The sequence below is a fragment of the Zosterops lateralis genome (genome assembly GCF_965231275.1).
Source record: "Zosterops lateralis genome assembly, chromosome: 3".
Lineage (NCBI taxonomy): Eukaryota > Metazoa > Chordata > Aves > Passeriformes > Zosteropidae > Zosterops > Zosterops lateralis.
In genome coordinates, this window is record NC_139764.1 from 9,671,215 (window position 1) to 9,742,722 (window position 71,508).

The 71,508-nt window shown below is 46.1% G+C and overlaps 2 protein-coding genes and 1 long non-coding RNA gene across 5 annotated transcripts in view; all 3 read right to left on the bottom strand.

The window, feature by feature from the left end:
- Nucleotides 1–2,435, bottom strand: part of CEP68 (centrosomal protein 68) — a 7,827-nt gene extending 5,392 nt beyond the window's left edge. Inside the window, exons 1-2 of the mRNA XM_083858326.1 lie at nucleotides 2,074–2,435; nucleotides 1–50 (exon numbers count right to left, since the gene is read on the bottom strand). The exon at nucleotides 1–50 is cut by the window's left edge and continues 364 nt beyond it. Of these exons, the coding sequence (XP_083714452.1) occupies nucleotides 1–50; nucleotides 2,074–2,076 (53 nt within the window). The 5' untranslated portion in view covers nucleotides 2,077–2,435. The remainder of the gene's footprint in view (nucleotides 51–2,073) is intronic.
- Nucleotides 2,436–8,590: 6,155 nt separating this feature from the next.
- Nucleotides 8,591–42,860, bottom strand: SLC1A4 (solute carrier family 1 member 4; the record flags this gene model as incomplete). Its single annotated transcript, XM_083856948.1, has 8 exons — nucleotides 8,591–18,367; nucleotides 21,019–21,153; nucleotides 22,596–22,790; nucleotides 24,052–24,285; nucleotides 26,913–27,079; nucleotides 32,049–32,111; nucleotides 33,247–33,289; nucleotides 42,328–42,860. 8 exons carry the CDS (start codon nucleotides 42,858–42,860, stop codon nucleotides 18,133–18,135), a joined length of 1,605 nt encoding a protein of 534 aa, XP_083713074.1. The 3' UTR covers nucleotides 8,591–18,132.
- A 508-nt stretch (nucleotides 42,861–43,368) lies between these two features.
- Nucleotides 43,369–50,170, bottom strand: LOC310907084. 3 transcript variants are annotated; one of them, XR_014589539.1, is made up of 4 exons: nucleotides 49,935–50,170; nucleotides 49,327–49,420; nucleotides 44,084–44,171; nucleotides 43,369–43,799 (listed from the first exon to the last, which is right to left on the bottom strand). It is a non-coding gene; the product is annotated as an uncharacterized lncRNA (long non-coding RNA). The 3 variants fall into 3 exon arrangements; XR_014589540.1 differs by lacking the exon at nucleotides 43,369–43,799 and adding an exon at nucleotides 43,806–43,960; XR_014589541.1 differs by lacking the exons at nucleotides 43,369–43,799; nucleotides 44,084–44,171 and adding an exon at nucleotides 44,667–45,343.
- Nucleotides 50,171–71,508: the final 21,338 nt, after the last annotated feature.

Below are 71,508 nucleotides of genomic sequence, written 5' to 3' on the forward strand. Positions count from 1 at the left end.
ATCAGGAGGACAGAGCTGCTTCCGCGGGCTGGTGCTGAGCCTCGGGGTCTCTGGAACACACAGCAATGGCATCTCAGCATCCTCCCATCCCCGTGCCAAGAAACTGGGCTTGCCCAATAACAAAGAGCTTAAGCATGATGTGGGTGAGACCCCAAAACTCGTGAAGGAGCATCTTGGTACGCCAGGTGGGTCAGCAGGAAGAGCAAACCATCACATCCCCAGCTTCTGCTTTTGAGGATGTGACACACAGGGAAAATCTCACTCCAGCCCTGGCCATGCCAAGAACAAACCTGGGCTTTACACCAGGCACCAGAGCCCTGCACCGATGGCCAGTGTCGCCAACACTTTGTGCACCATGAGGTCACTGGGCCCAAATGAGACATCATTAATTAGGACATGAAGCACCTCCGTGCATGGCTGAGCCCTGAAGGCTGTTGGGGTGGAAAGCTGAGTGCTTTTTAAAGACACAACTCAAAACCTTGAAGCAGAAGCCGCCCAGAAGCAAAAAGCCACTATAAAAAGTTACAGGGGGAGGTAGGAGGCTGTAAAACTCAGAGCTGGCACTCAGCTCTGCAGTTTCTACCTCAATTCATGAAATTACCTCTTTGGGAAATTAATTAATGGAAATACTTGCACTGACTGGGCTTGAGTGAGGAGCTGCTGCGGGATAACCCGTGAGCCAAATGAGGGAAACCCAACACAGCCTCCTCCAGCCCAAACCAAGGCCCTGGCAGCAGGGAAATGTCAGCAGAGGGTTTTGCCGGTATTCCCCCTCCTGATGCCAGCCAGGAGACTGGCCAAGGGAGCATCAACAGCAAACTCAACTAAAACGAAATTTAAATTTAAAAAAAAAAAAAAAAAAAAAAGGCGAGAAAGAATTCCCAAACAATACTTGGAAGTGGGAAACAAGGTGATAACTCACTCCCTCCGCCAGCTCTTTTGTCACAGTCTGGTTTTATCACCCACCCCTCCCTCCGACGAGCGGGGCTTTCCCACGGGCCCGGGAACAAAGAGCGGCGGGAGACGCGCCGGGTCTCCAGGGGAGACCAAATCCCCGGCGCGGGCACAGCCTGCGGCAGCCGCCGTGCCCTCCCCTTCCCAGAGCCGAGGGGACGAGCGCAGCCCGGGCTCCGCCAGCCCCCACCACCGTCCCCAGCCCCAAAATCCATTCCTTAAATTGCTACCAAAGCCAACCCCACGCGCGTTATCCAAAACGGGTTGCGCTGCCCTCAGGAAAGGTTGCGTTTCCACACAAAGAGGTGTATAAAAAATGTAATCGATGAACCTGCCCTTGTTACAAAAGAAACATACACAAAAGAAAGAAAAGCTTAACCAGGCAGCAAAGCGGCCTCTAAAGTTGGAAAGCGAATGCGCTGTAACCAAAAGTCAGGACAGCTTTATTGTTAAGATGCCACGTTAAATTCAAAGGGATTTGAACATCGTTACCTCCACCAAATTTAGTGGTTTGAGTCGGGTGTCAGCCCAGCAAAAACAACTGTAAAAACCATCAAAGTTTGACCTTAAATCTCAAAAGCATGCGTTAAGCAATATAAAATAAAACTTAACAGGCCATGACCCATCTGTTATTTTCCTGACTGTGGTGGAGGAGGGCAAATATTCCGAACTTAAATCATTTGTTATCTTACGGAGGCAGCGCGCAGTGATTTACATTTCTACGATGCCATTGGTCCTTAAAAAAAGAGCAAGTGCTGGTTCACAGGTTCATTAAATCTCCAGAAGCTAATTGGATGCTAAAGAGAAACCAGGAAACCTGCCAATACACAGGAGTGAGAGTAAATCTGCTTACTGCAGGATTTGTCAGGGTATTTAAAGGGACACCAGAGATCTCCCCGCATTCTCCAAAGTCTCTAATTCAGGCAGCTGATTTCAATTAACTTCAGAGGGAGCTGGAGATCCAAAACCACACCCGGGCAGGGACGAGACGGGGATGTCACACACATCCCACACACAGAACGACCAGGCAAAAAGGCGCATTTAACAACAAAGGGAGAACACCACCGCCACTAAGTGCAATCCCAGCCACGCCAGCGACTAGAAAAGAAGCTTTCTCACCATTTTCCAGCAAGCCCAAAACAATTCAGAGGTCAGGGTGCCAGTGGCAGCGAAGCATCCAGATCAAGAAGCAGCAAAATCCCAAATCCTCGGGCAGGACTGAGGAGGGATGTACGACCACAGCTTTAGGCACGGTGGAAACTTTCCACTGGCCTCAAAAGCACGGGGAAACAGCCCAAACTCCCAGCTCCAGCCAAGCCCTCAATTGTCCCACAGAAACGATACCCGTGGCCGTGTTTTTTAGATAACAGAGGAAGACAGTGGGGCCGCTTCATTCCTTTCAAAGGGAAGGTCCGCAGGGATCCCGCCTGCACAGCGATCCCCGAGGTTTCTCACGCCGCCAGGGGGGCCCTGCGGGCCGGGGCGGGGCACAGAGGCCGCGGGACACGGAGGGCTCGGGCTCTGTGCAGGGTACAGAGCGGGTACCGCCTGCCTGCTGGAATGCAGCGAGCGCCGCGGATGCTGATGGAATTTCCGTCCGCAGCCAGCTCCGCTCCGGCCGGCGAGCATTTCTGGGTTGTTTTGGGGGAAAACTCCGCACGGCTCTGGCCCCTCAGGCCTGCGGGACCTGAGGGTTGCTATTTTCTGCTCCTCTCTCTGCCCACTTTCTGCCCGCCGCTGGAAACAAAAGGGCGATTAACCAAAAGGACAAGCCATAAAGGCAAAGAGGCCGAGGAGGCGCCGCACCCGGGGACACCGGGATTCCAAAGGGAACGTGGCCCGGGACCCCCAGGCCCCCCCCGGAACTCCCCTCACGCCGCCCCGGCCCCACTCACCCAGCGCCGGCCCCGCCCCCTCCGCGCCGCCAGCCAATGGCAGCGCCGGGCGCGGCAGCGCGCCCGCCCCCGCCGCCAGACAGCCAATGGGAGCGGAGCTGTGGAGGGCGGCCCCGCCCAGCGGCCGGCGCTGACCCCGGCGCGGGAAGGGCGGGGGCGACACGCGCCGGCCCCGCCCCCTGAGCGGCTCAGGCCCCGCCCCCTGAACGACCCTGGTCCCGCCCCCCGGAGCCGCCCAGGCCCCGCCCCCCGGAGCCGCCCAGGCCCCGCCCCCCGGAGCCGCCCCAGCCCCTCAGGGCCCCTCACGGGCCGGGCCGGGTCCCGCCGGGAGCCCGAGGAGCGCCCGGGCCGCCCTTGAAGAGCTTGTGCCAACAACAGGGCCTTTCCTTGTACCCCTGTAGTGATCTTCCCGAGGCTGAGCTGTGCCTGGCAGCGTGACCGCGCTGCAAATCGACTGGAACGGGCCCTGTACGAGCAGCGGCTGCCCCCGGGCCTTGGGCAAGGGAGGGATCCCGGTGTCCTCCGGGCACAGCTGCGGGATGCGGGGCGGTGCAATACCTCCCCGAGGGGTGATCCCGGGGGGATGCCGGCCCTGCCCTGCCCTCGGGGCAGCTTTCTGGGACAAAGCACACTTTAGAGCAGGCTGCTCTGGGGTTTGTGTCTGCCCAGACCCTTCCTTAGGGAAGGGACATACCCTGACAAGTCCGATATCGTGCAGAAATACAAACCTTTCTCCTTGTTGCTGTCCATTGGCTGATCCTGGTATTTTGTCAGTGTCACCTGCTCCTGGAGATTATTTCTTAGCTGATGCTGAGATTTTACAGAGGTCGAGTGTCTGATAAAGCGCTTTATGGGCACTATTGTTCCCAGCTTTAGGCCAGGAAGGACTAAAGAGACAATCCTGGGTTTGGTTATCAGTTTTGGCAGCAGGGTGGGGGGAATAGCGTGGTTCCTGTCTCCTGCTTTGGTCCTGACCACACTCCTTGTCCCTGCAGCCTGTCCCAGCCCTGCCATCCCAGTGCCCTGCTCCAGATTCCCAGTGGGTGTGAACTGGGTTCATTCTGCTGCACCCAGTGGAGCCAGCCCCATTCACCTCCTGGAGGATATCTTACTTCTCCCTAGAGAAACGCAGTGGGAATATCTTTATCCCAGGGCTGCTCCAAGAAGCAGAGCTGTGATGCTGGTTACAAAAAAGAACATGGTTGGTCCTCTCAGAAGAACTCACAGCCAGGAAAAAAAATCCAGAATCATTTCTGTTCCTGTGTAATGTTTCTGTATTTGGGGCTCCTTTGATGAATGTTACAGCAAGTCTTCCGGCAGGCTGCACATCCCTCTGCCCCGGATGCACACTCTCCAGAGCTGGCCTTTTTTATTGGAATTCACACAGGCAAAGCCCTTGTGAAAGAAAATCCCTTTAAAATGTTGTTTATTGCTCATTCTCCAGGGAGCCGCTCGCCTGCCAGCAGAGGCCGCGCTGATTTCAGGGCTCTGAAAGGTGGAGAGGCGGAAGCGAACACGGATGGCTCATGATTCATCCCCAGGCAGGGCTGTTTTTAGCCGGGTTAAATCACTCGGGAGCTGCCGGGCATTGTTCTGGGAGCTGAATAGCAGCCGGCTGCGGCTCGGCCCCGGCAGGAAAGGTCTGCGTCCTGTTCCGCCCCCGATCAAACGAGGGCCAGGATGTCTGCAGGAACAGCCAAAGCGCCGAGAAACCTCCTCCCTCCCCTCGGGCTGAGAGGGTGTCAATAAACAAGGGGGGAATCCGCTGGTGATCTAAAGAAAAGGCTGTTTGAGAAATTCGGGGGGACAATACCGATTTTCTTCTGCTGGCATCTGGCCGTCTTTGTTAGGGAACTTTGCTGAAGAGAAGCTGGCTTATTTGATCTATATAATACAGGGTCGGCCCAGCCAAACTCCCACCCAAAGTCACTCAAGGCTGGCAAAGAATAACAAGGATATTTTCTTGCTGGTTTGAAACCTCAGGATTCTTTCAAACTTGGGTTTTTCCAGCAAAGACAATGGGTTTCTCTGCACCTGTGGATGCAGCTCAACAGTAATCTCCATGTCCATGACATGAATTAGAGCTTCCTTATGATGATCAGATCTGAGAGCAGTGTACCTCTGATACATGAGAAGTTACCTTTCCTTGGTGAGAATATGCAAGTTTTTTTGCACAGAACTGGATCCATCATGAACACCAGCTGTATGTATTCAGAGTTTTAATTTCCCCCTAACTGCAGTGACCTGCAGTTATCCTGTGTCTTTGTCTTTCTACCCTGAAGGGTTTCACACTACAAGCCAGACAGTCAGCTCTGTGGGATGAAACCTGAAGCCTGGAGGTGCAACATATGTTCTTGCATAGCACCTGCTCTATCTTCAGCATCAAATTTCAGTCTTGCAATGCAAATGTTTGGGATGGATGAGACGTCAGCAAATGCAGGGTTTGGACCTAACCTATCTGTTCCCCAACTGATAACAATATTAATTAGTCTTCGTACAAACTGCTCAGGACTCTGGTCTGCCTAACCCTTCTGAAAGGTGTTTGCAGGTGTTTGTCCTTCTCAAGGCTAACAACCCTTTTCCTTTCCTCAGAGGTCAGGATTTCCACATCTTGCACCTTTCTCTTTGTTCTCATCTTCACTCTCATTCTTCAGGCCACATTTCTTTGAAAGCTAACACTCGTCCAAAGCTCCAGCGCCAGAACTGGTGTGGTAGTCCAGGCTGTGATCCTGCTGACACACCCTGGAACAGGATCTGCCTTATTCACAGCACAGGATTCCTGCTTCTGGCTGCCCATAACTTCCTGATCCTGCTCCTTCACCTACTACTTCCCACCAGTCTAAGTGCAGGTAATTACTCTTATCTAGATTAATTCTTCCCAGCCTCCAGCTTCTTCTCCAGGTAGGGCCTGCAGATGTTCTCTGTTCTGACATTTGAAGGCACTAATCAGCTACTGATGGTGCTGGAATTTTAGTAGGATCCCAAGGAATCCAATCATTCAGCTGGACAGCTGCTCTGGTAATGCCTACATAGGCAGGTTCAAGCTCAGCCATGTTGCTTTAGCTTCTTTATAAAGTCATGAGAAGACTTGCCTGAAGCCTACACACTTCCCATCTCTCCTCTAGATCATCACTGCACTATTACTGAATATTTCCTTTTTTTAAAAAAAGGTAGCTGCTGCTTTTTCTTCCTGACTTTGGAGAACCACCTGAAAATACGACCCGTGGCAGGTGACAAATCAAATATTTTGAGGCAGGATTAAGGAAGAACAGAGGGAAAACTGGAGTGGCAAGTATTTTAACGCAGTTGGGTGTGTTGTTCCGTGCTAGCAGCTGGCCAATTCGAGTCCTTTTACCACTTGTTTGCACAGCTGGGCCGAGCGGCAGGATTTAGCTCCGGGGAAAAAGGTCAAACAGAAGCTGCACTTCTCCTTTCTGGCCACACGATGTGCCCATCACACCGCGAACACAGCCGGGCCGGCCTGCCGGCAGCAGCAGAGATAGCCACAAAGGCTCCAGGGGTTTGTATTCCCTCGCAGCACCTCCTCACCCCTGGCCAGGTCCCCTAAAACACTCACGCAGCTGCACATCAGGGCCAGGTGCTGTGGAGCAGAAGGCAGTGAATGGGATGGAGCCGGTGGGGTCCAGATGCTTTGCCTTTTTGAGGAAGGTGACAAGTTGCTGTGAAAGAAATAGGAGCCAAGTGGTCAAGAGGCAGTGGCAATTTTTCATCAGTGTGAATTATAATGGGCAGTGAATAACTGGAATTAAGTTTACTTATTAAATGTGAGATTTTACTTCTGCTTTTGAGGGGGGAAATGTGAGCAATTTCTTTTTCATTCTAATTGCTGGGATGTCTTGGCCCTCTGTCACTTTTATGTTCTCCTGAGCAGAACCAAGAAGCTCTTCAAAAGCAGAGCTGGCATCTGCAGGAACCAGTCATCAGCATGGAGATTTGTAAAAGAAATATTGGGATTAGTACAAATTAAAGTCCGTTTATGTAAGTGCCAGAAGAAATAGCAGAGCTGGGGGCCTAAGAATGGCTTGAATTTATAATAAATGATACCAGGAAAAAAAAAAATGGGACTGATAATTTGAGCCATTGCTAAGACCACAGGATACACATCTCACTTCAGGGAGAGCCTCCTCTCTGAGGGCAGAGATTCCTCTCCTTCCATTCCCCTCCCTTGCAGCCAGGCAGGAAGAGAGACTGCAGCAAAGGATCATCACAAAACAACTATTGATTGTGAAAGATTATTAAACAACTGCCCCAAAACTGGGAGTTTTACTGGAGAATTCACAGGCATCATCCCTGTGTATGTTGCACACAAGTGATTGGGGCTGGACCAAACTTATTGCTTGAGAGTGAACAAAATCTGTAAAAGAACCAGTGCAGGTGGCTACAATGAGCTTAAACTGTAAATAAACACCATATTCCCCTTCTGTAAGATCTCTTACCATGATTCAAAGATACTTCAATGCTCCTAATGGGGACATAGCAGGGATCTGACTTTCAACAAACCTACACATTTTAAAGGTGATTGGTTAGTGCAGCTGGACCACACAACCTGTGTGAGTCAAACCATTCATTTCAGGGCAGAACAAATGGTATTGTCTTCTGTTTAACTCATAAAGCACTTCCCTATAATTCTATCTACCTTAATCAGACAAACTGGGGATTAAAAAAAAAGGACTAATCTGCTCATTGGCCATAATTGCATTTCCTCTGCAAATATTAAGTTAGAACAATAGCAGTGGCTTTTGTAATAAATTTACTTTTAAATGCTTTTCATGTGAATGAGAGAAATGCGTGTTGCCTGCCTAGAGCTTAGAAGTGAGGAACATTTTCCCAAAAGCGATCTTTTTTCCTCTTAAAAAGAAAACCCAAAAACAAAACCCCCAAAAAACCCCAACAAAACTAACAACTTGTAAAGCAGGTGGCCAGATTTGTAGATGGTGGTAAAAAAAACCAGAATAAAATCATTAAACTTTAATTAGAACTTATCCAACTTTTATCTATTTGTTGAAATATTATAGGAAACTATCTCTTTATCCATAATAATGCCTAACAAGTGCTAATAATGTCTGGCTGGAGGCAGCTGGGACTCAGTTTAAGGCTTAGCTCAGTTCTCATTAAAGACAAGCAATCATTCCACCTTTTCCATGGATCTTACAAAGCTTCATGGGTTTCAAATGGCAAATCATTATGGCTCTGACAACCACCCCAAAAGTCAGACAGGCTTTTTGGAAACCACCACATTGATGGTTTTGTAAAGATTCACATTCCAGGACATAACACCAGGCACAATTTGTAAGTCATAAATGGGCAGCTCCTTCAATTCTGCTTCTTTCTTTTGGTGCTTGCTATTTCTGCAAATTTTGCCCCTTGTTTATTTGTTCTGGGAGTTTAGTGCTTGAAACTAACCGACCTACACTAGGTTTTTTTCCCTGGACTTGTGATGTTATGTGTGTGCATCTCAGGACAGACTCCACCCTTTGGAGATATATAAGCTTTTAATGGAAAAGCTGTATCAAACCCACTTAGATGGCAAACCCAGGCCCCCAATTCTGAGACCAGCACACTGCTGGGATGGGCTGTGTGGCAAATCTATAATCAGCCTGAACTTACCAGCTTGGCTGTCTATTGAAAAGCATTTCCTAATGCAGGATGTCCCACTGCTTGTGCAAGGTTGATCCAACTTAAAAGGTCTGGTCTTCTCCAAACAAAGATAGAAACATGAATTCTGTTTGGGGTGTTTTTTATTTTAGATTGAGAAGCTACACAAAGAGAGAACAAATATACATTTCCATGAGAGAAGGGAAAATGAGAGCAACCCATTGTGTCACCCTCCTATACAACAAACCATCCCAACCTGAGTCACAGGACTGGTTGCTCCCCAGGTAGGCAAGGAGTTCTTACTCCAAAGGGTACAGCACACAACAAACATCTGTAACATCTGTAACATCTGTAACATCTGTAACATCTGTAACATCTGTAACATCTGTAACATCTGCCCCAGGGTCACACACCCCCAGACACAGCAGTATGGTCTTTTTTTTTTTTTGCATATGTGCACACAGATCTGTTCTTGGGAGACAATGGAAAGGCTGATACAGAGTCACATGGGTGAAACTCACAGCTCAAAAAGAGGAACAGCTACTGATGTGCACACAAGGATCAACACACCCACATGGCACAAACACTTCCTCAATGGAGTGGTTACTCTAAGCACGAGGTTTTAACCCAAAGGCAGATGTGTTTGTATCAGTGATACTGGATTGTACTGGAGTGGATGGCAGTGAGTTTCAGAGTTCATCATTCTTTTTATTAAAGTAATTAATAAAATGGTTTAGCATATAAAAATACAATAATCCTCCCTGCTAATTAGAGCAATTTATGTTCAGGTAAAAATAAAAGCACACGCACACATACACACCTCAGGATTGCTGACAGAGAGCTCACAGGATAAAGAAAAGAAAATTATTTTCCTTGTTTCACACCAGGACATCACATTCTCCCTCCTGTCTCCAGGGATAATGGAGTCTTTCAGCTTTGGTGCATAGTTATATCGGAAAGCCAAACAGCAACTTGGAATTTGTCCTGACAGGAACCAGGACAAGGCACCTTTAAGGATAATAAGGCAGAAGGGGACTCCTCATGTGCAGGGGTGGTCCTGCTATCCCTGAATCTGAGCAATTAATCAAAACCTAATCAAAGCCTTCACCCTCACAAAATGTGAGTGAGTCAGTCTCAAGCAGTTCAGGAGCAGAGGCCCATCCATCTCCCACCAGCAGAGGCTGCAGAGCTACACATGGTCTCCAACCCCTACAGCACAACCTTACAAGAATGCAGTCAGGACAGTAACTGAGGAAGTCTAAATAAGATTGTGTTCTTCAAAGAATGGAATTCTCATGCATGGCAAACACATCACCTCCACAGTGGCCTTCAGGGAAGACAAGTCAACAGAGCATCTGCTGTGGAGAGAACAGGGAGGCAGCGATAGCTGAGCCACTTTGGTCACAATTATTTGACTAATTAAGTGTAAAATGTCATTAAGGTATTGCCTTAATGAAGCAGGGTTTGTTCAGTCCAGATGCTCTCCAAAGCTGAAACCATGTGTTTGCCCCCTCCTAACAGGATAGGAAACAGTCCATGTCCTCACATGGGGCCAGAATATCTTTAAGTTTGATCTATGTACTATAGGAGCCTGATCCTGTTGGGATCTGGGCAGACTCCAAGGAGGACAACAGGCTCTGCAGGAGGGATACAGAGAATGCAAACTGAACAAAACATGAGGAAGTTTCCTTCTGCATCAACACTGGCCACTAGGAAAACACTTTTTCATTAAAGGCACCACATCATAAGAATACTATGAGCATGTAAAATGCCTTTTTAGTTACAGCCATGAAGTTTTAAAAACATTGCTTTACTGCTGCTTTGCTGACCATGATCATCTTAAAAGGCCCAGACCATTCCTCTATGCTGCTACAGAGGCATCTCCATCAGAAATCCAGAAACCACAGAAAGCTCAGGAAATTACATCAATACATATCAGTCATCAGTGAAGGCCCTGGCCTGTCCTTTTTGCAGCATTCCTTCTGGTTCTTAAAAAAAAAAGCTACAATCCAAACCAGTTAATATCTGGAGTCTTTTTTATGGTTAAGCACAACTCTTTCTGTGGGAATGTAATCTGGAGGATTCAGACATGTGTAAACAGTTCCTTGAGAGAAGAGTTCCCTTAGCAATTTCCTTCTGCAACATGTAACTGCAATTAAGTTGCACGCACATGCCATATGCAGTTTAGTTTCAATTACTAAATACATACTTGGCAAGGAAGAGCATTACTTTCTCAGTGTTGTTTCACCAGAAGGAGCAAGTGAAAGCTATCCTAAGGAACATCTAATACCAAATTTCTTGGTCTCTGTGGCTTAAAACCACACCGTTAACTTTGCATTACAACAGAGCTGGCTCAAAATCCATTTCCTCATGCTGGTTCCACTTGGTAGCCCTGCTTGCCTTGCTAGCAACATCTGTGGCCTTGGGAGACAAGTATAAATGTTTCTTGAGCAGAATTTTACATAAGAGCTGCTGGCCTGATGAAATGTCCACAGTCCTCCCCCCCTGCTGGCACCAAGATCTGAGGTTAAATTCAAATGAGACTTCGTAACTGTTAAGGATGATGCATCTGCTGACACTGAGATATCATTTGATAAGTAAACACACTGTGAACTCTTGAATGAAAGAGATTTTTTTTTTCATCTTCTATTAAAATCTCTGTATGGAATCAAATGTACTTATAAACCCTCAGATGTGGATTTTTTTTAAGGAGGTGATAGTTGTTAGATAATAATGAACCTGGCTTTGGGACTCAGAGTCTGCTCCTAGCTGGCTTGGTAACCCTTCATGTCACTCAAGAGAGAGTTCTTTCACCTTTTTCTGTACTCATTCACTTGTACAGCTGTGAAACGATGCCTGCTGGTCACAAATATCTGTCAAGACCCCATGCAGAGAATGAATTCTGTGTTAACATTAACTTCCCAAGACAGTGCTCAGATGTGAAGACCTACGGGAGCCAAACAAGGCTCTTGATCACTTATTGTCAGAGTTAAAATATTCAGGGGCAACTGTTTCAATGTATTGCCCAAAGTCTGAAAAACGTTTCAGACCATTTGTCAAACCCTTTTCCCTCCTGCCAGAAACTGAAGCAGCAAGTGAGCATGGCTTTCATCAATATGCTCCCATAGATAACAAGTCAGTCTTTGTCCTCAGAGAATAATGGTCTCCATGCATTTATCTGAGGAGCATTTGTCCCAGCTATCCTGCAAGGAGGAATGTGGGTCAATCCCTGATCCAGAACTGTTCCTCTGGTCATGGCCAGCAGCCAGCAGCAGCTTATCTGAGCTCCATGCTGGCCCTCTGCTTGCTGCATTTCAGAAACTTCAGCACTCCTGCCTCTCCCTGCAAATCCCACCCAAGCAGCAGGCAGGGATTTGTGTTGTCTCTGCTACATGCCAGACAAATGCCTGCAGCCTCTTAGACCCCATCCATAGCAAAATGCCAAGGAAAAGATGCTTCTTTACCCTCTTGCTCACCCTGTCTTCTGTGACAGTGCCCCTGAAGCCTTCCAGCTCTTCCTTCTTTTCCTCCATCTTTTTCACCCTTACTGACAACAAGACAACTTGTTCTTTGAGTTGAAAAGCTCTTTCTCCCACTGAAACCAGTCAGGAACTAAGCTGTCAAGACTCCCAATTTAGATGTCGAATCCATGGTGATGTCTGTTAATTTACCTGAGCCTAAGCTTTCATGCAATGTGAAGTGGAGATGGAAGGAGGCAGATAGAACAGGGCACTGTGCTGTCCTTGACTAAGTCACATCCCTTTTCTGAACTGCAGCTCACACTGACACTGCAGCTCCTCTGCTCCCCCTGAATTAGCCCAGCAAATGCATCCACCTGATCCCCTTTCCATCAGTCATTCCTCCTCTAGCACAGTGCAACTCTGCATACTTTCATTATTTGATTCCTTTAAGATTTTTGAAAAGTTCATTATTCTTCAAGATTTATTGCTCTGTGTCTTGAGAGTGCTTTCCAAACATTGCAACTCACTATCTTTCACACTATGGCCTGTGAGAGACACATAAATATCTGTAAACATATTTTACAGAAAAGGAAGCAGAGGTACAGGACTTATGCAACCTGCCTAATTCTGTGCTGTTCATCTGTCACCAGATCAGTCATCACAGGCAGCTCTGTGACTATGAACTGCTAAGGCTCTGTTAAAATCAGTCAAGATGTGACAACTTTTCTTTGGTGAGTTTATATTTTGGTCTTTTGACTTGGTACCTGAGGCCCAGGTACTGCTCACTGCCTGTGGGAGGGTCAGGATTAAAAATTATCATTTCCAACAGGATGATGCTTTACAGTGGCTGCAGAAGAGCACTGTGGTAGCAGAGGACCAGAGAGAAGATTTAGCCCAGAATGCTGACCAATGCTGCAAATCTTTGCAAAGAGCTGGTAGTTTTGTCCCTTTTGCAAGCTCTTGAGCACACAACCTACAACACATGGCTGGGTGGTCAGTCACAGAGGTGACAGGGACTTTGACTTGACTGAAAGAGGAACTGCCTAAACACCTCAGATTTCATTGTTCTTGCTGCAAAATAAGGAGGAACTACAGGAGAATAGGAATGGATCACGACCACATCTGGCACCAGCCACAGCAAATGCCTAGGGACGAGTATGGGAACAGAGGAAACACCAGGAAACCTTCCTGCCCCTTCCACCCTCCCCCCAGTCTCTCCCCACCTCTAGCTCAGGGCCACTGCCTCCTCGGGCTGCCCAGAAAAGACAAAGCAGAGATTGTTTCACCAACTGATGTGGTACTTTGGCCGGCTCCACCTCTCTGTTCTACCCCAAGGACACAGCCCCGTTTGTCACATCCTGGCAGGGGAAGCCCTGGGAATGGCTCTAGTCCCTTCCCAACACAAAAGCCACCCTGATTGCAAGAGACATCCCCAGAAGGGTTTAAAGCCCTTTGCAATTACTGACCCTTGCAGTGCAATTACCAACACCAAGACTCAGCTAAAGCTCAGTTCTTAGGAATACAAGATCTTTACTGAAAATATCCTCAAAGCCGTCAATCCTGGCACCTTCCACTGCTCACTAGTTTTTCAGGCACCTACAGCCACATCTCACAGCACAGAACAAGCACCTTTCTCAGTGTGAGAGACAGACACTGCTCTGTACCCTCAGAGCAACACTAAATTACCAAGGCTCACAAACCTCTGCTGAGTTCAGGACAGGAGCGAGGCAGAATGTGAACTGGAGCCCACAAAACTCTGTCCACTCTCCCATTTATTCCTGAGCCACTGCAACATAAAAAGAACATAAGGTATTCCAGGGAACAGGATGAGATCAGGCAGTGATAAATACAGCATGGAGTGAAAAGTCAATCCTAGAGAAGAAATAAAAGATGGTGCAAAATGGTCCATGAAACTTCACTGAAAAAAGGCTTGCAGACTCCTCAATATTTCATAGAATCCACTGAGTTGGAAGACACCCATGGGGATCATAGAGTCCAACTCCTGGCCTTGCACAGAACACCCCAAGAAACACACCATTGTCATTTCCACATCTTTCTCCCAAAAAGCAATTTCTGTACTAGAGGGTAGGACATCAGCTGAGGAAAGAACTTGCACCTTCCAGAAAAAAAAAATCAAAACAACAACAAAAAAAGTCTAAAATCAAATAGAAAACAGTGTTTTCTACACAGAATTTATTGCCTCTTAAAAAAAAAAAAAAAAGGCAACCTACTAAAGGTTTCCAATTTACAGTTATGTCAGGAGAACAGAAATATATGTCTCCAGTCAACAGACATTGGAGTTAAGTACCACACTGGCACCAGATTTGTGGAGTGCCTGAGTGAGAGCAGAGCAGGTATCCCTGGCTGCACCTGTGAGGCTCCTGAGCACCTTCCCCGCTCACAGCCTCCTGTAACAGGAAGCTCCCAGTGTAACACACTACACTGCAGGCCAAGAACAGCATCTCAAATGCCCTTTCATTTTTCTCCCTTACCTGAAGACCCTGAGCACTCAGAGCAAATGGCAAGTCTTCTATCTCACCAGGCTTACCACCAGGATCCACATCATTACAGTGGCAGTTTTTGGAATGTATCACATTTTTTTTACAGTCTCAGAGAGTGCAATACTCGATCTTTCGTATTCCTACCTTAAGAAAACAATCCAGGTAGAGAGTTCTAGAGTGCATCACAGCTATCATGAGGAATTGGAGTATCACAGAAAAACAAGAAATGTAAATTCTGACACAAATGATTAAAAAAAAAATGACCAAGAAGATGTTCTGACAAGCAGTAGTTACCCAGCACTCCTGCTTCCATAGATCCCTCTTGTTCTGCACAAACAACAAAAGAACTGGCACATTTTTTAAAGACTAAAATATGGCTTTTGTAAGACTAAAGATTTCTGGCAGGTTACAAGCTGAATACTCATGATTCATATAAATCCTATGATATCTGTTTCCAAGAGAAGGAATGTCAGATTTCCATGATTAAATTTCTGCTATGAGAATGACCTGACCTCCTTAAATCCAACTGCTCTAACAAGCTTTACAAGGGACTAGACATTCACATGGATGCAAAACATGGCAGTACACTAGTGGGGACTGGGAGAGGTGTTCTGTGAAGACTCTGAGCTTCTGCATTGCTATTGGAAAATACTAATACTGGGGTATTTGCTTTCATTTTCCATTTCCTGGGATTCCCTGTCAGGAACAATGTGCCACAGCCCATGGCACACTGTTACAAGGATGAGGAACACTCTAGCTACAGCACCATAGGGAAGAAGGATCATATGGCAGTGGCAAGGAGCTGCCTTGCAAGGAAGCCCAGCCTTTGGGTTTGCTCAGGGCAGTACTTCTACCTATGGGAAACAACAGCTTCAGAGTAAAGAAAAAAAAATATATATATATAATTGAGATGTGTTCTTCTCTGAAATGGTGCTGTGATGCTTCATGAATTGTCATTTTAGTGCTGCCCTCATGTCCTGATCCTAGCTGCATGTGTCACAGTGAGGGAGAGCACCACAGAACCACAGAATGTTAAGGGGTTGGAAAGGACCTTAAAGATCATCCAGTCCCAGCCTCTCTGACATGTGCAGGGACACCTTCCACCTGACCAGGTTACTCAAAGCCTTATCCAGCCTTGCTTTGAACACTGTCAGGGTTGGGGCATCCACAGCCTCCCTGAGCAACCGGGCAACCTGTTCCAGTATCTCACCAAATTTCATCTCTTTTAGTTTGTATCAACTGGTCCTTGTTCTACAGTTTCTGACAAAGCCCCTCTCTGGCTTCCTGTAGACCCCCTTCAGACACTGGAAGGCTGCAATGCAACCTTTTTCTTCTATGGGCTGAACAGCCCCAACTTTGTCAGCCTGCCTTTGCAGGAGATGTGCTCCCATCCTCTTTGTGGCCCTCCTCTGGACTTGCTCCAACAGTTCCATGTCCTTCTTATGCTGGGAACACCAGAACTGTACACAGTATTCCAGGGGGTCACACAAAAGCACAGGAGCTAAACTGATGAAGGATAAAATACAACTACAGAATCCAGCCAACAAGGGACAGTGAGGATTTTCAGCTTCCTTGAGACATCCATACACTATTTTAAAATCAAAGTATTTGGAGTTCTGGTGCACTCAAGTGTTTCAAAGAGATAATTACACTTAAAAATGTGCTTTGGTTTCCTGAGTTGCAAGGAGTCAAGATGATTCAAACAGGAAGAAATACAAAGTTGATCTGCTGGGCAAAAGACATCCCTACAGACTTGTGTTTGTCTCCCTCCATTTTGAAGACGAGCCAAGGAATGACCAAATTTTGTGGACATGGTTATAAATAAACTGGTTAAGGAGAAACTCCACCTGCAGTTTCCCAGAGGGCTGACTAATCCTTTCCTACTTGGATTGCCTGCATGGCTCCAGTGCAGAGCATTAACCAGCCAGTCATGACGCACTCACTGCGCTCTCCCTCAGGGGTGGCCACGTCTCATCTCACTCTGAGCACCTTTCTGCAAAATTCATGTGTCCCTTCAACCAGGAAGGATGCTTTGCAAAGGAAGGCAGCTGCTGCTATGGAATTGGAGTTGCCTCTTCCTAGTGCTGATATCTTTCCAAGATAGATTCCTCTGAAGCAAGAGAGGAGAAAGGAAAACGGAGACTTTAGCATTACTTTATATCAAAGCTAAGTGCAAATATATATTGGTGAATTAACAGTGTGGAGATGGACCACATGCAACCTCTTGTTGCAGTAGCCAAGGGAAAACATGACAAGTCCAGGCAAATCTTAGCATGTGTAGTCTTAATTTTTAACTATTAGCATCCCAAGATCCAAGATAAATCAACTGGATCTTTGTAATGAGTTTGCCAGACTTTGTTCAGGTTTGGGATGCAAATTCAAGAAGGAGACTGTAAAGGCAAAAAGGAGGACTAAGAATCCAGAAGCATTTAGCTGAGCTCCAAGCCAAAGTTACCATCTGCCACTAAAGCATTACCCTGACTCAGCATCACCTAGAATTACTAAAACTAAACTGCTGCCAGAAGAACATTTATAGCAGGACCAAACTCCTAGCAGGAACAGGTAGCCAGCTCCAACACAGAGATCACTGGGGTTGTAAACTCACCTCTTCTCTTCCCCTTTTAAGCCAAGACTCAGACTTGCCTGTCATCAGTTTCCACATGATGTGTGCTCAGAATTTTTCCTCCCCTACTCAATTTTGCTAGGAGGGAGTATGACTAAAGCTGTTTGGTTTGACCCATTAGATAAACATGAGCAGGATGTGGAGTGCTAGCAGAGGATCCTGTGTGTTTTCATGAAGGGAACTGACCTATGGATTTATGGATGTTGTCACAGGCAAGCCTCTTTCAGACATACTAATGCTGGAACAGACTCTACATTTTCTTCAGCCCCAAAGGAATTACTACTTTAACAAAATTTGTTCTTCCTCTTGATTTTTTTTCCTTAACAGCTTGGTTAGAAGAAAGGAGGAAACCAATCCTTGATCTGCACGAAGATCTCCTCTGTTTGGCCCCACAGTTTGGGGGTTACTCACCAAAAGGCAGGAAAGCTGCTGTGAGCTGCAATGCAGTGGGAGAATGAAACAAGTGCCTATAAGCTATTAATTTAGGTATGAAACAAAAAAAATTTAAAAATATAAACCAGCTAGTTTTAAGGGCATATTCAATGTTTTTAATGGATTGGAGAACATGAGAGGAAGGGGAGTGGGAGAGAAATGTTGCTTCATATCATGGCTGTAATGGTCAGTAAGTGTTTCCAGGCTAGAAAACAAATTTAAGCAACATTTTCACCCACTCTGGAGTTTCTAGACTGCTTCTCCATTCAAACAGCAGCAAAAAAAAAATTCCCTACAAATAAGCACGTACTGTGTTTGTCTACCCCCCTATCTTTACCCATCTGAGCCTTCACTAATGGAAGGCTCGTGACACCAGAAGCCTCAATGGCAGTTCTCATGTACATGTACACAATAAATGTACACATAGAAACTATCAAAATACTATTATAAAGCGAGTGTTCCTTCTTAACACCCCTCCTCTGCCCACCCCACCTCCCTCCCCCTTCCCCAGGCCAGCATATTTCAGAACAGACTGGAGCTGAGCACTTCCAAGAGCCATCCAAGAGCCCCTGGTGGTGCTGCAAACGTCTGGGTGCATTGACAAGTCCCTGGGCCACCTCTAGGACTGGTCTTGACGAGTGGCCTCGAGTTCACAATACTGATTCCTTGGATTCAGGGTCTGCTGTACTGCTTGTGTTGGAGACTGGGTTTTTATGGGTTACCAAAGGTGACGTTTCCGCTTCAGACTTGTTGTTAGCCACTGCTTCTACGGTGACTTCCTTCAGCTCCTGCTCTCTCTCTTTCTTGTCTTTTTCGTTCAGGTAATTAAGGATGCCAGCTCCCAGGGCATCCCCTTCCACATTCACAACTGTGGTGGTTCGGTCCCTGGTGAAGATCAGAAACAAAAACCAAAGCAGCAGGCTTTTAGTTTAAGGGAGTTACAAAACAATAAGGGGAGCTGATTCACCCCCACTGAACCACTAACATCAGTGGAGCTAGACAAGATGTAGTTACCATAGGTGTTTTCCACAAAACTATCATCACTATTTCAGAACTAAAAATGTGAACCAGAGCAGGTTTAAAGTCAGTCAAACTGCTACTATCAGCTGTTTCTGGTACCTCTGTGGGTTGCAGCAATGGTGCTACTCTTTCTCAGGTATCCTACTTTTCACAGCTCACCTATTTCCTCTTCCCTTTCCACAGGCCAGCATTTTTCAAATGCAAGTTCAGAGCAGGAACTTACTTTGGGCTTATCCAGAAAGTGACTCAGAGTACCCAGCTCTTCTTTTTAACTACAGTGACTTGTACCTTAATCCAAGCACTGAGTTTAAGGGATCCTTCCAAAAGCAGGCAGAATGACTTGTGTTCTCTGCATTTGTTGCCCGTAGCACCTGCCCTAATTTTTGGTCCTACAGCACCAAACTAGTGTGCCAGGGTGTAATGGAAGAGATTTATGGGTCATAAAGATGAACAATGTTTTCATGTGGCTTTTGAGACTTGCTAGTCATTCTGCAGCCTAACTTTAACAGAGGCTCTACTTGTAATTTAATTACCTCTCTGGTAATTAAACAGCTGATGTTAAAGCAAGACATGGGACTCCTTCCTCCCTCCTTCCCCTTTTTGTCACCACAAGGCTGAGCTCCTTGACTAGAACAGTGTTGACCACAGAGGGATGCTACATATTTTGAATTGAAGGCAGCCAGCACAACACAGGCTGAGAGCAGCCCAGAGTGAAAGGAAGGGTGAGTTTTTCACTTCTGCCTCCAATTATTTGCAAGTACAGGTGTGGAACACCCAACCCCTACTGTACTTCCTTAGGAAGACAGATAAAAAGGGCTAGCCATTGCTTTGCCTGTATCTCCTGTGTCTGGAGGTGGCTGATCCCCAAGAGGTTACAGTAAGAAAGAGTGTGATGACCCTAAGGAAGCTGTAGAAACATGATTATGCTCCACAGACACGTGTTGTGTGGGAAGGGAAGGTAATAGAGCTGCCACCTTCTCCAGTCTCTGAAATTCCAGGGTGTCCTCAGGCATCCTAATTTCCACATCTGCTGCGGGAATGCACCATCTATACAGAGAAGTTGGTGTTTCCAAAAAGCAATGCTGAGGCATTATGTGCAGCTTAAGGAACTGCCCAATAACCCACCAACTGGAAACAAATTACCTAAGCAGGATTCAGATCACTTGACCCATACTGACCTCTTACTTCTTTCCCAGAAGAGGGAAAGGTGGTGTAATACTGTCTACTAAACTTGTGACACTCAGCAGTGTGTTCCCACAGCAGTGACAAGTGCCACAAACCCTGTGTGTCCCCTGCCAATGGACAGCACCCCTCTGACACTTGTGTTGGTGCTCTGACCAGTCTTGAAACTCTAAACAAAGTTCAAACAATAGCTGACAAGAGCTTCTGATAGAAGCTGCTTCCCACATGTGACCATGGAAGCTTTCCATAACTGATGTTCAGACTCAATTTCCTTTGTCCATCCCTGCCCTTCTAGTGTTCAATTAATTTCCAGCAATATCAACACCTTCTAAACAGACTTTTAACAACCATTCTAATGGGAATTAAAGCCAAGAAGAAATACATTTCTACAAAGGCTGAATAAAAAAGCTGAAGAGGGATTTCAGTATACTAACTGCTTTAACTGGGAAGGCACCACCTTTTCCATTCCCCATCACCAGTTACCTATTCTGTAAGCAGATATCTTGTAGGGTCTTATTTTCTACAGGGTTTTATTTTATACTGGGTAATATTCTGTAGTTTGACCAAGTTTTTGGCTACAAGAATGGTGTAGTGATGTGGATGTCACTCTCTTCTCCCATGTAACAAGTGACAGGATGAGAGGAAATGGCCTCAAACTGCACCAGGGGAGGTTTAGATTAGATACTTTTCCATGGAAAGAGCTGTAAATCATTTGAACAGACTGCTTAGGGAAGTGATGGAGTCACAGAATCACAAAGAATGTGTAGGTTGGAAGAGACCTTGAAGATCATAGAGTCCAACCCAGCCCTAACACCTCAAATAGATCATGGCGCTGAGTGCCACATCCAGTCTTTTTTAAAACAAATCCAGGGATGGTGACTCCACCACCTCTCCGGGCAGACTATTAATCACTCTTTTCATGAAAACCTTCTTCCTAATATCCCACCTATATTTCCCTTGATGCAGCTTAAGACTGTGTCCTCTCGTTCTGTCAGTTGCTGCCTGGAGAAACAGACCAACTCCCAGCTGTCTACAACTGCCCCTCAGGAAGTTATAGAGAATGATAAGGTCACCTCTGAGTCTCCTTTTCTCCAGGCTAAACAACTCCAGCTCCCTCAGTCATTCTTCTTATGGCTTGTTTTCCAAACCCTTCACCAGCTTTGTTGCCCCCCTCTGGACATGTTCAAATCCCCATGACACGGCCTAATGGTGAGTGTGGTGATGGCGCTACACTGGACTGGACAACCTGAAAGGCTCTTTCCAGCTTTAGCCATTCTGTGACCCCATGTCTCTGTGCCTTGCAGCAGCAGGTGGGTGAGGCCAGCAGTACTCACACAATCCAGTCCACAGCCAGGATGAGGGACAGGTCGTTGGTGGGCAGCCCGATGGCCTCCAGGATGATGGCGATGGTGAGGACGCCTCCGGCCGGCACCCCGGCCGCTCCCACGCTGGACGCCGTGGCCGTCACACTGAAAATCAATGGCCATGTTTGGTTAGAGCAGCTCCCAGCTCTCCTCTGCTGCACCCTGTCACGTGCTTCCCCGCCATGGGAATTGTAAACAAATGCTCCAGCATGGGACACACGCAGCGTTTGCTTCCCAGGCAAACCCCTTCCTGCCCGCTGGTGCAAAGGAAGGGGTACAGAGGACGGGGGCTCAGCAGGGATTGCAGCAGTTACCATGGTGATGGCTCTGGGTTCAACACCAGGACTGCCTTCTCAGGATAAGGAACAACCAACACAGCTGTATCCTGCTGCCTTACTAACATTCCCAGCTCCAGTATGCTGAGTGACTTACACCTCCTGACCCAACACGTATTGACCTGCAAACTCTGCCATGCAGGGCACAGCACCGTCTCTGTGTCTCGTTTGCATCCCAACACAGACCCTAAATCAGGAGCTGGAAACCTGCAGTGCAGGTGCTCAACACACCTTTTTGTGTGCAGATGTCTGCAGCTGAGCTCACCTTGGGCTATCACTGCCTCATCCTCAGACCCATCTTCACACCTGACTCTGCTGAGAGTACCTGAAAAGCTAATTTGTCTACCCACCAAAAAAAAAAAAAACCCAATGCCCCAGCCCTGCCCTAAATAGACAAACAACATATTGGGAAACACAATCAAGAAGGAAATAAAACCTGGCCAGGAAGGGTAAAAAAATGCCAGGAACCAGCCCTAGGAGGCATCTGGTGGATGCAGCTGTGGCTGCTGGGCACAGTGAGGAGCCAGAATTGTTTGTGGCATCCTCATTTAAGGGATTTTGAGGAGAGAAATGCAGGTAATGACTCCATGAGATATAGGACATCAGAGGATATTCCAAGAATAGAGGAGAGAGTCTTAGAGAAGGAGGTAGGACTGAGGTGGTGGAGGGGATAATGGAGCAAAGCAGTTAGGAGGGGGACAAGAGATCTGATCAGGAAAGCCAGCAATGTGATAGTAGGAAGGACAGAGGTGAGCAGGAATAGAGTTTTAGTACGAAATAGATGCATAAGGAACCAAGGAGGTGGCAGAAAATTTTTTAAAGACATCTAGAGGGGGAAAGAAGCCCAAAGGGGCTACTTTCTGGGCAGTGCAGAATGCCTCAATTACCCAGCCTAATGGTGACTGGAGGATGGAGGAGTGAGATGCTTAAGGAAGGAGAGGAATTTCATGCAAAAAAAGAGCTTTAAACAGCTAAAAGTCTGTTGCAGAATTCAATTACCCCTCCCAGGTTTCCACCTTCTATTAAATCTAGACTCTGGCAAATCTTGTAAAGGTTTAAAGACTCCATCCTTTAATCACCCTATAATTATGTTACATGGCAGTTTGTAAGCTTTAGGTCAGAGCTGTGGAATGCTAACTGTTAGTTATTAAGGGAGAGACCACAGCCTGAATGTGTCTGGGGGCCAGAAGGATGCGGTTGCAAGCAACTTACAGAATTGTGAAGATCTGCCCAGGGTTGAGGTCGACATTGTTCAGCTGAGCAATAAACACAGCTGCCATGCACTGGAAAATAGCAGCTCCATCCATGTTTACAGTGGCCCCAATGGGGAGGATAAACCTGCTGATCCTCTTGTCGACTCCATTGTTCTCCTCAATACACTTCATCATGGACGGGAGCGTGGCTGAGCTGGAAACAGAAGAGGGAGGAATGAAACCCAGAGCACCAGGGTGCTCTGAATGCCCCATCACTGACTCATGGCTTTCATCTTTCTAGCATGGATTGTCAAGACTCCTGTCTACAGCATGCTAGAGCCATTTTACAGTCCCTCTCTGTCATGATGGCAATGAGAGACCCTCCTCATTGAGTTTGGAGCAGAGGTATTTCATAATCTGCTTTCATCCAGAAATAGCTGATAAGGACTTTAATCTCCCAGAAGCAAGAACTCATGACTCAACACAGTATGCAGCATTACAAGGCTGTGGAATGAACAAGTCTCAAACTACAAAAACACAATAATGTGCAAATATAGCAGGGGAGGTTGGAGCTAGATGATCTTTAAAGTTCCTTCCAACCCAAACCATTCTATGATTCTATAATAATGTAAACACAACAGATGCAACAGCAATCTCTGTTAATACTGTATTAGTACCTTCTCAAATGAACAGAAAAATAATTAAGAATAAAACATCACTCTTGGATTTATTTCTGGCACTACAAATCACATGGTTTTATTCATAAACCCTCTCATACTATGCAGAAGGGGAGAGTTTATGAATAGTATTTCAGCGCCTTTGACAGACATGCATCTACTTTTGGAGATGCTGAAAATGATTTTCCATGGAATTAATAATTTTACATGTTTTTTCGATATATTTAATGATTTATTTGTTCAGGTGTTATAGATACGTTATTTGATCAGGTGTTTGTACTTGAGAAAAGTGTATATTATATGCTCAATTATTTGGTTATGACAAATAAAAGTTTAAAATAAAATCAGGCCAGGTCTTTGAAATAAATAATGTTAAATGCCTTTACACTAGCAAGTAAGTCTGCTTCGCCCCTACAAAATTAGTCTAAATTCATTCCAGGTGCTTCTGAACTTAAAAAGTAAACTTCTGAGGACAAAGTCACTCACTACTGACTTTCACTTCACTTAAAATTGAAAGGACAGCTGGCAGGATCATTAAAGACAATAATATTATTTTTTTCCCCAAGATATTTCCAACTTAGCATCATGATACAGCCCCAATATTCTGAGGAATTCTTTTCAACTGCTGATAATCAGCATGTGCTGTGTGGCAGGCTGACCACAGCAGTGAGACTCTCTATGCTCAGAAGACTCTCTTTGCAATCTCAGGAATAATATTCACACCTAAAACTGGATACAGGCAGTTTAGGGGGACAAACATAACCAGGCTACAGTCCAAGAAGTGACACAGAAACCCACCTGGAGCAAGTGGCAAAGGCAGTGGCAAATGGTGTGATAAGTCCTAAGAGAAAACGATAGGGATTTTGCCGTGTGGCTGCAAAATAAATAAGTGGCAGAATGATTCCTCCATGGATGACATGGCCCAGGATAGAGGCAAAGATGTATTTCCCCAGACTGGTCACCAGAAGCACAATATCTTCCATTTCCACGATCTTGCTCCCAACAAGGAACATAATGCCAATAGGTACATACCTGTGTAAATGAAATATTGGTTGTCATCAAGTGCAAATAAGAAGCCTCAGAAAACACAATATTTTCTGTCCTGGAGATAACATTCTGCTAAAGAATCTGCTGCTCCCACTGAAGCAGTTCCTTATTCATCACACACTCATGCTAGGCAAATTTGGAGGGCTTTTCTCTAAGACTCTTGTTTGGTGGATGATAAGCAGTCAAATTTTAAAAGGTCTGTTCACTTATGCCCTCAGAGGGAAGGTGAGCAGGAATCAGAAATGCTGCCAGGAGCTACCAGGACAGGACACCAGTGGGGAGGGCAGGGAAGGGAGGGGAAAGGATCAGCATCACATCACTGGAGTAGAGAGAGGTCAAAGAGTTGAGTCTTACACATCCAGAAACTCCCAGCACAAGTACAGAGTCAGATCATTAAAATCACAGACAGTTGGCTCTGTTGCCAGCTCCATGGAGGTTAAGAAAAAGCTGTGCACATACCAGAGAGCTCAGCTAAAGGCTGCTGATGCACGTGCCAAAGACAGCAATTAACTCTGCTATTTGCCTAAAAAGGACTAAGTTAAATGATCAGGCTTCCAGAGTTTCCCCAAGCCAACAGCCAGGCACACACACACATCCAAGCCTCCTATCTAGAAAACATGCCACGTCAGCATTTGTTTGAAGTTTCCTTTGTCAGGAGCACCCGGAGCTGCTCCAGGGGAAGGGCCACCTGCAGGCCACAGCCACACCTCTGGTCCCAGTAGCCCTGAAAAGACTGAACTGCCCTTGCACCAACAGCACAGCAGCTCTAAACAAACTGTGTATCACCGCAGGCCCAGGACCAGCTCCTTCCTAAACTCTGCTGGGATGTTTTTGTCTGAGTACCTCTGCTGACGCTGTCCACACTTCATCCCTTTCCTCTAAGATTAAGAAATACTAAAAGATCACCTAAAAATTCTGCCCTGGGAGAATGTGTGACTACAAAGGATTTGCCTGTACATCTCGGGAATAAAGAATCCAATGCCCATTCAAAGAAGCTGATTTGTGGAGTCAGGACAAACTTCAGAAGGTATGGTTAAGCATGCAAAGGTCTGGAAAGGTGGGCAAGCCTTAAGGCTGCTCAGATCACTCATTTCTTCCTGGCCTGCCTCTCCCTCAGTGTTTCTGCAGCTCCTCTGCTTCATGCAGAGAGCATCTCCCTATGTCCCAGATTCATGTGAACATCCTCTGTCCTCCCTTGGCCAAATCTCTAGGGGGGCCTGTGGAACATTCCCCACTTAGCCTCTGAAATTCTGCCTCTGAACTGTTTTTCTGAGGACCCTGATTAGCCAGATGCAGCTGAGCCCTGGTCCTGCACAAACTCAGAACACTGAGTTCCTCCCCTTGAAGAGGGAGGCTGGAGAGGAAAGAACTGAAAATTGAGACCCAAGTGCTGCTAAATACGAGAGTGGCTCTTGAGCAGGACCAGAGACAAGTTTAAATTGCCCTTGCTCCTATGATTTCACTATTCCCAAGTATCCTTTGGGAAGCACATGCAGCTTGACAGATTTTGAATAAATACCAGGACTACACAAGAGCCTTAAAGAAGTAAAGAGAACAAGTAAGGGCTTCACTGTCAAGGGTCAGCAGTGGTCTCCATAATCCACAAAATAAAGGATTACATACCAACTGATTGGCTTGAAGTGCTAGCACTGTAATAAGCTGAATACATGAACTGCCTCTTATCAGTATTCAGTGTCCAAGGAATTACACTCAAGAGCAAAAAGCTTAAGCTGCTTGGAGACTGAATTTTTCAATCCCTTATGATAGCAACTAACACAGAGATCTGCCTGTGTAAAATCAGGTGTTTTGTTAAAACCCTTCTACTTCTTAGGGAGAGGAAAACAGTAGGAATGAAAAATGCAGAATGAAGGAAATAAAAAATGCCTCTGCTAAGGTACATTTACTGCTTTTTCAACAGCTTTGGAAAGGGAGTGAGAAATGTCCCACTGTTAATTTGCTTGCTAGCTATCTTCATGAATATTTTTAGTTCTGTATGTGAGGTATCAGTATTGTGGTTGGTTTCACAGGAGCAGCCTAACTCCATACAGCTACCCAAGGATAGCTGTGATACTGCTCTGTGGTCCAGGTTCATCCCCCCTGATGGAAAACCCAGCCAGAAGGCTGCACCTACCCCAGCTTAGGTGGCCTGAGCCACTCTCTAGAGGTGCCTGCCTCCTTCAATGCTGGTTTATTGCCTAATGAGAAAGTTCCCTGTGCTGCAGTTCCTAACTAACAGACTTTTTTGGGCATCAAAAAGCTTCATGGGATTGACTGGAGCAATATTCAGCCCCTAAACTTTTCCAGACTCCAAGGAATTAAGTGAAATAATGTATTTGCTCATTGATAGGCAAGAGAAAGAAAATAACCTTAGGAAATACTGAGTTTTCTTTCCACTAAATAACCAAAGGAGTCCTGGAGAGGATTTATAGGCAACCCTTTGAATTTCTCCAGCCTGGACAAGACCCCATCATGTCGTGACATGCTGTCACAACACTCACTTTTGCTGTGATGAGGGATCCCACAGGAAAAAGCTGGACAGAGAGATGAAATATGAGTTTTGCTGATCTGAGCATAACACTGCAGTGCAGATGTACCTGCAGTCACACACTCACCACATAATCCAGGTAACCAAGACCATTGTTGCCTCATTGAATGAGTTAAAGAAGCGAATCAGATCTTCCCCCTCCTTGCCAAGCTTTTTCAGGGCCACTCCTAAAACCAGAGCAAACAGCACCAGCCCCAGGATGTTCATCCCTTCGATCTCAGTACCAAAAGGGATCTGCAGAGACAAAAAAAGAAGGCTTGTTACATGTAAGAACAGGACAAAAACATAACAAAAGGGTCACCTAATTTTGTTGTTGCTCTGAGTGATCTGAAATCAACAAGCAGAACCTATTTTGGAAAGGAAGAGCCTATTTATTTGAAGGGAATCAAAGAGATCTGGACTCACTTCAGGTACAAACCTCCCTAGTTATGAGCTGGCATGTAACTGATTCACTGGAGAAGGAAAAGGGCTGCCACTACCTCTCCGTGTGCCCTTCAATATAAAAGTTGTGTTCTCAGTGACCTGAACAAGAAAACTCCCCAGTTTACTCAGGACTTTAGTGTAATGATGATACCAAGGTGAAAACCATGAGAAAACAACCAGTGTTATGAAGCAGAAAGAAGGAAGAAAGACACAGGAAGGCAGCAAAACCTACTCCTTCATCTGTCCATGTCAGCTGTGGGAGAGAGAGAACCTGTCCCCTTCTCAGAAATCTGGCACTGCCTGGGAAAAGTACGAGGATAAAAACAGGATCCACCTATTGACAAAAACTAGTCTACCCACAGGTCTGCTCTGTTAGTCCTTCATGGTTTGCTTCTCAAAGAGAGCCAGAGCTCTCTTTGGCAATGTACTATCATAAGAACTGAATGAGTGCTCTTGTGGCTCCATAAAAATGTAATTGTTTTGACAAACTGGGTTTTTTTCTCTCCAACTTGGCAGTACAAACATGTCAAATTGTTGTTTTATTTGGAAGAACTTCTATAACAGATGAGGTTTATGTACAAGTTTTGGCCTTTTGGCTAGCTTAAGTGGACACTAGCTCAACACCAGGAAAGAAAAATACATTCTGAGCTAAAAGTTTGAAATAAATATTGACTAAAGAGCTCAGGATACTGATCTGCTAAATCTGATAAAACCAGCCTGCTTAAGATTAATGTTTTTGCTGGAAGTACACTGCTGAACTGGACTGTCTCTCAATAACAGGTGGAAACAAAGTGCTGCAGGGAGGGGATAAAATGTAAATTATACACAAAAGCAGGAAGGTTAAACAGTTAAGAGAAGTGTTTACAAACAGTGAAGGTGCTGGATTTTTTTTTTTTATTCACTAGGTAAAAAACAATTAGATATGGAATCTGCAATTTTTTATTGTTCAGGGCTAAGCTGTCACTATTTATTTGATTCCTGATTGAAAGAACTGAGATCAAGGACAGATATTAAGCATGAAGCACAGTGATATCTCCAGAGATATTCAAAGAAACATGCAGACACACACACTAACACTTTTCTGTCTGGATAGTTTTGGCTGTATTCTGGGTTTTGTGACTGAAAACTCTAACCCTTCTGTGTTAAGAAAAGTTAAGACAAAAAAAAATTACACCCTCCTATTAATTAAACAAACCATCTGTGTACATGGGACATTATTTTATAATATATATCATTTTATACTGGGTTCATTTGATACATTACAGGGGTAATATGAAAAGTTCAGGTGGAACAGAATTTTACCATAATGGGCTCAAACCATTCCTCCTCCTCCTCCAAAAAAAAAAGTCCTAAAAATATAGCGAATAGTCTTTTGTGTGGAACAGAAATTCAGTGTTTCAATGCTGTAAGAGCCCAGCATTCTGACCTGGATATTGCTGGGAGAGAAACTACTCTCCAGAAAGACAGGTACACAGTCGTCTTTCACCCTTGGAGAGGTCTCTGTCCACCTTGCTCCCAGCACTGTGGCAACTGCTGTTGTCCAAATGCTCACACACACCAACCCTTCAAGCCTAGATTTTGTTGTCTGGGGACTCCCTGACCTCTTGGTGACCAGAAGATGACTGTGTGTGCCACAAAGCTTGTGAGTTGTCTCCCTCTATTATATGCTGTCCCCACTTTCAGGTCTTTTTTGCTCTCCCCTTGCTCTCTCTCTCTCTCACCCATTTCTTTACAACAACACAACGTTCACCATCACCTCCCATCACTGCAGATACAGGCAGAAGATGCACCACTTGGCCTAGAATAATAACTTATTGCAAGGAACTTCTCCCTGCAAATTCAGGGGACGATCTGCAGCACTCAGGGAATTCCACCTCGTTGCGACACAACGTGGAACGAGTCCAGCAGAAAATCTCCAGCGGAAGATCCTCACAATCCCAGCCTCTAAAACTGGCAGATGCTGAACAGCCTTTTTGTACTCTCACAGAAGAGTGCATCACCCCAAAGGGGCAGCCAAACCAAGCAGCATTGTGGACACCAAACAAAAACAGCTTTAATGAGGACTTTGTTTCTGGACAAACTATGGGACGTGCTATTGTTTGCCTGAAATTATGCATTCTCTTAGGAAGATCCATGGAGCTCTTCTGGTCCTTGAACCTTTCTGAAGATCCCATTGTTTTTTAGCTCTTGAAACAAAACTCTTATCAAGGAAACAACTGCTGACATTGAACAGTCCTAATAGTAGGTGGCTGAAAAGAAAATGCAGCCATGTGATGTGAGGAAGAAGAGCAACCACTGGTTTGTGTATTTTTACTCCTGTCCAAAGAGGAACTGAGCCCCCTCCAGGCTCCCTGTGCTGCAGATGGTAAAGTGAGATAGTCTGTGCCCCAGGAAGTTTTGCTGCCAAAGAGACAGAGAGGATGTAGCCATAAAAGCTGGGTAAACATGAGGTGAGCATGTGAAACAACAAAAAAGGACATGGCTGAGCAAACAACTACATGTCCCACTATTCACTTCATCAGCAAGAGAAGACAGGGCCTATTAACCAGTGGGGGGAAAATATAATCAATGGAAAATTTTGCTCTACGCTATTTGTACGGGAAGTTGAAGGAAAACATTTCTCCTCTTCACTCAAATATTCTGCTGATGAAAGAAAAAAGTAGATTAGGAATATGATCTTATTCCCCTGGAACCAAACTTCTGTCACTTTGATATCCAAAAATCACACTTTTCTTTCCAAACCTAATCCTCATCTATCCATAAATACTATGGTCAGAGCAGTTCTGAAATTGAGCTAACAAAACTGAGATGATGCTCTCTTTTTGTTTGGTCTGTTCTTCCCTAGAGATAGTAGGGCGTCTTCTGGAATTAAAGAAGCTCAGTCTGATTTTGCTCCAACAACTTAAAAAAGATTTTGGAAAATAATAGCAGAAATAACCTTTACATCATCACAACTGTTGGGAAAAACAGACATTAGTGGCATATTCAGAATATTTTTTCTAATAGGAGACTGATAAGCAGGAAAAAGAGAGAGGAAAAATGAAAAAAATCATGTTGCATTTTAAAGGGCCAAAAGACACATTCTTATCTCTTAGGGAAATGTGATGGTGTTGAACAAGCACTAAAAAAGTACTTGACAGCCAGCACTCTGTCCAATGGATATGGATGTAGCCTTAATCCATGCTCGGTTGCTATGGAGCCCACATCAAACCTGACAGTGAAGATAAATAAAAGACTTACTCCCCTTTCATTTACCCTTGCTTAAATGTTGCACTCTGCAACTAATACACAAATCTAAGTGCACTTTACTACAGCCTTTCATCCTGAATGCATTTCAGCAGCACAAAGCTGCAGGGCTGAGGACACGAGGGCACAGAGGGGGAAAGTGCTCTATTGGGATTCCACAGCCACAGACTGCATCTGTGTCACACAGGGTGACAGCAGATCTGGGCTAATGGGATCCAGCAGGCAGGGGCAGGGGGAGCTGCCTCCTTCCCCAGTGGAACTGCTCACCCTGTGATGCCAGGGCTCCCAGGCAAGGCACAGCTCTGTCCCTGCTCAGTTCGTGCGTCATCCCTGTCACCCCGCCGGCAAGGCTGGTGAAAGTTCAGCCCAGGGCTGGAAGCAAACACTCTGCACTGCATCACCTGCTCACACACCCTGCACAGGGAGGAGAACATAATGAAGCCAATGCTCCCTGTCTCAGGCATTTGCTCCTCTGGGTGAGGAAAAACTGCTTTTTCCCCTGATGGTTTTGCAAACTGCTGGGCAAACCCCAGCTGAGCCCTTCCATGACAAATGCAAACCTTACCAGTTTCTTGCCCCAGGGGAATTCATATTAAAAACATAGTAACCCAACATCTGATCCTGAGCTCAGACAGCCAGAATGAACTTGAGGAAGAGAAGAGCACCTTGAAAGTAATTTCTCAGACCAGTCAGCCTAAAATCCCATGGCAGCACACGAGACACTTTATTTGGTGCAAGGTGACATCTTACAGACTGAGACCCTGGGTCTGTTTTAGGGTAAGACATGCTGCTTGTAAGACAACTGTAATTATTTCTGGACCTGCAACATGTTGGCTCTGGCCAATAATAAACATATTTGATAGCCCTGTCTGCAGGAGCAATGACATTCAGTGGGATCCAGAGCGTTTCTGGAAGTCCTACCATCTACATATGGAAGATACCACTCTCTATTTTGTCTACACCTACACATCAGTTCCCTTTTTGACACTATTGCAACAGTGGTCTATTTGTAATGTTCTGTCTGTAATTTTTACTCCTTCAGACCACTTGTTACTGCTTCAAACAAAATCTCAGCAACAAGAAAAAGTTCTCAACTCAACAAAACTCTTTTTTTTTTTTAAGAGCCTTGGGTAGAGGAGAAAAAAAAACCCTCATTCTTTCCAAACTCTTAATGAAGAGTAAGATTTAAGGGACATATTTAGCCAGCCTGATTGCTATTTAGTTCCAAGTCTACAGAAAGTTATTTGGAAACATTAGGCAGACTGACTAAAATTTAGATCAAGTGAGACCAAGTCTAAGAAAGCGTGGCCTAAAAAAATAAAGTGTCAAGGGTCACATCAGTTGAGTTCAACTCTCCTCTCCATCACTGTTTTCTGTTGTGGCTGTGGGTACTCATTCAGCTTGTGTGTGTCTCAGTTCCAGGCAAAGAAAAGTACTTGTTTCTTTCCCAAGACTGCTGGAAAGAATTACAGGCTGTGAAGTAGTCAAACATTACTGACAACAATTTGTTTAAAAACCTAAGAAGTGATCTTACCTTTTCCTTTGTGGCATTTCCAGAGGTAGTGTTCCTGAGCACTATCCTATAGTCTGTCGCATACTGCAGGTAAGAAAAAAAAAAACACAAGCAAACAAAAATGGTGAGGCAGGCATTAGAACTGTCAGCAAAATATCTAAAATCTAGGGCAACAGTTTACTTTGATAAACAAACCAGACACCTCACAAAAGCAGGGCACTTCTTTGGGCTTGTTTTCTTTAAATCTAAAAGGAGGGAAGGAAAAGCTTCTGTCCTTGTCAATTGGCTGTGACAACAGCAGCGCAGAGGGAAAAGAGGACTGCTTTATTTCATCCCTGTACACACACAGCCCTGACACTAGAGGCATCACAAAATATCCTCTTCATAGGGCTATTTTTGTACTGCTTCTGTTTTTACTCATGGAATATTGACTTGTACTGTAGTATATATTCATGCAAAATGGAACTTGACTTTAAGAGTTTGCCCTTGGTTTTGATACAAAAGCAAACCCACAGAACACCATGAAGGCAAAAGCTATTATTCTGCTCCTGTATCATAAAGAATCACTCTGTCCCATGACAATATTCTCAACATTCTCTATCCTGATATATAAAATTAGCATTGAGAACTAAATCAAAACCTTTTTTGGAGTCCTACAGCTCCTATCCATCAGTTTAAACCACACTATGTTCTGGTGCCAGTTACCATCCCACCACACACAGTCTCTGTTGGAAGAGAAACCAGGCTGAGTAATTAATCCAGCAAGGGATAAAATGGAAAAAACTACTGAATAAAACCATCAGGCAACAGGTAATGCTTACACACATAGGAGCCTAAAGGTCTTCAGCCTTGTCTGTTCTGAGCCCAGCTCTAAACTACATAGCCACAGGACTCCCAAAGCTAGCTCCAAAGCTAGCTTACCATTTCCTGCAAAATGGTAAGCAGCCTGGCACAAAGCAGGATTGCCACTGCTGCCCAATGTGGATCCCAAAATTTAAAGAGTATTTTTGGTGAAGGTAGAAAAGAAAAGATTGAATATGCTTTTGTTTGAGGGATATTTTTCAAATAATTTGCCATGGAAATCTGACTATATTATGTGCTTTTAAAAACCCTACCTTCTAAATTAACTCCTGGTGTTTTCTACACCATCTTTCTAGCCCTCTTCCAATAAAAGTGCCTATGCACTGTAGTTCATGTCCAAAGCCCACACAGATCTTACCGTTCGGAAAGCTGCGGCAACAAGATTTGCAGGAAACAGGTTCCTGTAAGAGAAAAACAAGAAAATGAAACAAGTCATGGAGAGCTTCTTAAATAAATGCAGCAATGTATCTTGCTCTCAGAATTCCTTTTCCAAAGACAAGCACACTGGCACTGGTGAGGTGTGTAGCACAGAAGATACTCCAGCAGCACAGCACAGAGCTTGCTATGTGTCCAGAGGTGTGGATGCCACCTTCCTTGGAACACATGAAAGAGATGACAGGTGCCACACCTCATCTTTTGGGCAGGGCCACCAGAGGCAATCACACACAATGCTGGTGACACACACCCACAGCCCAGTGGCTACAGAGACTGGCTCAGCCATACCAGCTGCAGCACCAGCTTATGGCCTCCAGCATCAGGCAGGTTTTTAACATTGCTCATGTGATTACACTTCGCTCACAGCATCAACATGAAGGGCAATCCAATCAGCAAAATCCACTTAGGAGAATGGCTTAACCCTTCAACACAGCAAGGCAGCTTCCCTGACCACCAAGGCAGAGCAGAACAACATCACGGGCCAGACTTCTCTGCAAGGGCTTAGACAACACAGATGGAAAATACAGCCAACTCCTATGGAACATCTGAATCCAGCAGTGCCTTCACACAGAAATGCCAATCTAGCATCAGGTGAATGCAGAGAGGACAGCATGCAAAGTGAGGTACACTCTTTCTGACCATCCCGTATATATCTGCATACAGGAAATCAAAATAGTGAACTGGGCCAAGCAGGGGATTCTTCCAAGCTTCTTGTGGCATCTTATAGTTGGTTTTAATGCTATAATTCCTTTCTTCCCTTATGGGCAAAGAGCACGTGTTCCCCATGCCAAATGACAGCTCTTGGTTTTCTGTGTCAGAAAGGAAAACGGGAACAAAAGCTGATCTCTGGGGTTATGGCAGGACCCCAGTTGGTGAGGGCAGGAATGAGATGGGCATGAGCTGGAAATACTGCCAGTAGAAGGCATCATAAAGACACAAGAACCCTTATGGTGAGGAAACAAAAGACCTTACCCAGAGCCAGTTAATTGTAGTAAAAAACATTTGGACAGTTGTTCCCCATCCTTTGTTCTTTGCACTCCAAAGAACTGCAGCTCCCTCCAGGCTGTGCTCTGCTAACTTCTCCCAATTTTTGCCATAGTTACCCAGGCAAACATTAAACCAGGCTGTGGTCAATCCACAAATGCCATGGAATGTGCAAATCCAAACCAGAGCAAGAAAAGGAGCAGCAGAGTCAAATCTTTGAAAGCAAGAGGGAGATAAAATATGGCCCAGATAAGGACTTTGGCCTTTTTGGTTGCATGGCTCCATTCTCCTGCCACACGGGGAGTTTTCCCATAGCCTTGACAGCAGCTGTAAAGTTCATGGAGCTTTATCAGACACCTGTCTGCTATGAAATACCTCAGCCTCTCTCTCTGATGCACTTCAAGTGTACTAGGAGGATTGCTCCAAAAATAATTTGTCTTCTGGAGTCTACATTCCACCAAGCATGAAAGAAACAGCAACTTTTTCTCCTCAAAAGTTGACAATAGAGCTGTGGGTCTGAAAGCAGGAGATCGAGCTCTCACTCAGCAAAGTTCTTAAAGAATTGGTCAAATAAGATCAATGGAACAGCTAACATGCTTCAGTTCTTGCACAGCTGGAACTCTCTGGTGGATAAAAAACCTTGAGTAAAGTAAAAGCAAACTTGCTTTTATCAGGAGTAAAATATCACATATACAAATGGGCTCATGCTGTTGGGAAAAGAAGGGTATTTCTTTTCAGCTTTTCATAGCAGGATGATTACTTTTTTTAAAAAAAGAACTGACTGGACTTTGAAGAAGCAAAGAGACGAAAAAAGACTGAAAACCAACCAGAAATCAATTCTTCTTTCTTTTTTTTTTTTTTTTTTTTTTTTTTTTTTTTTTTTAAATTTAAATCAGCTTTTCCATCTTGATGAAAACAAAACCAAAGGAAGCAATCCTAAAGCCTAAACAACACGGTTCTCCAATGTTTAAATGTGGCCAGGAAACCAAACCCTCATAATTTGCACAGTATGTCAGGCATGGGCCTCAGTAACTAAACATTAACTTATCTCCAAGCATATACTTAAAGCACAGTTAAGTGATGCCAGCAACTCTGTTACAGCAAGGCAAGGGGCAGGTTCTTACTTCAAGTGTGAATAATGCTAAAAAGCAACCTAGAGTAGACACTTCTTTATTTCTCCAGCACCAGTTGACAATTTGCCAAGTAAAAACTTTGGATCTTAAGCTCAGAAGGAGTTGTATGTTCTGTTCAATCCAATTTCTAAGTACACCTAAATGCAAAACACCAAAATGCTCCTGTTTCAAATCCCAAAGCTTAAGAAGAAAATGTGTCGGGTCATAAAAAGCAACCAACAAATAAAATGAGTTATCTAACAGGCAAGAGGTCTGCACAGAATACAATTACTGCTCCCTCAAGATTAGACAACATGTGAATTAAATTCAACTTTAATTACAGGTGGGTTGGATCACAAGTTCTTACCTTTGGATGGATTTGAGCAAGAACACCACCGCAGTGCCTAAAAAACGGGGCAAGATGCTGCGTGCTTTGGGGAGAGATGAAAGCTGGCTGGTGACCTGCCTGGGCCCATCATGGACTTGTGCCTGCAGGGTTTGCTCCTCACACCTGGTGAGGTGAAGCTCACCCACCACAGACACAGCTCTGTCCCTGTGAGCAGAGGAGCTGCATGGGGAAGCACGGACATCCCTCCTGTGAGGGTGAACCAACAAAAGGGAAAGCTGATGAGCTGGGTAATTGGGCATGCAAATGAAATCTGGGTGTCTGCCAGTTGGCTTTTCTGAGAGGACCAAAAGTTTATAAGGTTTTTGTGCTTTGAGTGCCTGTATCAATGTGAACATGGAGTTTAGGGAAATCACCCTGGTTGTGTTGTTGGATTGCTGACTGTTTCTGATGGCCCATGCTCTGTGGCAGTAAACACTGTAGCCCTTCTGAAGCAGATGTGGATTATCTCAAGAACATGGTGCTGGCCAAACCTTGGCCCTGGGTGATAAGGAGCCCTGCGCAGCAGTGTGGGATCAGACAGCCTTGGCCCCAAATGCAGAGACACAGGCCAAGAACACAGGCCTGGGACAGTCCCCTGTGGCAGGGGGACAGCTGGGCTGCCTGTACCCCAGGTGCTCCACTGCTGCCAGCACCTCGCTCCACACACACATACCCCAACTCCTTTGTGCCACAAAAGTGAAGCAGGTGGCACAGAGAGACTTCACTCCCCTCAACAAACACCTGCCAGGAAAGCCTCTCTGCCTGCTACAAGTTGCAGAGACAGCCCCAAAAAAAGCCGTGTCAGAAATCCACTGGACAGCTGCCAAGGGGGACAGCTGTGTCCTGGGGATGAAGCAACAGCTGGGCTAAGCCAGGAAACCTCCATGCGACTGCACAACACACAGCGTGAGAAAGCACCCCTCTCTCAGATCCTCTCAAAACTGAAACAAGAAAGTAGCAGCACCAAGGGTGGGTATGTGAGTTATTTCCTGCTTGAAGACTGTGCTCATCACACCATCTCCCTATGCACAGCTGGATTGTGGATGCACCTTTCTTCCTATGAAAAGCTGTTCCTACCAGTCAGAAAAAGACCATTACTCCCCAGGAAGATGCCACTGTATTTCTGCTGCAATAGAAATCTTAGTTTAGCTGTAACATCCACTCTTGGGGGAATCCCGGACAACTAAGGGAACCTGGAGCTGGCAGAGGGAGACTCTGTAACTCTCCTCCTTCTCCATTTGGATATTAGGGTCGAATTGCTCTCTCCTTTACAGGCCTGTATCTTTCCACCAGTGGGATGAGGATTACACAGGAACTCCTCCATTGTATGTGCAAGGGATTATCATTAACAACTGTTTCTAAATGATTCGTTTGCTGGAGCTCTGCAAACAACTTTGCTCTGGCAGCAAAAGCATGAAGGGAAATCCAGGCAAATGGAATGAAACCCTAAAATACTATTCATTCCTCTTGCATTGCTTCTTACAAAAAGGTTCCACGTCTGAGGCCAAAAACCTTACTGTCAAAAAACATACTTTTTTGAGGAAGTCTACAAAAATATTCTGTGTTGGTTATCTCCAGTTTTCAGGGTTTTTTCCAATGGTACAAGTCCACTCGCAGCAGCTTTATTGCCACCTGTGGCAAAATGCCAGAGCCCAGTTCAAATTCCTCCAGTACTTTCATTTTTTCTTTCTGTCCCAAGATTTTCATTCAATATCACACACAGCAATTTTCCTCATCTGGTTTTTAGTATGTGGATGCACAACACATGCCCTGCACATACTCTTATTTGTGAGTGTGTGCATTTGTTTTAATAAAGCGAAACTTGAAAATGTGTTTTCTTTTAGCAGATATTTGATACTTTTTTGCCTTAATGGTCCAGTCTGTATTTTTGATGCTTGGAAAATAAAATGTAACTGGGGAAGTCAGCAGTAAAAGGTAACAAACATAAGGAACAAATGAAAGGACCAGAAATGTTCAGAGGCTCACTAAAAAAGCCCTGCCAGAGAGTGCAGCCACATGAATGAAAACACTGAGTTCTTCCTACAAAACTCAGTCAGCAATCCCTGTACTTTGAGAGAGATTCCAGACTCAGAAAGTGACACAAGCAAAGTGAGACAGTTACCTTCACTTTCACAACCAGCCACCAGCTTCAAACCCAGAGGTCACCCTGTCTCTTGGTGTAACTGCAGCCACTGCCTGGACACTTTTTATTCTATTTATGAATTCAAAGGCGGCATCTCCCCCTCCTCTTCTAACAGTCACATTTTACTGTCTTTCCACATTGGGATTTCAGTGATGGCCTTCCATGGTTGTTGGTTTTGGGTGACTGCCTTCCCTATGGATCTGAAGACACTCAGAGCAAAGGCATGAGCTTGCTGTGGGTGCTCCCTTTGGAAGCTCAGCTGGTAATATCTGGCAGAGAGACAAGAGAGGGCATTGACAAGCAATAAAATTTAAACAGTTTTTGCAGACTTGCCTGGCAAACTGGGAAACCCTGACCTTACTGCTTGGGGCAGACGTGTGGACCTCCATGCACTCTTCCTATTAAAAAAAAAAAAGGATTACCTCCTTCCCTTCCCAGACTGTTATAGCTAGGGTTGGATTAAAAACAGAATTCCCTTCCCCAAAGCCAATTCCACAGTTGCAAAACATGTTTTCATCCCAAAATTGGGCAAAGAAAACCTGTTTCAGATCCTTTTTTCCACTAAAAAAAAAAAGTGTAAAATACCCTGTTGAAATGTTCCTTTTTTGATGAGTGAGATTTTCTACTTAAGTCCTCTGTATAAAATGACAGCAAAACATTGACCTCACTGAAATGAAACACCAGGATCACCCACTGACAGAAATTTTGACAGGATCAATAGGTTCCTGTGAAACTGTTCAATTTTGTTGAATCAGCAAATATGAACTAGAACAAAGCTCTGACCTTACTGGAACATTCAGTCGTGACAACTGCCCATTAAAACTGTTAGCAAATCAATAGATTCTTGCAAAACACTTCATCCTGCTGCTTCAACTGCTTTCCAGCGAGTTGCAGGTGGGCTGTGTGAGCAGGTGGTTGGAGTCCCATCCTTGGGGCACAGGCAGAGCCAAGCTGGCACTGCAGTGTTACCTTCTCAGGTGGGGACTGACTGAGCCCCAGAGCCCACCACACCCCAGCCAGCCCCTTCCTCCAGCTGCCAACCACTTCACAATCAAGCTCACAACAAGCTCTCTTTATTCTCTGTTGCTTTATCTTCTCCACCAAACAAATGAGTAAGGGAAAAACCCAGAAATTCTAATTTTTTCTTTCACTCCCCTCATCTTCTGTTGACAGATTTTAAGGAATTCTAAGATCCTGCCTTGAGTTCAGGGAACACCCCACTTTCTGGGTGCTTTTTGTAAAGCCACCAGCCTTGAGGAAGTTGCTGTGAACTCTTGATCCTCTCCCACAATGACTGCCTTTGGCCGATGACTGCCTTTGGCCGTGCTCCTCTTTAGGAAGCTCCACACATGACAGACCTGAGATGAGCCATCAGCATCCCTGCTTTGGGGCACAAAAACACCTTATGACAGCTCTGCTGTCCCCACCCCATGTCCTGGGGCAGAGGACAGTGTGCCTAAGCCCTGATCAGACATGCTCAAGGCTTGTTTGCCTCTAGCTCTTGCCAGAAGGGAAAGCAAGAGGGTGCTCCAGCACCTCCAGCCAGATGAATCAGACCTGGAGGTTATGGTCAGTGGGCAAAATAAAACAGAGACAGCTTTTGGGTTCACCAGTGAGTCATTGATCATTTGATACCAAAGCCCAAGATAAATCTTTTTTCCAGAGGTTGTTTCACCATGCCTAGGCACATGTTTGTGGGGAAGCTTTAGACTTTGAAGAGGAAAACCAAGAACTAAGCTGGCTTCCAGACATGACTGCAACAATGAAAAGCAACATCTTTGGTCATTACCTAATAGACTTCCCAAAGGCAGAAGTGATCTGCAGAACCAAACAGTGACACACAGCTGTGAACTCATCTTTGCTGTTTCTTCCTTGGGTCATGTTTTACATTGGTTTTCAGTGCTGTAGGAGGACTCAGTTTACTCACTTGCAACTCATTTTTACCTTTCCTGTGAAACCAAGCAGCAGCAAATCACAGTCAGTCTTGTGCTACAACTGAAAATAGAGTTTTCTTGCATCTAACAAAGTTTCATGGCCAAAGGAGGTAAAAGGAGAAGCAAAGAGCAAGATGCTGCAAGACCGACCCACACAAAAAGCAATCATTTCAACCCTCCAGGCCCTATAGAATGAAGACTTTGTTATCTCAAGATGAGGTTACTCTACTAAGTTCCGTCACAGCAGGGACCAACTTCAGTGCTCAAACCAAAACACCCACGTTCTCAAGAACAGTTTAAAAAATAACATTACACGGCAGAAAGAGAGAGAGAGATCTTATTTCCTGAAAATCACATGCTCTCTCCATCCCTCAGTCTGTCAGGGCTTTGTGCTAAGACTGAAAGCTTTAGTGTTGGCTGTGACCAAACATGACTTTCCTGGACTGGATTTCACCGCTGTAACAACTTGACTGCCCAACAGTGTGACTACAACAGCCCTCCCCTGGGGTTCCAGGAAAAAGGTGCATTCACAGCCCCCCATACATGAGTTGTGGGAAAGTTCCTGTCCCCTCTTCTCCTAGAAGGAATTTCCTCTGCAACCCACCATGTTTTACCCAAGGCTCATCATTATGAGCCCCACTCTGGAATTAGGGACTCAATCCCATGGCCGTCATAACCTCTTTGAAGATGAACTCCAGACCTGCATTTACGGACCAGACGAAGAAAGAGTTGTCTGCTCTGAACTTTAGATATTACCCACGGCCTGAAGCTCACCAGAACATCCCTGGCCTGTTCCTCAACTCCTCCATGCTGCCAGGTGACACAGGGATGTGACACCAGGTACAGCAGCCAGGCCAGGATGTGCTGGGGTAACCACCACTACAGGCATCTCCCCAACTCTCCCGGGTGCCCCTACTCCTTTTTTTTTTGGTACTTTTCCTTCACCTCCCTCCCCTCCATTCAACATCATCACCACAGCCAGACTACCTACTCCCATTGTCCTGCCATTCCTTTTTAACAATGCTGTCAGGACCTTAAGATCCTTAATTGTCAGTTCTTAAGAGAGGGAGAGGTGAGCTGAGGACACTGAGTACATGGCTGCCAGTGGAACAAACCAGACTTACTTTCTGTCCAAAGGGAACATACTTGTCTCAGGGGGAGAAAAGGACATTAACCTGAATTTGTAAATACAGTTCTGGGTTTGGGGTTGGTTGGTTTTTTTTTTTTTTAAAAAAGCCTTTTTATCTTTGTTGCCACATCCACTTGTCCAGACAGAGAAAAAACACAGCTGAAAAACTGGACTCATAAAAGCAAAGCAAACAATCAAAATAATAATTTAAAAAAACCACTCTGCTTTGTAATTACCAGGATATCCACTCGGCTCAACTTTTCAGCCACTCTGCTGTGACACAGGTCACCTCCCTTATTCTTGTGTTTGTACCTGGGTGCAAGGCACAAGGAAATGCAGTTGGAAGACCAATACTCAAAGCACCATCTGGATGCCTGCCTCGTTTGTCTGTGTGCTCTGATCTTATTGAAAAAGCCAGACAGATCTCAACAAGACAAAGGCCTCGAGAAAAACAAAAAAGGTGAAGTTTGCAACTTTGTAAGGAGGAGTAAAGACACACAAAACCACTATCACCTGACCAGAAGCGGAAGCCTCGTTTCCAGACAGATTTGGGGAATGCAAGTCTTGCCTTTGCAAGGTGCAGAGGTGGGATGGGAAGCTCGGGAACCTACAGAGCATCCTCACACTGAATGATGCTTAGGCTATGTCCTCCATGGAATCACAGGGCTGTGTTTCCATGCCCACACCTATGGGAGGGCACTCTAAGAGGCGGGCAGGCATTGGGGTGAGCAGACTGGGTAAAGTGTTGGAGAATTAAAGCAAAAGGTGTGTGTGAGGGATAAGCAGAGCTGCCCAGCCCTGCCCTGCCTGCAGGAGACAGGCAACAACAGGTAAGAGGGCAGGGAAGGTGCCAGGCAAAGCCTGCCCTGCAGCCAGCGCCCAGGAGCCGCTCTCCCTTCAGGCAGAACCAAAAAACGAGCCTGGGCACCCAAAACTCCGAGCAAGCCTCGACTCGTCCTCGCAGCCACCCAGGCAAAATTAAAAACAAAGCGGGGAATAGCCAGAGCATCGTGCAGCCCTTCAGCTGACCGGGCTGCGGGTACCTGGGCAGAGAGCCCTGCCTCTGGAGAAGCCAGGATAAGGATGGGGAGGATGCTAAGATGAAGAAGATAAAGCAGGAGGCTGAGGAGAAGGAGAAAAAACGAGCGGAAGGTGCAGGAAGATGAGAAGATGCAGGAGGATAAGAGGATGCAGGAGCTGGAGAAGGAGGAGGAGGGCTCCCCAGCCGCAGCCGAAGCGTGCAACACTGCCGGCTCTGTCATCATCCTCCGGCGGCGGGAGGGCGGGGGAAGGAGCGCGGCGTGGCGGCCTCACCTGATGAGGTCGAGGAAGGAGTCCACGGTCTCCTTTCTGGTGGCGGGCAGCGCGCCCTGCAGCTCCAGCTGCGTGTTGAGCGCGGACGCGCCGGCGCCGGGGCGGATGATGAAGCCGAGGGCGACGGCGAGGCCGGAGGCGAGCAGCGTGGTGCCCAGGAAATAGGCGACGGCGATGCCGCCCAGGCGGCCGAGCGAGCGGGTGTCGAGGCTGGCGGCGCCCGACACCAGGCTGCAGACCACCAGCGGCAGGATCACCATGCGCAGCATCCGCAGCAGCAGCTCCCCGGGGAAGGCCAGGTAGGCCACCTGCGCCGGGCCCAGCGCCGCGCCGCGCACCGCGGCCCCCAGCGCCACGCCGGCCACCACCCCCGACACCGTCAGCAGCACCAGCGCGTTCCGCCGCAGGAACCCGCGGCAGCCCCGCAGCCGGGCCCCGCCGCCCCGCCGCTCCTCCGCCGCCGGGCCCTCGGCGTGCCCGTTCCGGCCCTGGCCCGCCTTGCCCTCACCCGCCGCCACCGCCGCCTCCTCCATGCCGCTCCGACCGCCGCGTGTGCCGCTACCGTGCGGCGCTCCGGGCACGGACTGAGGGCCGGCCCCGCCCCGCTCCGGCCCGGGAACCGCGCCGGCCCCGCCCCGCCCCGCCTTGGCCCCGCCCCGCCCCGCCTTGGCCCCGCCCCGAGCCCGCCTTGGCCCCGCGCCATCCCCGCCTCAGGGCCCGGCCCGGGGGGTGTGAGGGCTCGGGGGCCTGGAGGGGCCTCCGAGTCCCAGAGATGGCCAGTGAGTCCCCACAGTTTACACCACACCCTCCGCTGTGACACAGCTTACAAGGGAACCCAAAGCATCCACCTTCGTGTCCCTGTGGGTCACGTTTGTCCCGCCATTGTCCTCCCTCGGGATCGCCGCTGTTGGCACACACCGCCCTAGTGTCACACCTGTCCCCTCAGTCACATCCCCTCAGTGTCCCCACAGCTCACACGTCCCCCTCAGTGTCCCCACAGCTCACACGTGTCCCCTCAGTGTCCCCACAGCCCACACGTGTCTCCTCAGTGTCCCCATAGTTCGCACGTGTCCCCTCAGTGTCCCCGTGGTTTCCACACATCCCCATCAGTGCTCCCTTCAGAGACCCCCTCAATGTCTTCACAGCTCACACATGGTGTCCCCATCAGAGGGGTTCACACGTGCCCTCGGTGTCCCCCTCTCCTCTCCGGGAATATCTCATGCAGGCAGGAGCCACCCTCTGCACCAGGACAGGTCTGTGTCCCTTGTCCGCACGCTCGAGGACATTCAGCAGCTCCATGGGGTCACCAGGGACAGGGTGATGTGGACACAGAGACTCTGAGCACTCTTCCTTGAGGATACCCGTGTCTGGCCACACAAGCTGGCTGTCTGATAGATGGATCAGGTGAAGATAGATGGATCCTGATGGATCTTGTGTTACAGCCCGAGGAAATGGGATATGAGAAGAAATCCCTACAAAGATGAGAAGTTCCGGTTTATTCAGGTGTCAGAGTAGCTGCTTTAGTTTCTCCACAGACAAATGAGCCACAGGAATTAGATTGAGCCTTCTGGATCTTCTCATCACTCTGGTCTGAAATGTCCCTGACCACCCTGATCAGGACCCGGGGTGACACCTGAGATGTGCCAAAAGCAGCAGCTTTTTTTCTGTGATAACACATGGGGCTGATAGAGGGCACACGGGGCTTTCAAACCCACAAGAGCCTCGTGGGTGCAGCAGTACTGTCATGTTTACTCACAAGAGCACTTCCAGGAGCTCCAGCTGGTGTTTGGACTCTGTCAGGGGCTCCATTTCAGTTCGTTCCCTTGACATCAGCAAAGCACAGCCTAGCAGAAAGCACACTGTGAAAACAACCAGCCATACATCTGCCTTTCGAGTAGACTGCGCTAGTTAAAGAGGCTGACAGGGTGTGATGGGACAATAATCCTGATTTAATAATATTTTTCTGCTTTCCAATCTCATGGATAGACCTGAAGATCACTATACCATGGCTGGAGCTCCTGGGAATTATCCGTGTGTAAGTAGGTAACAACACCACTGACAAGCAGTTGTGTCCACCACCACCATCCACTTATAGAGCTTGATGAAAATTCTTGATTCGCTCTTGCACTGAAATTAGACTCATGATACCAGCAAATTCTTATTGATTTTGGGGTTTTTTCTCTGATAACTTTCCCTTTGAGTAACACTTGGTTTGTGGAAGTTTGTGAATCAATGTCCCATCAAATCAGCAGAGACTAAACAGGAAAACAAGTGTCTGCAAACACTTTTAAAGATATACAATTCTACAAACCTCAAAAGGAACAAAAAAATTATGTAGATCATGTAAAATCAGGTTTGAATTTTTTTCTGCAAATAGGTTTGTGAATAATAAACAAGTTAATGTTCAACGTAATTGTTTCTTTCTCCATTAGAAGATGGAGATTTCTAAAATGATTAGAAGAATTTAGAAGATTTCTAAATAGTTTTTTTATTAATATTTTCAGAGCATTCCTTGTGAAAATGTCATGCTTAATTTTTCGTTGCATTTTTCCCTGCCATTCTCTCCTGATCTCACCTGTTTTTTCTTTCCACTTACCCATGAAAAGGGGAAAAGCAGAAAAGAAATGACAACAGAAAATTATAAAATAAAAATATGGAAAGCTATCCCTTGTTGAGAAAAGATTCTAAAACCAAACAACAAACATAAACACTGTTCCCTTGTGCAAACTGAAACCAAGGGGAGAAATTTAGGGAAGTGTCAACAAGAATGATGTATTAAATTAGAAAACTCATTGATATCAGCACATGGATGAGACCAGAGCAAGAACTGACACAGAACCTTTTCCACCATATTACAGTAGACTCCTTCTCTCTTGGAGTATCCCTCCATGTCCTTGTGGGACTGATCTTGCTCAGAGCAGTGCTATGAGAAGAGCCAGGAACACACACCTCCAGAGCTGTAGATCCCAGTGAAAGTTCTCGAAACCATGCTGAGGCTGTTTGGTGACAGCCAACCCTTCAAAGAGAACACTTTGACATAGGGATGCTGATGTTGACCTTCCTGGTCAATGACACCATGAGAATTTCTCCCAGTTTCCCCTTCCATTTTTCCCACCTCTTAATTTTTTTGATTCAAATACTGATCCAAACAGTTACCCTTCCTCTCTTGACACACCTTCAGACAACAATGCTTTTGCCAACCACAAGATGACAGAGCACGTGAACCCCTCACCATACAAATGGACATCATCCCAAAGACGTTGTAGGCAAAGCAAACTGTTTTCCCACCCTGTGAGAGTTCATGGATGGGTGCAGTGATTAACCCTGAAGCCTTGCTGGCTTATTCAGTAGTAATCATTGACTGATCCATTGTGTCATGTTTTCATTGCAGCGCTTGTAGATCTTGGGAGCTTTCCAGCGAGTGAGTCTGCGTGTTTCCAATGTCCACCCCGCTGCTGCTTCTAAATTAGGGATTTTGACTTTCCCCATTGGAAAGATTCTTTATTTGGCTTAAGTGGCTTTCACCTGCACAGGGCTAGGGTGTTTCCTCCAGAAATCAGCAGAGGGATCATGAAACAACAACAACGAAACAACCAGAAAAAAACTCAGTTACTTTTTAATAAAATTTTAAAAAATCTTTTTGCTTTCAGTGAAAAAACAACCAATATAGTTTTCACCACTGGCCCAGGAAAGAAGATGTCATGCTGTTTTCCAGTCAAATTCAACCTGACACCAGTTTTTGATGGTAGATATTTGAAATTCTGGCCTCAGTGGAAGGAGTGCAAAAATCTTAATGGCTCTAAGGGAATCAAGTCCTTCCCTTTTATGCTTCACCTGCACATCAGTGCAGATGGATGCTTATAATAGGGTCTATGTAATCTAGCTGTTGCCTCCTAGAAATGTAGGATTTTAGTGCCCCTAGGAAACAGAAGTGACTCTTTTCCACACCTTCGGAAGGTCAACACAAAGACTGGAAGAAATCGGATTTGAATTTCTCTGCTAGGGGAGGAGAGGAAGGCCTTCAAAGAGCTGTTTGCAGCTCCCTGAGTCTCATGCCTGCTACATACAAGTCTCAGCACTTGGCGCAGGTTAGAGTAGCCCTCAGGCCACATTTCCTACAAACCTGTATAGCAGCAGGAGTGAGTGCAGAGAACCCTCTCTGTTCCACCTCTGCTTCCCCCGTCTTCCTGTTGCTGTTTCCCTCTCCTGAGACTGGCAAGGTTGTCTGCAGCTTTTTCCTTGGGTCTGGCTGCTGTTTGATTTCTGTTCTTGGGAGACCCAATAGAAACATCAGCAGGCTTGGAGACGAGCCATCCATCAGTCATCTCCTGCAACTGCTTTGATCTGAAGTAGTTTGAAGACTGATGCCTCAAAGGCATGGTGGGGAGGAGGGAACAAGATGAAAGGGACAAGGGCAGGAAGGAGTTGCGTTTTGTAGTCATGTTTTTCAAGAGAAGCTTGAATAAAGGTGCTCCCAAACATCCCAAAGGAGATGTACTGGGCAACCTGCAGTGTCCTAAGGGGCTGTATTACAGTGTGGCCTTTTTCTGAGGAGGATTCATGAAGAGTGCATGGGAGACATCTTGTTTTCTACTGAGCTAGATGAAGTTCTCAGAAGAGCCACAGCATGTGAGCTGTGGCAGGAAGACCTAGAACACTTTCTTGGTATGCAGACTTTAGTTTGGCAAGAAGACTTTGTTGGGCCTGGGATGCCAAGGAGTTTGGACAGACTCCAGCCCTTCTGCAGAAACCCTCTCTGCCTGCATCTGGGAGGAAGATGAGATGTGTTCCTCAGCTCTTCCCAGTGCCCCTGGCCTGCTCACTTCATTGCAAACTGGATGCAGGACTAGACAGCCATGCATAGTTGCCTGGATTTACCAGAAGGAGCCAGATATCAAGACATCTGAAACCACAGAAAGGAATTCCCTGGCCTCCAGTGATGACAGAGCCAAAGAATATTGCTCTGGTCCTGCTTCATTTAGGTTCTTGGTCAGCAAATAAAATAACACAGTCCCCAAACACAATCCTACCACAGTGTCATATGTTGATTTAGCATTTCTCCAGGCTGGCCAAGTGCTCATACCTGATCAAAAATATTCTGAGTAGGAAAAAAAAAAGTCATCTGTAAATGCATTTTCCAATAGCAGAGGCAGGCAAGGAATTTTGCAAATACCACTTGCTTGCCCAAACTCCAACAAAATATAAACTCTGCAGACAGGCATGGTTGACCTAAGGTAAATATTTAACTTTATCCTTCACAGGCACATGCAGTTTTACCAGAAAGAAGATGAAAAATATAGAATAATACCCCCCCGCAACATGTACCTCGTTTACCCTAAAGATCTTTTGATGGCTCTGGAAACAAAGTTATACTGAGGCAGGAGTAATTTTAAAACTGTGTGTGTTGTTCCCTTTTTCAAAACCATCATAATATAAAAACATGAAGAAAAACCAATCACCTCCCAAGAATAGTAGAATTTTCTCCTTCATAAGCTCTCCCTAAGATTTTTCTTTGAGTTTAAAGCAAGGAAAAGCAAGGAAAAGTAGGGGAAAAAAGGACAAGAACAAGCACAGACATTCAAGATCTTGGATATGTGACAACCTGTCCTAGCAGGGGATATTGCCTCTAGCTGGTGGAGGAAATTCAGGGTCAGGCTTTTCAAAACAAGCAAGGGCTGATCTGAAAACAAGCTGTGTGATCTCCCCTCACAGCGAAACTTTGCTACTGAAGAAGCGAGGGAAGCGACCGGAGTGAGCGTCTCAGCCATGGGAAGCATGCTTGAATGAAGAGCTTGAAAATGCTCCAAGTGCCCTGCTGATTTCTCCCACGGATGAATGGGTTGATGGAGTGCCTTGTCACTGGCAGGAGGTGGGTAAGTTGGACATCTGAGGGTCTGCCTGGCATCCATACATCCATACACATGCATTGATTTACATCAGTTTTATGGGATATGCTATAAAAAGCTGCTTGGGGCGGGGGGGAAGCGTGAGCAATTTCTGAATGTTGATTGTGATTCAGTGGCTAGAAGCAACAAGGGGAATCTCTATCCTTACATATTTTATCCCTGATTACGGGATGACAATGAATACTGTATCCCTGATTATGGGTGACAGTAAACTGGTATGACAGCGAGCAGGAATGACAAAGCTCCTGCCAAGGAACACAGGGGACTGGGCAGCTACCCTTTGCCCACTGCAGGGCTGTCTTCCCATGCCACCAGCTCACTGCAGGATGTGACAGTGGCCACACCAAGGAGCTGTGGGAGCCAACACATCTCTGAGAAGTAACTGGAAAAAAACATAAGGGTAAGCACAGCAAGAATGTGATATTTTCAGCAATCCAACAATCTGCAACTCAGATATTTCCAGGTGGTCCTTTGATTTAAAAGCCTTCCATTAATTTTCCACCTGGAAATTTGTCTGCTGTGGTTTTTAACCCCATCATCTCTTTTCCAGAGGAGTGGTTAGTCCTCTGCAGAGCTCACTACATGCCTTTGTCACCCTCTGCACCTCTCCTGGTGGAGATAGGTAGCTACCAGGACTGCATCCACTAAAAGTCTCTATGTTTGCTACAGTCTCTGAGATACAGATTTAAGAAGGTGTTACAGCCTTTTGCCTATGTTCTCCAAGGCTGCTGTTCAGCCAGCAAATGCAATTCCCTCCTTCATGAGGAAGGGAATTTGGCATTCTGACTCAGGAGATGTTATTAGGCTCATGAGTCTAATAAGGCTGTGGGTCTCTGAGGTTGTCAGTCCTTGAATTTCTGCTCAGAGGTAATCTCAGGCAGCTCCTCAGTGGAGCTTTCTCTTCAGCCAACCTGCCTATTTTTGTGAAACTCACAGAAATACACAGAAATACACTTCTTGTGAGATTTCCACCCTTCGGCAAATGATGGAATTGCGTGTTGGAAACAAATGCTGTTAATGAGGGACAAGTTGATGGAGTCAAGTAGAGGCACATCTCCCAGTGCGTGTGCCAATGTACCTAGCTAAAACTTACCTTTATGTTTACTGTTGTCCCAGCCCTCCATGTGATTCAGAAAGTAGTTCTCCTTATACAGGAGAAAGGGCTGATGCAGATTTTCTCTTTAACCCTGAAAAGAGCCATAAAAGTGTGTGGAAATACAGGGCAGTGGCATATATCTAAGGAAACTGGTAAATGCATACTCAAAAGGGTGGAGAAACACAGAATTGTGTGTGATGACTCTGCAGGTTAGTATGAAAATAACCTCAAAATCTTCGAAGTCACAGCAGGGTGTTGCATTGCTGCTCTCTCCCTTTCCTCCCAATGTGTTCGCATCATGGAAAATGAGCTTTTTGCTGCTAAAGTCCAGTGTTTCAGACACATTTCTTAGCGGAGCCTAGGAAAGTACATAGGTACCTGATGTTTTCCTGAGGCTTGTATTTCTCAGTGATCTCAAAGCCTTTGAGAATCTGAGCTTACTTTATCTATTATAAAAATTTCAAAGCTGCCTAGGCTACTGTAGGTGAGATACCTGCTGGGAGCTCCAAGGGCCCTTTTACTCACCTGAACTGAAGCAATTTTAGCTCCCTAATGAAGCAGCATCATTATGAAAACCAGGCAAAACAAAACAAACAATAACATACCTGTGCAGAGTAGATTACACACCACTGTGGCTGTGTAACAGTCCTGTTTCTGCAGGTTTTGGAGCAACAGCCCAGCTGGGAATTAAAATGAGAAAAACAAGGCAAGAGGAGCATGAACTTTCCACCTGCCTGAGGTCAGAGCCAAGACCTCCTGCATCAGGGAATGCAATTCACCTCTGGCACAGTGCAGCCACAGAGCAAAGAGTCCAGCCCCAGGGTGAAGCCCCTGATCCTGCACCAGGGCTGCTGATCTGTGGGACACATGTGCTCCTTTGAGGGTGGGTGAAGAGGTCCTAACTCAGCCTTGTTACCCCCAGCTTGCAAAGGAGCTTTGAGGAAAGTGAAGAGAGGCAAAGCCACCCTCCACCTCTTGCTCACACGCCACCTTTTTTCAGAGGTGGCTCCATTGGCAGCAGAGGATATGCTGAGCAGAGGATATGCTGAGCAGAACCACCACATCTTTCTGGTGGATGAGGAGAGGCAGCAAGGCGGCCGCTGGAGCAGACTGAAAGTTTTTTTTCCGAGTGCCACAGGAAAAGAAACCATTATGAGAGTGTGCTAAAAGCCCATTCATTGCTAAGGAAAGGGCTGCTGAAGAATGTGGGATGCATGCCGAAAACTGCCAGCCAGAGCAACAGAGAGATTATTAAAGCCCTTTGCAAAGACCCCCGTCTCCTTCCTTTGGCAGTGGCAATTCTGGACATGGAGTCGTTTCGGCCCTAGCCATTGAAATCCTGTAAATAGCTGTCTGCATGGAGGCAGGAGCTGGGTTACAGCTGAGGGGGGTTTTCGTGTGGGAACTGTAGGTAGCAAACGTGGCTGTTCTCAGCTGTGCTGACCCTCTCCAGGCTGGCTGATTGTGCAGGGGCTGTGCACTCAGGAAGCTGAGGCTAGGAAGATTCTTTCAGTAGGAATGTCTTGTCCTGAATCAGCAACTACCTGAGAGCTGTCTTCTGCTTTCTCTGTCCTAGTTTCTGCCTTCCTTTCCTGCCTGCTGTTACATTTCTTTCTCTTACCTCGCCTTAGCTTTTTATCTCCTCAGTGTTGTTTGGGATGAGTGGCAGTGAGATAAGCCCTAGCCAAGGGGAACCCATCCAAGGAACAAAGCCCCGGAGCAATGACTCTTACAAGACGGGCTGTCCCCTTTGCTCTCTAAGGTGAAGCTGATCCTGTGAGATTGCTGTGCCCATAATTATTTTGTTTTAGGACCTGGTGCACTCCTTCACTGCATGCTCAGCATGGTTGGAATTCTGTAGTAGTAGGTGCTGTACAGACACATCAGGGAAACCCCCAGACCATCAAGGGTTTCTGCGGGATGAGTAGAGAAGTGGAGGCACAGGAAGGTGAAGAGACATGCCCACGATTGCCTAGTACACCCAGCTCTTGAATCTGCTTTGTCCTATGCCGTCCCCTCTGGCACCTGTATCACGTATTCAGACTCAATAGCACAGCTCCAGGCTGGGAGCATTGCTTTCCTGCCTCTAGGAACGGCATGGCAGGGAACCAGCAGGAAGAAGGAGGTGAGGCTCTACCCCCTGGGCATTGAGATGGTCTATTAACTACTCCTGGCTCCAAGGAGACTCCAGCATGACCACTTCCATACCCAAGGGTTTAAAAGTCATGAGTCAGGTCCCTCCAAAAGCATGAGACTTTATGGTGTCAAAAGCATAAGGTTTGAAAGAAAAATAAGTGCATGCTCTTAATTTGCCTTTGGATCATATTTTTGAGGTTTGTAGCCCAAAAATCAATTCTTATTCTGCCTTTTGGTTAGGCAACACTGAGCACCTTCCTTGTCGGCTCACTCAGATATATTCATGAGGCTTTTCAGAACCTGAAGTCTTTGAGCCCTCTGACTCTCTGTCCACCTTCATTAAATTTGGTTGATGGGTTCCAGTTGTGAGGGAATCAGCAACTATTTCCACACATAACACTCTTAACTAAATCTCGTGTCCTTTAAAAATGGGACAGAAATAGAGATGTCCAAGGTTGCTGCTACCTTTTTAAGGATACAACAAAACCTTCTGGGAGTAGAGGAAAGACATGGAAACACTTCATGTGAGCAGTGTTGGAAAAGCAGCTCAGAGGCTGGACCTGGAGTCTCCCTGGAAAGAAGAAAGCACATTTAATAACCAAACTCAGCTGAAGCAAAGCCACAGAAAACAAACTGCCCACACCAGGAATTTGGGGGAAGGGCCAATGCTGGGAAAGGGGGAGAAAAGAGCACAGAGTATGATTTAGTTCAAGTAAAAACAGAGCAGTGCATCTGAAGAACATAACAAGGAGGTGCGTGTTACAACGGGCCAGGATGAAAAGAATCAGAAAAGAAAGAAGGAGAGGCAAAGACAGCTTTTGGAGTAATGACAGGGAGATCAGATTTTCAGGCAGAGCTCAGACATGTCAGCTAAGTGGAGCCTTGTGAGTGCTGCATGATGCTTAATCCAAAAGGCATTCAAAATTCCACTAACAATATCCACTCCAAGCCAGCAGATGCACTGCTTCACCTACACCCTCGAGGCTCAGAAAAATACTGGTGTTTGGAGGTTTGCCCTTCCTTCCCTGCATCTATCCCGAATCCTGACTTGCCTTTGCAGGGGCCACAGCTCCTAACACGACAGGAAGGGAGATGTTCAGCTGGCTCAGCTAATGAACGTTCAAAGATCTGCCTGCAAAAGCTTCGTGGCATTTTCACCCCAGTGCAGCCTGGAGATGGGAGTACAAGTCATTTTGATCTCTCTGGTTTACCTCCCCAGAATTAAATGATGATGTTCTTATAATTTCTTCTCCAGGACACCGTGTGCACTGCCAGGAAGGGGCTGGATACCCCCAGGGCTGCAGCACACTTATGCAAGTGATGACCAGGTGGTACTTGGTCCCTGAATGATCTGGTAGTGAACAGAAAGACAGGGGAGCAGCAAGGGTTCTCCAGGATGTGCACAAGGATGAATTATCACTGTGAGTACTATGATGGGAGACTGGCCACCCTTTGCTCCCACCTGGAAACAGAGAAAGTGCTCAGGAAAAATTTTGAAATTTCAAAATTTTGAGAAATTTGAAATTTCAAATTTTTGAAAAGGGGAAGCTAATGGGGACAGGAAGTCCCTGCGGTGGGTCTTGCAAGGTAGGTAGGAGGCAGGAAATCCCCCCATGGTAAAACACCACTTCCTCCAATTTCTGCTCAATCCAAAGTGCAGCAGGAGTGGCTGGGCACTGCCGTGTCCCACCCTTGGCGGTGCAGTCGCCTGTCTTGTTGATTCAGTTCATTCCCAGTGGGACAGATGGGGCAGGATTTGGCCCTTTGTCTCTAGATGTCTGTCCAATCTGCGGGCTTGCAAGCAGTGAACCGTAAAAAAAGAAGAGTTGACAATTAAATGCTCAAATTCTACTAGGACTTTGTCCAGAGTGGGCTAAGCAAACAAGTACAGATGGAGCAACCTATGATCTGCACAGTTACATGAGCTGTACAGTTAAGGGTGTACTCTACACTGCTTAATTAGCCTTAATCATACTAATTTATGGCCCAGGTTTCTCGCTTAATTAGTGAAATGAAGGATGAAAAGTGAATACATAGAATTAAGTCTTGACTTGTTAATCTGGCTTATAACCTCCATTACTGAGCTGGGAGAGCTGTGTTCATTTGGTGTCTGGATGTTTAATGTGGTTGTTCACATGGTGCAGAAAATGGTGAGGCATCAGCAAAGGAAGGGACTGAGCTGGTCAGTAGCCCTCAGCCTCAGGGCTTTTCAGTAAAGGCTGAGTCAGTGACCATATGATGTCCTTGGAAGGGCCATTTTGGGTGAAGGGGGATGCAAACTTTGGAGATACAGCTGCTGTGCATCACACAGCATTTGCTTGCACATCTGGAGCAAAGTTCCCATTTCATCCCCAAATGGTCCCCCCAGAGCTCAGCATCTTTCATGGCAGAGCATCACCAGCCAGCTCCAGCAAGTTCTGGATGCATTTTTCTTCACAGGACATTGACCACTGTTGTTCTTGCTCATGTGGAACAAGGCAACACTATCTCTTGTGCCTCCAGGGGCCTGAAGAGAACCTCAGGGAGAATGGCACAAAATCTTTCCTACATTAGCATTTTCAGACAGGAAACTGTTTTTAAAGAATGAATTCTAGTGATGAGGTGGGGTTGTTTTTTCCCCACTTTGAAACCAATCCTTTTCTACCTGTAGAGGGTTGTTCCCTCCACGCTGTCAAATAGGAAAATTAAATTTAAAAAATCTGATGCAAATGCCTCTGTTTTCTTTTGTCCTCCCCTCTTTTTTTTTTTTTTTTTTCTTTCTGCTGCTTTTAATTTTTGGACTTATTCTATTATTGGATAACTGCATTGGCTAATTGCATTTAAACAATTTTAGCAAGCTTGGGTAATTAAATTCAGAGCAATTGGGCTGAAAATGCACAGAATCTGGTAGAAGTATTTCACAAGAGGTTGAACTAGATAAACAAGATGAGATGTGTTAATTTGTGTGAGGGTACACACACATTCTTAGGGTACACGGGTCCAACTTCCAGGCAGGAAATGCCATATTCATAACTCTGGCCCCTTCCCCATAGAATCTATGGAAAACAATTCCAGCTGGCAACGGAGGGAACTTGTAAATATAGCCTAGATTTTCATTAACACCAGATAAACCAATTCCAGGAGTGAAAACCCCACAAATATCTTAGGAGCTTCTCTTGTCACTGTACCAGAAACCTCACTGGCAAATACAGCTATTATTTCTAAATGCATCAGGTGAAATTCAGATTTCCAATAATTCATATTTCCAATAATTAAACATTGCAGATAGGTGTGTAGCTGTACTCTTGGCTCTCTTGCAGCCAGCAGGAAAACAACAATTCTCTTTTAACCTTGTGCATATTCTGAAATCATTTCCTGGGAGCTTTTTGCTTGCCATGTGTGAAGTAGGTATCCAGCATGAAGGGACATGGGACACATGAAGTTTTACCTAGCTTCGTGTTGCTGCCTCCTTCCTTACTCTCTGTCATGCAGAGTTTCCTCCTCCAGATCTCAGGCATGTGGGAAGGCTGGTGGGAAATGCAACAGATTTTTGGTGAAGGTTTCCTGGGCAAACACAACAAGTGATGGAGCCCTGTACACTTTTCATGGCCGTGCTGCTTCTCAGGCCCTCCCAGCACATAAGTGTGAGGAGTCATTTTCCCTTCCTAGCACTGTGCTTTGGTCCTGGTGAGGAAGTGAAAACCCTCTCCATTTTCTGCTCAGAGGGAAGGAGCAGGAAGGAATTGCTTGTCTAAAAGCCCACCAACAAACCCTCTAATGTAGGTAAAGCAATTTGCAGAGCCTAGAATGAAACTTGCACCAGTCTGCCTATTTACCCATCCTTCCTCTATCTCTCTCTCTCATCTGAAAGCAAGACACAAGTTTGTGAGTCACAAGCACACTAATTTCAGAAAAGCCACTTCTGAGAGCCTCTGGCTCCTGGATGAGACACCAGCCCTGCTGGAGCAAACTTCCCACCAGTCCCACCGAGGCATCCAACAGAGATAAAACAAGGCAAAACACTTCTCATTAAATGTCCTTGGCAGAAATCACTTCATAAAGGGCATCTTGTTGATAGCAAGGACTTCAGGCCGGGGCTGTGACTCCACCACACCCACCACAATGTCCACACTTGGCGTGATGAGGAGTGATGGTGAGCACAGCCAGGAGAACAAGTCTGAGCCAAGTGCTTCAGCTTTGGGCTTTTCTGAGAATTGTAGCCTGTGTGGGCACTGGACAGACACAGGTCTGGGCAAAGCTTGGCATTTCCCAGCTGCAGAGGCAGAATTTAATTTTGCCACTCCAGGCACAAGGAAGTGAGGCACGTGTTGTGTGGGAAGGGGACAGTGGGGACAGATCTTGGTGATGAGCTTCTGCTCCCATTAAGAAAGATGGAAGACTGGTGAGGGGGAATCTCAGGGGAAACTCTAGGAAATTACAAGACACCTCCAGCTCTGACATAGATGTCAGGGCCATAGTTGCCTGATTTTCCATAAAACCTCACAGATTTCACTACCAGTGCAGATTTTGGCTTTTCCACTAGCATACACAAACCCCATAACCATATGGACAGCAACCACAGCAGCAGGTGTTGTCACTCAGTGCTCCCCTGCTATTGCACTGCCCACCCAAGCAGAGAAGATGCTGTGAAGGAGAGGGTGAAGGTCTGGCCCATGTGGTTCATACCCCTGAGCCCCAGGTCCTCTGCAAGAGGGAGCAGGGGACTGACATTGTGTTGAGGTCTTTGCCAGTTCAGATCCTGAGGTATACAAAGCCAGTGTGCCTCGGGGAAACTGGTGTTTTCTCTCACCCAGGCATCTCCCCAGGGACAAGAGCCTCTTGTTTTCCCCTCCAGTCCCACTAAAATGAACCTTAGTGGAGCTACACTACATCTGGATTTAGACATGACTGGTGTATAGACACTGTAGAATCTGAAGTGCTGCTGGCATAAGACCCACGGAGTCATTTACTTTAAAATAAAGAAGAGCAGGGTATGACTGAGAAAGGAGACACACACTGTGTACACAGAGGGTTTGGGATTGGTCACAGGCCAGCATCATAGCAGCTGTCATCCCCTGAGGTGGACATAGTGATACCTAGAGACAACAGTGACTTGCTCTAGCCTGCAAAAGTGGAGTGTGTTTTGCAGTTGCCAAAGAGGTATCTTCTGGAAGTGGAAAAAGCAGGACTCTCCCAGCACAGGCATGTCCTTTTGGTGGTGTAGCTCTTCTGGGGTCTGCAGTGAGTGCCCACCATGTGGCACCAATCCTGTATATGCTTGCCCAGGCTCCCACTGCACGTCAGAAGTATTTGATGACCATCTGCTACTCTCCCTGCATGTAGGGACTGGGATTCTGAGTGCTGTGAAAGTCTTTTCTCTAGTCTGGGCCCTCAAAAGAAGCTCTGATGTTCTTCCAAAGGTTTCCTCCAAACATCTAAGAGAATCATTAGCTGCTGCACAGCTCCAGAGTAAACTACAGCTTTCTGAGCTCCTTGGGATGCTCTATTAGAGAAAAGAAGGTTGATCCCATATCATCACCACAAGGAGGGTTACCCTAAGTCCTTTTGGCTGCCAGCACCAGCACAGGCCCCATTGCGTGACACTGAGCATTTCCAGTTCAGCAATCTCCCTTCGTTTGCATTTTATTGCCCAGGCATGACTTACATCCTTGCTGATGGATGTGTCCACAGTCAGTGTGCCAGGCTGAGGACAGCCTGTCCTCTAAATGGAGCCCAAGGTGCTGCAGGTACAACCAGCAACTCCTGGGGACACACAACATTTTTGGCTCAGAACTTGTTTGTGCTGCAGTTTCCTCACTTGGGTCCTCATCTGCCTCAGCAAAATTGAGCTGGCCAAGGCTGACAAGAGTGGAAGGGCCCTCAGGTAAAATGTCCTCCAGAGGGATGAGGCACTGTTGTTTTACAAACCCTCCCTCAGCAGGGTACCACATTACCTTGGGCTGCCTGACTGAAGTGATTTGCTCATATTTAGGGATCATTTTCACTGGGGTGAATGCAGTACTTGCATCCCCCCAGGTGGGTATCCTCCTGTTCTACTTGAAGAACCAAACAGAACTTTTAATTCCCCTATAAACTCTGCTGCTGTTGAAAGCTGGTCCCATTCCTCTGCTTAAGGCAGGGGCAGCTTTCCACTGAACAGTCCAGAATCCCAATTGCAAATTCTGAGCAGCTCCTACCATAAACCCCCCCAGCAAGCACACAGAGCAGAGGCAGGAGACACTGACACCTCCTGGTGTAGTTTATCACTGGGAAATGGCTCACCAACCACTGCCTGAGAAACTCTGCCTTGGAGTATTTACTCTGCTGCGTGGGCCACCTTGGAACCTGCTCTTGCTTTGAGGTGTCAGGAGATTCTGCATTTTCATGGTTGTTTTCTCATTGTTTCTTTATCAACTCGTGGTCTCCCTGCCAAGGTTGTTGTTTACCTTAAAACAAATCAATTCAGCTTTTAAATACAGTTTGCCACATAGCTCAGTGTTTGCTAATATTGCAGAAATTTTCTTAATTTTTTTGAGAACAATGTTTCTATACGAGCCCAGCCCAGCTGGTGAGCCCAGCAATGTGGGCAAACATTTCTGTTTCCCCTTTCCCCTCATGATCAACCTGACTGTGCCATTGCTCAGGGACTCACAGGCCACACTGTCTCAGTGTTGTTCACTTGAGGTCCAGCTGGCCCGTGACCAACTTCATTTTTTGCAATGGGAGTTAATTAGGGAGAGCTTGCTGATGAGAAAATACTAGGGGAGACGAAAATCAGGCTCAGGTACCTCCCTTGTATCTCTAACAGAAGTGAAACACAAATAAAAATTATTGCAACAGATGCCAGTCAAGTTCCACATCTCGTCTTATCAGCAGCAAGTCAGGACACCGAGTCTCAATATTTTGAAGTTGTGCATAAGGGAGGGAGTGTCACAAAATAACATCATCCTGGAACAGTAGACCAGAAATTATTCTCTGCATTTTTCAAGGAAAAAAGGGGGGGAAAGCAGCAATCTTACTTGATTTATCCTAATAAATACTTACTGTCCCTTAAATAATAGAAGTAATGAAGAGCATAGCTCAAACCAAGCTCAGCCTTTTGGAGTAACTTAACCATTTCTGGGTTTTGTAAGGAATCCTCCTCCAGTTCCCAGGAGGGAACCTCAGCTTTGAGATGCTGTCGATACTGAACCTCCTTGTCCCCCCAGCACCGTAGGGCTCAAACCCCAGCGGGCTGGAGGGTGAAGGCAGTGGAATGAAGGGAAAAGCGAAGCTATTTTGATTTCACAGCGCCACCCACTGTCGGAGAGACAGACGGCACCGGGGCCGCTGCGCGGGATGGGCGGCGCTTGCTGCTCCCATCAGTAACAAAAGGTATTTATCTGACAGAAATCATTCTGATATCTAAGAGAGACAGACGTCTATAAAGCAGCTCTCTGCATACAGTAGGATATATACACACAGATATATATACATACTGCTGGGATCAGTTGTATATTGCATATATGTGTGTATACATATATACAATATAAATATTGTCTACGTCAATCAATATCTGTGCACCTTTCTGACTCTTGATGGGTCACAGAAAGCTGAGATGAAGTGAGTGGAGATCCAGCGAGGAGGAGACCTTGCTGGAAAAACTTTGGATGGGTCTGGAGGTCACCAGTGTCTGGGAAAACACATCAGTTGGGTGCCAGCCCCCCTTGGTGGCCTGCAGGTGTAGAAGGGAGAGTCAAGGAGATTGGGAGAGGATAGAGATGTGGTGGTGCAGGGAAACACGGGTTCCACTGAAGATGCTTAATTTGTCTTTGGTAATAGATATATTTTTTAAATATCAGCTAGTTTTATGTATCAGAATGGATGAAATTACGTGATGAATTTCCTCTGTCTGGACATCGGGTGGAAAATTTTCACCCACAGCACCACGTCACTCTCTGGGTTATGCCACTGTGCATCTACAGAAGGGAAGATATTTCCAACAGCTTCATGAGGAGCTCAGACCAGAGCATCCCAAGACCCTCCAAAGCTACAAAACTGTGTATTCTGGAAAAAACTGAGCTGTATTTTTCTATACATCCACCACCCATGGCCAAAGGCAATTCAAGCAGGGCGTGCTCTGGTGAGCTGGGAGCTCTTGCAGGATGGTATTCTTCTGCAGAGACGCCCTTGGAGAAGAGATCTTTCATTAAGATTGTCATTTGCTACCGTTCCCATCCCTGCAGAGGCAGCCTCCTCCTCACAGGCAGCATCCCCGGGGAGGGAGCGCTGGTGAAATATTCATACATCAGAAGAAATTACATTTGTGAGCGTGGACTGCAAAGCGACAACTGGCTGGAGGGGCGAGCAGGGAAAAACAACAGGAGGGAGGGAGGGGAAAAAAAAGGCAGAGTGTGGGAAATGGAAGGTGAGCTGTGATTTCTCCCTGCCAAAATGCAGAGAGGAGCTTCTGCTGGGCCTCATTTTTGAGGGCATGTGGAGGGAATAGATTTTCTCCTCTATTCAGGGATGTCTAAACCGGCATTTATGTTCGTGCTTCTGTGAGACTGGAGAATAACCTTACCCAAGCATGGACAAGGGACAAAAATAACCCCTAACCACTGGCAGATCTGTGTCATGGGTTTGAATAGTTTGGGCATTTCTGCAGGTTCTACTCCAGCTTTAAAGAATGCACAAAAAAAATTTCCACATTTGGGGATTTTTGGTGAAATGGGATTGAACAGCAGGGAAAACACAAACCCAAGCCCATTTAACCCTGCATGTCAGGAGACTTCAGGCCCTCAATTGACAGGAAGCAGCTGAGTGCTTGGTGCAGTCTTTGGGTATCTCCAGCACACATCTGCAAATCTTGTACATCCTGATGGACCACTAATGCTCCACAAGCACGTTGCAAGGACTCCTTGAGAAATTTATATTCCCTCTTAAAAAACATCCATTTCATTTTCCTGTTCTCTCTGTATCTCCCCCTGGGGACTAGATTCCTTATCAAGATCCAGTGCCTAAGACCTCTAGCAATGGCAGTAACAGTGAAAACTGGAAGAATCATTGGTTTTTAATACTGTGATCATTAACATCTCCCAATTCCTGATGCAGTCTGTTGCCCACTGCTGCTTAATTTATCCAGATACCCTCTAGGTATAGGAAAGGAGACAGAGCATCCTACAGATGTTTGCTTGTGAGGATGGTTTCCCTCCCTGCATAGGAAGGATCCTCACAGCCTCCCTGTGCCCTCCTAGCTGGATCCTCACCTCCCTCGCAGGAAGCACAGGCACACTCACATGATGCAGGAGCAAGTTTTGACTATTTTAGAGTCTGAAATTTCCCTGTCGGCATGGCAACTTTCAACTCCTCACCTCTGACGGAGGCTGCTGAAAATAGAAAATCCAGAAAGCAAGCATTGTGCTCCATGCTCAGCAAGCCTGGCTCCAGCATGGCAGGCAGGGCAGGATCTGGCCTCACAGGGCCAGGGAAATGCCAGGGTTCAGGGAGATGGCCCACAGGGCCATCACCACCCACTGCTGCTGTTTGTAAAACACCACCTGAATCTTCATGATCTTTGCTGTCTAAAGGTATCCCCTCCCTATCCAGCCTTCTTAGCTCGGGGAAGCTTTGTCTCAACATTCCCAGAGTCACTGAGACTCCATCTTCCCATGTATACTGTCTCCATCTTACATATATTTTCCCCCACACCTCCAGGGCTATTCAGTACCACAGGAAGTGCCATAAGAAGAAAGGCTCCCCAACCCTCCAAGCTTCCTTTTTATTTACTTTTTTTATTTCCCCCCTTTGGAAAACCCATTAATTCTTTACACCTACTCTTTTTCCCAAACCAATTTTTCCTCCAGCTCACACATAAACAATTGTGATTGCATGGGGTCAAGTGGGCATGTGGTGTGTCTCCTCTAATCCCTGCTTAACCTAATTCATTTTCTGTCTAAGAACAAAACTCAGTGAGATTCATTCAAGAGTCTGGATTATGCCTCTCTCGGCCTACAATGCTCACACAGGATTAGGGAATAAAAAAAACCTAGGAGTTACTGGTGAGGCACTAAACCTGCAAACAACCCAAACACCTCAAAAATCTCTTTCTGTGCCTGGATTTGAGCGATGAGCCAGGATGTGCAGGAGGAGCTTGTCCACTGAAACGTCATTGCCAACACAGAGTCCAGCCCTTAGGGCTATTTTTAGGTCAGTGGGGATCTGAACCTTGCTGTCATATTTTGTGCCTGAGGGGTTTTTTTTCCCCTTATTTTCTCCTCTCTGCAACTGAAAGTTTTCTGGGGAGTTCAGCTGGATGGAGCTGGGATGTCTGGGGGGGTTTTATTTGGCTTTCATATGGGAAAAATAAAAAATCAATCTTCTGCATCAGGAAGAAGGGCTTGTTTTGTACAAACACAATCACTGCTGCTTGTTGTTGCTTCTAGGAGAGCTTGTTGACATTTTTCAATCAAAATATTTTCCACTTTCCCTCCAATTGATGTCTTCTTCTTTTCTCCCCTCCTCCTCCTCCTCCCCTTCAGTTTGGCAGGTGTTGTTTTTTTGAAAACAATTTATGCACTTTCATTCCTATGTGTTTTTGAAAGGGCAACAAACACCCAAGCATGTTTCTTTCCCTTTCTGCAGGTGGGCAGTGACTATTAACATAAATAATTTCTCTCTCTCCTGTCTTTATTTTATTTATTCCCATCCTTTTCCCCACTGCTTCCCTCCCTTCTGAACTTGCCAAAACTGCTCCAAGCAGGCAAAGGGCAAACCCCAGCACTCCTTTGGAGAGCTGGAAGCACCCCACTGAGCCAGGCAGGGTCAGTAATCTCTGCTTTCCAGGATAAAAATGGATTCACTTCACTTTTCCTTCTTAATTTGAGATTCACGGGTGCTTGACTGAGACACCTCTAACAAGGCAACTTCTCAAGAGTCTGCTGCAAGCTCCTGGCTCCAGGGGGAAGCAGGACTCAGCTGGGAGGAGAAGTTACCTCCAAGCACAGGGATGAGCTCCTGTCAGAAGCAAGCCTGGGACACTGTCCTCTGCAGCTGTTTGCACCTTTCTTGGGTATTTTGACTCTTTTAAAAGCTGCCACTGGCAATGGGGATGCCTGTAATTCACCTGACTCGCGTTTCTAAATCGCTGCTCTCAGACTCCCTTAGAGGAAATATGGATTTTCCCATTCCCAGACCAGATAGAAAACCTCGGGGTTGTGTCTCTTACAAAAAATGCTCACAAAAGAGGCAGAAAATCCCCATTTCCTAGGCAAAGCTCTTCCTGAGCTCCTCTAAGGGCACGGGAGCTGCTACAGCCTCCAAGGAATACTAGGTAGAGTGTGGGATATCAAGAAAAAGCAGTCAAGCTGGACAAGCAGGTATCTGTAGCTCATCTAAAGGACTTGCAGATAAGAGAAAAACAGCAACAGAAATTTCAAAAGCACATTAAGCAAGGAAAAAAAAAAAGTGCATTTAGTCTCGTTTCTAGGCCCGGCCAAAAAAAAAAAAAAATGAGGTGTTGGGAGTGATTTACTGAAGTGTGCTCATCCCAAACATCAGCTTTCCTGGAGCTATTGAACAGTGAAGCAAAGTTAATATACTTATGTAGTTGCCTTCATATAAATGTCTATGGTGTCATTATTAACACAGTCAATACCAGGAGCTTTATTTCTTGATTCCCCTGGGTGGGACACAAGTCCTGAGGTGCCCTGGGCATGCAGCCCATCAGCCTGGAGCTGCAGGTGGGTTCTTGCAGGACTACAAAGGGTGCCTGTGCTCCAGCTGCCCAAGCAGACAGGGTAAACACCCTCAGCCCTAACTATTATAGGAAAGAGTGAGCCCACATGTCCTGACTCACTCCCTGAGGGACACCCAGCAGAGGAGCTTGTGGTCACTCCTGCCCCACACCACTCGCCTTTGCTGTGGCTGCAGCTGGTTCACTCTGAACATTGGAGCCTCTCTGACCTCTGCTCCCAAGGGAGTGCACCCCTCCTTTCCCAAATTCACTGTTTGTCTCCTGCATCTCCCAGTTCCTCCTTCAGATGGCCCTTCCTCTCTGGCAGTGCTGGAGCTCCCTTTGGGGCAGCCCCGGGTTAGGATTAGCCCATTGCTCCCTACTGACGGTGTTCATCTTGGAGAGGTACAAACAACTCAGTGAAAATAAATAGTTAAATAGTTAAAAGTTAAATATCTAAGCTCTCTTCCTGGTTTGGAGCTCCTCAATCAGCCTCACAGCCTTACCTTGCACGATGGCCATGCAATCACAATGCTTCAAGCTTTGGCACAGGGGTAGGATAGAAATTTGTGTGTCTACAGAGGAAAGGGGGTGATCAGGATGAGGAGAAAGACTCTCCAACCCTGCAGCAGATTTGTGCCAACAAAGGATGTCTTTCCTCTGTGACACCTGCATTCCTGTTTAACTCCCCCCAGCCTCTCACCAGTCACCACCTGAAGCCCAAACCACCTCTGAGTGTTCAGGCTCTGTCTGAGGGAAGAGAAACCTGCTGTGAGAAGCCCAGATGTTGGGATAAATGGAGAAGAAACTTCCTAAAATTATTGCAAACGGGTCAGCTACTATATAATTTAGATATTGCTAATGAGAATTGCCTGGGTGGGCTGGTCAGATTACTAGGATATCCCTTCCACACCTCTCAGTTAGTCTGACTATTTAAAACCCCCTCTGTCCCCTCCCTAGCTACCCCTCGACTGCCCCTGCTGGCAGGACATCTGCCAGGGGAGGATGATAAGACAAAGAAGGCACCATAAATCACAGCTGCTAATTGCAAAGCCGTGTGTATCCGTCCTTGCCCTTTTGTGCCTTCTCCTTCAATGCACGGCTTGCCCATCCGATCCATCTCCCTGTCAGTCCTGCTCCTTCATGTCTCTCTGTGCTGCTCTCCTTTATGCTCTGGAGCACAGCCTCTGCTTCTTCATAATCAGCTTGATTCCCTGTGTCTTCGTTCTTCAGCACTCCTGGCCCCTTTGTATTTCTCTTCTTCTTCTCCTCTTTGTATTTCTCTTCTTCCTCGAGCATCATCACCATCCTCTCTTCCCTGCTTGCCTCTCTGAACAGACACACATGATGTGTTTTGCTCTTGCCATGCCTTTTCAGCCATAAACTAATTATGGTTTGTAAGCCAGAAGGTCAGCAGTAGGATCCTTATTTCCACAGCCCTCAATCCCACTATGTCAGTGCACACACAAACATGGATGAAGGTCTTTCACCAGGCCCAGCCACCAAAACCCTGTAAAACCAGTAAAAAAGGCTGGTTCTTACCACAGAAGCACTCCCTTGTCAGCATAGGCTGCTCCTAGTGCTTGAGAGAAAAGCCACGTCAGCTGCACTTTAATGTCAGAAATATTCAGGAGGTAAAACCACCAACCTGCCAACCTTTGGGTCATCTCTCCATCCTTAAAACATTAGCCAGCCTCCAGATTTCCAGGAATGGGTTTTTTTTACCACTCAGAAGAGTGTTGGGAGACTACAAGAGGCCATACTTTTACATTCAAGTGATTCAGGAAAAATATCAGATCCCAGGGAGAGAAGGAAACACCTTGGGGATTACGAGGAGCCAGTTCAGTGCTTTCCTGGGGGAAAAATAAATTGCTGGGCAAACCAAGAACTGACAGTCTCTGAGGCAGTGTTTGACTACCGGCAGAAAACTATCCTTGATATTTGCTGTCAGTGCTTTGTTCCAGCCTGAACTGCCTCCACCCAAGCAAAGTTGTTCCACAAGTTTCAAACACTGAAAAATTGTAGGGAAAACAGGGTTAAAATATTTCAGAGAACAAAGCAAACCAGGAAAGTTCTTCTGTGAGCCAAATGCCATTACTTTTTGCAGAGACTTCTGGACTGTGGGACCCCAGCATTAGCAAATCTTGTTAACAATTTGCTTGAGCATTTTTGTGAGGCACCAGAAGAATGGGTTACGTGTCTTATTGATTTAATGACAACTATTGCTGCTGGGAATTGATGCTTTCATTAGAGAAAGCAGGTTAGCAATAGACTTGTGAATGTCTGGCCAACTCAGGAGGTGGCAGGGAACAAATGGTTTCCCCCCTTGAAATAAAACTTACAGGCAAGGTGTAATGCAGGAATGCTCTGCTAACATCATGGAGCTGTAACACAGCTCTGGTTCACTGGATTAAAAAATCCCATAGTTGCTGAAACCCTCCAAAGATAATGATTAATATATCATCTCTTTTGGAAAGAACAGTGAAATGCCTGATCAAAGCTAGTACTGCTTGCTGAATATCTGCCTCTGAAACCCTGGGAATAGGACTCAGTTTCCCCCATACTAGAAATCTTTGGCTGATGATGCCACATATCTTGGATAATGATTCCTAGAAGAACATAGGCAACCTGAGGCAGAGAAGGCTTCCTCATTGGGGAAAAAAAAAGTCATAAAGGAAATCAGAATCACAGCAGAGCTGAGGTGAGAAGAGACCTCTGGAGGTCACCTGGTTCTGTATCACCTCTGAATTCCCTGTGGATGCATCCGTATTCTCCCCCTGAGGTCCTTAACGGAGATGTGGGGGGCTCCACTGTCAATCCCTGCACCATTTTCCCCCAAGTGGGCTTTGTGCCACCAGCCACAACCCTGTGGAGCCAGACATTCAGCTGCTTTTCAACCCACCCTGCCATCCCCTCCTCTGACCTGCACTTTGTCCTGGGGGATGTCACAGTGTCAAAGCCTGGCTGAAACTGAGGTGAAGAACATCCACCACTCCCACCCAGTCGCCTCCTTCGGGCTGGTTAAGCACAGTTTCCTCCTCACCTTTCCCTTTTTCTGCTGAAATAACAGCAGAGCCCAAGTGTTGGAACCCTGGGCACTGAGAATTTTACTCATTGACACATATTTACCAGGGCAGTTAATACTCCTGTGGTTTAGCTTGAAGAAATGAAGACAGAGAAAGGGAGAGGGACACAAGACTACAGATTGGGAGAGAGGAAAAGTCCTGAAAATGCCAGAAAACCTGCCAGGCATCCTTATCGCTGCCATTGGGAATAAGATTTTATTCAAGTACAATGGCAGCAAACAGTTCAAAGAAGGAAAACAAAGATGTGATTTCAAGGACCCCCTAAGAAATCCTCCTCCTAGCTATGTGAAGCTTCACCTTTTCTGATAATTTTTTAAAATCCTGCTTAGACCACTGTACTGATTACAAAATTAAGTTGCTCCTCTGAAATCAGGATGTCTACACTAAGTAACAGCCAAAGAAGCTCTAGTTCCAAATCTCACATAAGAAGCTCTTGCACCCACAAATTTCACAGGATTTTTGGGTGCTCACCACCTCCCAGGCAGGATGTGTCCTTGAATGACTGAACTGAGAAGAAAAAAAAACAAAAAAAGGGAAAAAAAAATCCTCTCAAAAGTAAAACACGCTTCTGATGCAAAATTAGCATTTGGCAGAGAAGTGACTCATGGTGACTGAGGGCTTCGTGCAGCCCTTCTCTGAAGCATCCAGAATCTTTTTCTGGCTTGTGATTCACCAGAAAATGGTAGATGAGCACATCTCGACCTAAGCAAAAACTGAGGGTGTTACAGAAGGAGATGAACGTCTCTCCTCTGCTCTCTGAAATGGCGCTGCTCGCAACTCTGTGGTGCCAGGAAGAGAGGAAACAGCATTTCCAGGGGTGGGTTAAAAGGCAGAAAGCTCCATTTACAGTGTGTTCTAAGTCTTTGGGAAGCCCCATGGTGAGCCTGTGGTGGATTCCACTTTACACAGAGCAGGATCCTGCGCGGGAGGGGGACATGTCAGCTCTTCTGAGGGCCTGATGCCTTTTATTTATTGCAGAACCCTCTTTTTTGGCACGTTTTCCTATGCTCTTGTGACCCATAGCCCCTTCCAGAGTCCAAAAATCCCATCTTCAGGCTCTTCACAAAGAGCCTTCAGGCTTCTTTGAGAAGAATCTTTGGGAGTGGGGATCAGCAAAGCACATTCTCTTAATTATTTTTTAATCCAGATGACTCCCCACAGCAAAGTCCCTGAGTCAAGCAGTCTCTTATTCCCTAGCAGAGAGAAATAAATGTTGACAATGATCTTTTTTTCTTCACATCAAGTAGGATTAAGTGCCAGCTTTTGTCATGACTCCTAAATATTCTCTCTCGGCCGAGGATTCCTTTTAGATAAATGCTCACCACAAAACAGCACCTTCCCAAGTATCCCTCATTAATTATCCCCCTGGTCAAAATTTCCAGGACCTTCCTACTGCAAAAACACGACAACACTGATGTCATGGTTTAACCTGAGCTCATCTTAAACAATCTAAATCAGGTTTTGTGGGAAAGGTAGCCAGGACTACAGAGCAATACTGAGGGTAAACACTTGAGGTGGTGGATGTTAGGTGAGCTCTGCTGGATGGCAGCATCATCCTACAGGGACTTGAGGGATCCCCGGGTGAGTGGCTGGGTGTGTCACTCCCCATGGCTCCAGAAATTCGAGTGCAAAGTCCTTTTTTGCCACTTGTGAATGCAGGCAAGGACAAATGACTTCAGGCTTTTGTGCTTCCCTTCCCCGGGCTTTCCACGAAAAGGAAGGTGAAAATTGTTTCCCTTCCTGCTGTTGCTCCAAGCAGGAGCCCTTTTCATAAGACTGCTTTGCTGTAGGATCATCCTCCTGCCCTAAGGTACCTGCTGACCCTTTTTGTCAAATGGCAAAATGCAGAAGTGATATCGGGCCAAGCCACACAGACCTGAGCACAGAACGCTGCCTGGGGGAGGCTGCTGCCTTCAGCAACAAAGGCAAAAAAAAAAGAAAAAAGGAGTAAAATTCAAATCCTGCCACTGCTTTCATGGTAATCAGGCTGGCATTATGCAGAATGATTTGTAATTTTACAGTGACAGCTATTATCTTCTGGCAGCCGCCATGACTTAAACAAATGTCTGACGTTGCAAGGGGGTGGGAGTTTGTGCCTCTGACAAAAACCTCAGCTCAGTAAGGAGCCCAAAGAAAAGGAGATGCTGCTCTGCAGCCCTCATTCCAACCCTGGCTTATGGATCATGGAATCCTTCCTTGGTGCCTGTGGCTGTACTGTGATGTCAGCCTCACCTGAAATTCCTTTGCTTTTAATATCCTCCTTTTCTTCTGGTGGAGAAGTGTCCAGGATGAGAGGAGACGCAGGGATAAAACCCTACAGCTCGAGCCAAAATGGCAGATTTTGAATAAGAAATGTCAAAGTAATATCTAACCTCTTACTTGGGCAAAAACTGTTATTTTTTTAATGCCTTCTAGATAGGCAAAGCGGGCAGCAAGTGCCTGGGTAACAAGTGATAAGTAACTCTTCTGCTGTACAAGTTCACAGGAAATTGCCTAATCTTCTTTACAACTCACAAAACAAGGGAAGCAGGATACAGAAAATGAGAAATATTCTCTTTTTTGTCTTTTCAACTGAATTTCTCAGAAATCCAAGTCCAGTGACTGGAAGAGCTTCAGCCCTGTGAGATGTCTGGTCCTGGACACTGAAGAGGATCAAACACAAAATGGGATGAGGCTCTAGAGCTGGAATGCTCCAGTTCAGGTTCACTCATAATATTAATATTTCTCTCACCATCAGGTCTTGTTCATTCAAGATACCTGGATAGCTCAGGCCCTCCCACCAACCACAAGGATACCCTGCCAATCCACAGGGATTTCCTATAGTTCTATTTTTAGAAAAAATTTAGAGTTTTGAATCAATAAAAACTCTGCTTAGGTCAGAGTTCCATCTGTGTCAAGCCTGGCTGGTTTTCAATCAATCTCTTCATTAAATTTTCATGTCTTGATAGAAAATTAGGAAAAAAAAGGCAGATTTTATTATTATTATTATTATTGTATAGGAAAAAACTTTGCCTTTCAAGCAAAGCAGCTATAACTTGTCCAAAGTTGATTCACTCTGACAGAACTTCTTTGGCTTCTGTGAATATTTTTAGTTTTTGTCTGGCTACTTTTGATGGTTTATTTAAGGTGTTGTTGGCACAAGTGGGAGATTTCTGGGAACTTTATAAAAGCTTTTAAGGTTGTTGGGGTTTTTTTGGGTTTTTTTGCTTTTATTCTGGAAGCTTTTGTGTGCCCAACAGCTGACATTCTGTTTCCAGCTCTAGTGACTCGTCCAATAAAATGTATTAATGTTCCCTAAGGCCTTGATACATTTCTGTGATGCTCAGAAAATGGGAGGGCTTGCAGTTGCCACCTCAAAGCCTCTCACCCAGTACTCTGACTGATATGTAAAAACCCCAGTGTCCTGAGGCATTTGCAATATAAAGTTGAGATTATATAATGCACCATCCCCTTCAGTCCTGATCGGGACAGATCCAAGGTCATTTCCCTGGTAACTTCAGGAGACTTTGGCACAAACCCATGGCTTCTTTTTTTTTTATAATTACAAGCCACTTTTGAAAATCTTGCCTGATACCACCAAAATTTCCTCAAGCCAAAGAGAGATGTTTCTCAAAATATTTTCCTTGCAATGCTATTTTTTTTTTTCCCCAGGAGCTCCTTCTTCAGGAGAAGGACATGAAATCCAACACATGAAATCCAAAGGGAAGTGTTGGCACAATGGTCACCCCAAGCAGAGGAACATTTCCTCCAGGTGACTCTGGCACATCTGTCTGGGATTTTGTGCCCTGTGGCCCCTTTGGTCTGAAGGCACATGAGCTTTGCCAGTTGGTAGATTAACATGAAACCAGACCCATGCAAGTAAAGCCGTTTTTATTCATTTCAAAGATGTGGCTGCTCTCCTCAGCGGGCATGGCTCCACAGCCTCTGCACTGCCCTCCTTCCCAAGCCCTGGCTGGGCCCTGGGGTCCTTTAATGTCTGAGAGCTTCCTTTCAACCTCAGATTTAGTCTTGAGAAGAGTAAACTCTTTGCAGCCTGACTGGAGCCAGCCAGGAGCAACTCCCCAGTAAACATCTTGTCCTTTGTTTTGCCCTTATCTAGGTCATTGTTTCACCTTTCCTGCTCAGTCCCACTCAAGGTGACTGAAACCACATAGAAACCATAAAATGGGCAACTCCCAGTTTCCAGGGCCCATCTTCACCCATTCTTTGGATGCTCCCCTCACCTCCTCCACCCTAATTTCCAGCACACTGAGAGCTCCTGAGATTTCTCACTTCCTCAGGGCAGTGTCTCCACCAACTCTCCCAAGGGTGGGATTTGCTGAGGTCATTCTGCACAGAGAACGTGGCCAGGTCGTCATCCCACTGTGGCATCTGCTGGGCAGTGGGGTGAACCTCAAACACCTGAACGCTGTCTCTGTCAAGAAATCAACCCCCTAAGGCTCAGTTCTGTAAGGGTGAGTATGAAAAAAAAAAAAAAAATTCAAAGAGGGTTGACTTTTATATCTCCACTCAGCTCTGTGTTTACCTCCGAACATCAGCACTCCTGGCAGGACTGTGTTACCATGTAACACACACTCCCCCTTAGATAATTACACTTAATTGCTGGTGTTGGTGGCTCAGACGTCTCTCAGGCTCCGCCAGGATTCTGCCAGGAATGTTCTGGAGCAGAGCAGGGCCACCACGTGTGGTCCAAGCTGCATCCCGAGGATACCCAGTGCCACTCGCACCCCTTCCCTGCTCCCTGGCAGCGCTGGGAAAACCAAAAATGCCCAGGATTTGTTACAGTAGGATGCAGAGGACTGCCCCAGCTTGCAGGGCAGGAGTTACCTGTGAAGTGGGAATAGCCCCTTTCATCTCAGACAATTCAGTCCCAAGGATAAAGATGTTGAGGAGCCGGCAGCAGCCGAGTTTATCACGGCTTTCAATTCAGAAGAAACAACCCGCTAATGTCTGCTCTGAGCACATGGATGTCACACAAGCCAGGGTTTTAGGAAGCATTCCTGATTTTTCCAGAATTCTCTCCTCAAGACCTCCCCATTGCCCTCTTCTGAGCTCCAGGGAGATCAGCAAGGGCTGAGGTGGGATGGTGGGGGAGCAGCAGCCAAGGAAAGGTAGGAAGGACTGGCTGGAAACCCTCACACCCAGGATGAGGAGCACTGAGTCTGGTGGGGACCTGCAACAGAAAACCCTCCCCCATCAGGAAGGGATTTGCACCTGGAGCCTTGGTTCCTGTGCTGACACTGCTTTTCTCACCTGGAAAATCCC